General features: G+C 35.4%; 3 protein-coding genes and 1 long non-coding RNA gene across 4 annotated transcripts; 3 read left to right on the forward strand and 1 right to left on the reverse strand.

Moving 5' to 3' along the window:
• The first annotated feature begins 2,024 nt into the window (after window positions 1-2,024).
• LOC149957260 (uncharacterized) lies at window positions 2,025-9,222 on the forward strand. The gene is made up of 4 exons (XR_016478196.1): window positions 2,025-2,121; window positions 2,287-2,387; window positions 3,576-3,672; window positions 9,070-9,222. It is a non-coding gene; the product is annotated as an uncharacterized LOC149957260 (long non-coding RNA).
• A 3,340-nt stretch (window positions 9,223-12,562) lies between these two features.
• LOC149957261 (uncharacterized) lies at window positions 12,563-15,301 on the reverse strand. The gene is made up of 7 exons (XM_090165503.1): window positions 14,573-15,301; window positions 14,110-14,295; window positions 13,841-14,033; window positions 13,667-13,775; window positions 13,464-13,597; window positions 12,831-13,256; window positions 12,563-12,759 (listed from the first exon to the last, which is right to left on the reverse strand). The coding sequence occupies exons 1-6, from the start codon at window positions 15,047-15,049 to the stop codon at window positions 12,832-12,834; spliced, it is 1,524 nt and encodes a 507-aa protein (XP_090021629.1). The 5' UTR covers window positions 15,050-15,301; the 3' UTR covers window positions 12,563-12,759; window position 12,831.
• A 5,167-nt stretch (window positions 15,302-20,468) lies between these two features.
• LOC149957262 (uncharacterized) lies at window positions 20,469-23,175 on the forward strand. The gene is made up of 7 exons (XM_090165504.1): window positions 20,469-21,197; window positions 21,475-21,660; window positions 21,737-21,929; window positions 21,995-22,103; window positions 22,173-22,306; window positions 22,514-22,939; window positions 23,011-23,175. The coding sequence occupies exons 1-6, from the start codon at window positions 20,721-20,723 to the stop codon at window positions 22,936-22,938; spliced, it is 1,524 nt and encodes a 507-aa protein (XP_090021630.1). The 5' UTR covers window positions 20,469-20,720; the 3' UTR covers window position 22,939; window positions 23,011-23,175.
• Window positions 23,176-38,941: 15,766 nt separating this feature from the next.
• Window positions 38,942-39,892, forward strand: LOC149957263 (transmembrane protein 53-like). The gene has a single exon (XM_090166934.1). It carries the CDS (start codon window positions 38,942-38,944, stop codon window positions 39,890-39,892), a length of 951 nt encoding a protein of 316 aa, XP_090023060.1.
• The last annotated feature ends 32,197 nt before the right edge of the window (window positions 39,893-72,089 follow it).

A 72,089-nucleotide genomic window follows, 5' to 3' on the forward strand; every position in this document is an offset into this window, starting at 1 on the left:
TGCTCTTAAATTCTGCCAAACATCGACTTTGCGCATGTGGTGTGGTTTCCCGTTCTGTAAGGTGACGAACCCATTCTCACGAAAGCTCATAATGGAATTAACTCACAAGTTAGACCAGTCTTCACACTCGATTGCAACTGAACGAAAAGAAAAACTCTTATTATTTTAGCTTAATACGCGAGTTTCTCTTTTAACGAGAGGCTTTTATCCTAGCAGGTATTATCTTACAGGTTTAAAGTCTAACGATACTTTATTTTTAAAAAAAAACAGGATTTATTTGTATCAACAGCAGCTCCAACACTGTCGTCGTTGTTTGATGTTGACTTCTTGCGTCCAAGATGTTTATCTTGAAAATTTTGGCTAACTTTCATCTGCTAACTTAAAACACCCATATTAACATATTTCCGTTGAAAACCTTAGTCTTATTTTCCTGCACTAAATTATCCATGGAAAATTACTGACTTTTCACTTTAAAGTTTCACACTAAAGGGAACAAAAATAACTTAATCTATGACTCTGATAAATTTAAGTATGGGTTTAGCTTAATCATCAATTAAGTATGAATTTTTATTTATTAACCATAAGACAAAATAGCTCGAACTGTGAGGATGATTAAAATAATTATATGTCTAAATTTCTTCTAATTTGGATTACGAAAAAAGAATCGGTTTATTCTTTAATTACTCCAACGTTAACTGTCAGCGTTTTGACTTCCTACGGTTTTCGGAGTAAACATTTTGCGCATTGCTAGCGTGTAAATGATTCCATGCGCGATGGACCGTAAAGGTTGTACCCCAGACAGGATCATTTAAAAAGTGCTTTTGACTCTGTTTCATTTTAGTCAGGCATTCTAGTTTCACACAATTAAATTGGTCGGAGGTATGAAAATGGAGGGGCTACAGCATTTTCACGGATTTTTAAAACGCAGCTGTAGCTTTTTATTTAAGAAATATGATATAACGAATATTTCAATAGATTAAACGAGTATTTTTTAGAAGATACCAAGAGCTATATAATATGTTTAATTCCCGCCAATTTTAGTTCAGTTTTCGTGGGAAAGGTTACGCTTCCTAGAACCGGGTGATCCTTATAGGTCTCGTCACCCCGCAGGTCGATATGTCTTTGTCAATTGTTGCGCAGTCTGATTATACCGTCGCTAGTACCTCGTTCAAGGACCTGTTATAATTCGTTGACTTTCAACTGCTTCGCCATGGTCAACAACGTGATGTAATGTAACCCGTCAAACAAGCCATCCAAATCGAGTCATTCATCAATTGGATGTCCAAGGCCTGTTCATTCGTGGCCTCGTTAGTTCAATAATTGTAATATTTTTTTCTATTTCTAGCCATTTTTATTGGACTATTAACAATTATCTTAGCATTGGTTGTTCCTTATATTGGATCTGCCACTACCGTGATATTTTTAATCAGTGGAATATTCAGTGGGCCATTGGCAGCTGTCTTCTTACTAGCGTTCTTTAAAATTGTTTTAAATTGGAAGGTAAGTTTAGTTAATGTCTCATCGAATTTCAATAATTGGTTAACCATTATTTTCAAGAAGTGACATGCATTTAAAAATATCAAATTCCACATTGAAACCACTTATGCCGTTAATCCATTGGCGATATTATTAGTTTTTGAGCTTTAACCTCATTTCGTCACACTTCAACAAGCATAATTAGAGCTCTGAGCATAAATGAATTGTTAATAATAAACAGCTAGGCTTACACCAAAGGCACCCCCTCAGGCCCAAGTCATCGAGCGACTGTTAACAGGTGGCCGGGCTCGTTTGGCCACCAGTTTTTACAAAGATAGGTTCACAAATTTAAAAGAAAATTGTTTTATTGATTTCTATTTCGTAATTTTCTCTGTGCTTAATGACGTATTCAATTATGCGAACGATTCACGTAACTTGGAAAAGATTGGATAAATTAATTTTATGAATCTAGGCCGTGACCTCAGCTGTGGTTTTGGTAGTCGCATTCATATCTTGGTGCACATATGGATCTCAGTTCAATGGCATGAATGCAAAATTCAGACGAATTTCAATTTCTAACTGGAATGACTTTAATTCTTCTACGAACGGTAGTATGGAGCTACGTGCCAATGAAGGTGAATACCCGTAAGTGTTCTTTATTATTTGTAGATTCATAAGCATCAAAAGTTTATATCTCTTGTTGCACTTAAGTAAGAATTCCTGGTATCACGACCTTGCAGAATTTTAGATCAGATTCTATCCGATTTTCTGTTAAACATAAAAAAAATATATATCCCATTTTTATCATAGAAAAGATGTATTTTTGCTTTATTCATATTCGCCAGTTTGGTATCCGGCAATTGCTTTCATTTGCACTTTTGCGATAGGAGCTGTGTTATCTTACATCAGTAGTAAGTACATTATTTTCTGAAATTATAAAAATGAGGGAAAAATTAAAATTTTTGGGTATTGATTTATTAAGTCGTAGTTACTTAGTCCAAATAATATCTGTATAGTCCTAAACCAATTTCTTAATATCCCGATGGAACTGCTTCTAACGTAAAGAAGGGTTAGTGCTCTTCGCTTCCTTAAACGTGTTGATCATTGAGAGTTGATTTTCAATTAAAATGACTTGATTTGAATTAAGTAAAAAGATCTTTGGTCTTTTTACCATTTATTTTGTGATGTCATATTGTCATGGCCCGCTGCCTTTCTCTGGTTCAGTTACTTTCACCTATGATACCAATTAGCAAGGCTGAACCGATTTCTTCCTGTACTATCTTCCCCGTTTCCGGTTTGACCACACTTTACTAATAGGTTGATCATCGAAGTCGTCAGCGGGTGGAGTCGTTATTTCCGACGAGTGACCTATAATGACGAGATTAATGTACTTATTGAGATGGGTCTTTATTTCACAATAAAGTTCTAATTGCGATAACCGATATTACTTTTGTAAAACAATAATTGGTGCTTATTAAAATTAATAAAGTTTTATGTACAAAGAAATCATTAGAAAAATCATTTAAAAGTTAAAATAGAGATGTTTTCTGTTTTTTTATATAACAGACGATACTACGCTAAAAAATCGATTTTTCAAACAAATCGTACACTAACTTCATGTGTCACGTTATTTAAAGATTTATTTTCTTTGAAACCGATAACAATTACATAGAAGAAATGTTATCTCTGAAAAGTAAAACCATGTTCTGTGTCGGTTTTATAAGTAGTCTTTTTTACGAAATAAGCATTTAATGAAAACCTGAAATTAACCTCAAAGACAATGTTTCTTTAGAAACTCGATACCAAAATTAATTTGTGTAAACATTATCTCATTTGGGATCTGTTTTTCGAATTAAATGGAGATTCATTTTAATATTGCTCCATGTAATATTTGGCGTTCGTATCTTTTCTTAATAATTGTATGGAAGAATTCTGCAGTTATGTAGAGGCTGAAAAAATGGTCATAATATCAGAATGCAATTGTTTTACAGCTAAGAGAGATTTTAAATATTGTTCATTAGTGAAACATTCTTCATCTGTTATTTCGCAATGAGTTGACGATTCAATTAAGTTTCTTAGAATTGATGTTCCTATTTCAGATCGGCTTAACTTATTCCGAGAAAATGACAAAAATTACAACAATCGTTTTCCAAAAACATTTGTTCTCAACGAAGATGAAAACAGAAAGATGGCATTGTAAGTTTAAAACCTTGTGGTTTTAGTAAAAGGATACACGGAAAAAGTGTATCCTTTTATCAGAAAAAGGTGAATTGACGTGCTAAAACGGAACCTTAAGCGTATTGACAAGGCATAAGTAACATAACGTAGTAGGTTTTATAGTACCGAAAAGGCAAACAAGATGTGCAGAGACACCATGAATTAGCTATTTCAAGAAATATTTTTAAACGTGATAAGACTTGATATATCTTAAAAACTTGGAGGTGATTGGTCCTCGGGTTTTTTGTAAGTTATCGTACGGGAACGGTTCTACAAGACAGTGATGAAATATTTTGCAACAACTTGCAACTTTTGGATAAAGAGCCTTTAGAAAAAGTCGCATTTTGCTCAAAATTGGCCCATTGATTGCATTTTACAGAATATCTGTTCAACCGAATTTTACCAAACTTTAAATTTATGTATAACATAATTCTTTACACGCTTTGCAAAAAGAAATTCAGTGGATTTCCATGTAGGGAACGTTTGGTCATCTGGTGGCAGGTATCGAAATATAATTTATATTTTCGGATACAACTTAAAACAACAATTTAAATTTTATATACAATTATTATATTGAGTTGATATTTAGTTTTGTCCTTAAAAAGTCGATTTCAAAACACTGTGCATAGAACTTCTTCTAACTGCCTTTTTTCTTTATCAAAGACAAATTTGAATTATCCAATCCATAACCCAGAAAATTAGTAATCTTTATAAGTGTTTGTATTTTTGTGGGAATAAACAGCCCTACGGCGAGCATCGACGCCAAAATTGTTTTAAAACAATTTATTTCGGGCGTTAGCAACGGTGGAAAATATGATGAATGCGCGGTTACACACCTTAATAGAAACGATGCTTTAGCTGTCTGGGAGACTAGACAGTGTCTGCAACACACAACAGATGTCTTTTTATCTCGCCAACGTTGGTTGCCCTACGCGTACACGTCATTTAAACGTTGCTGAAACTGTCTTTTTTCACCTCGCATTGTGTAAGCCTTTTGTAAAATAAAAACCAGTCTTGCATTATTTATTATTTAGGGAATTTGTTCATTTCCTTAATTGGATATCTCGTAAATTAAGTGAAGTACTAAGTAATTAACGTTAATAATTAAATAGATATTTCCTTATTTAGCAAATTATAAATGTTCTTAGTTAGCAAGTTAATAATTTAATTACTTAGAAAATTAGCAATATCCTTAACTATACAGGGTGTTTTGAATTGCTCTGTCTGCAAAAATTTATTTCCGATTTTTCTGAAATTAAGGATTTAAAGCGATCCTACACTAGAAATAATACCCCGAAAATTTTGCAACTCTATATCTTGCAGTTTCTTAAATAAAATGCTTAGTCAGAGCAATTCAAAACACCCTGTATAAAATGCATTATAATTAACTTAGCACTTACCATATTTAGTTAACTAACAATGTTAGTTATTTAGGATAATACTATTTCCCGTTATTGTTTTTACCCATTTCATTAAAAAGTTAACTAGTAATTTATTTTATTAATAAAGTAGTTATTTCCGTATTTGGCAAAATAACAATGTAATAAATAAGAAATTTTCTTAATTTCCAAATTTATATTATGGGGTTTCTTTTGTTTTTCTCTGTGTGGTCATTTTTCTCAAAAACTAGAAGAATTAGAGTTACGAAATTTTTTTAGTATTATGTCTAGTGTGTAAACGCTTATACTCAAACTTTTTAGAAAAATGGGAAAATTGTTCGGGTTTTTGAAACAATATTATTAGCGGAAAGATGCTAGACAAAGCATTCCAATTGTAGAACACTGTCGATAATGTAAAAATAAAATAATACAAGTTTTTAACAAATATACGAGGTGAAGAAAGAACTAGATGTCCATAAGGGCGATAGCCAGTTTTCTGCGCAAATTTAAAAAATGTACTTAAATAGGTGATTTAACCAAATAATAAAAAATATGAGGCCTACTTATAAAACATTTTCTTTTACGTTTGCGCAAAGCTTGGTTGTCAGGTACTATTTCAAGCGAAACTTTCAGTTTTAAACCATTCTCTAACATTTATTGAGTCCAACCAAGAACTAGGCCAATTTATTATCGTGAGCAGCGCGCTTCTATGTTTGAGTTATTTTACGAAGATGCCAATCGTAACGCTCAAAGAGTAAGTCAAATGTTTAGTATTTACTATCCGTAAAGAAAACTAGGCCACAACACCTTTCTCAGACATGTTCGAGACAACTACTGAAACGCAATCCCAGGTTCCGTGGACATGACCGTCAAAACCTTAACATGGAAGATATCGCTCCAGCCTACTTTTCTGCGTACCATCGAGCAAGCGACGATCTCAGGTTATCAAGGAAGACCATTAAGAGAACTCTTCACAATCACCACTTTCATTCGAATCGAGCTACCCTCCACCAAGCTCTGCATGAAGGAAATATGGAACTATGACATGATTTTTGCAAGTGGCTAATTAACATGTTTGATGATGACCCAAATTGCATTATGTTATAATTTAGTTGTGCTTCGTAACTAAGCACAATGATTAGATCAAATAAGGTTGATGACCAATAGAATACGTGCGGGAACATGGATCTGAGCAGCAGCGTAGTTTTTATGGAATAATAATGCGAATCTCCGATAGAGGTCGCTACTTTCTGGTAACTGCTATATAAAACTTTCTCAACTTTATATTCCTAACACATTACTTATCTTATGGTGGCGAGAGTTCATTTGGGAGAGATGGACCTTTCAACCACAAAAACAAGCACATGTGAAGTGATGAAAATCCTCACTGAGGTTTCCCTTATCATCATCAACAACAATTTTGACTGAATGTTTGGGCGGGTCTGGTCAGACGTAGTTATCGGCCCATTTTTCCTTTTTCCTAACAAATCCTCTTTATGGACAAAATTACTTGCAACTTTTGCAGAAAATGGAGCAGACGCTATTCCGATGGAAACCTAAAGACACCTATGGCACCAACATGACGGTGCACCACCCTATCAACCTCGATTTGTTGTGGAGCATCTTAACGAGTTCCTTCCGCGTTGGATTGGACTTTCACTTATTGGGTTGCATCAATGAAAGATTTAACGAGATGATTTACGACAACGAATTATTGAAGCCTTCGACCTTCTCACTCATGACATTATGGCCGGCACGTTTCGATAGATGATCCATCGTGCAGAAACATGCATTGTGGCCAACGGAGATATCATCGAACCTTACATGTAGATGAGATGATATTATTTTACGAATGAACTTTAAAATGAACCTATTTTAAGACATTTTTTAAATTTGCGCACAAAAACTGGCTAATGCCCCATATGGACATTCTGCTTTTTTTCATCATCTCGTATCTTCGTGAATCATTCATTTTCACCTAGGAGGATTCAAGTGTACCTGGAGAAGAATTCGGAGGGGGGGGGGGGCACGGGAGAGACAGCTCAAAGCCTCAAACCCTTGGACATAAAACTACAACGGAGCCATCTAGTGGAGAAAATGTGAACTATGACCACGTGTTTGGTTTAGGAACTGGATAAAAAAATAATTTTTTATGGCACCTAGAATCGCTACGACAGTTGTCAAAGCAACAATATTTCCCCATAATTAAATTTAAACTTAACATTCATTGCAACTTTCTTTGAAATTATATAGTTTTCGGTCAAATTTCTTCGACGTGGCCTAAGCTAAAAACCGTTAAAGTTCGAAATACTGTCTAGCAGACGAATGTTTTGGTAACTCCTAGGATACTTTGAAGCTTTGTAGATGGCGCTAAGAACGTTATGTCCAAGTATTTGACACACCAGGCGACAGCTGTAGCCGAGCCGCGAGGCATGGATCGGCGGAATACAAATTTCTTCTCCAGGTACACTTGAATCCTCCTAATTTTCACAATGTAAATTTTTTCTTCGTACATTGTCGACAGTGCTCTACAACTTTCTTATTGGAATTTTTTGTCAAATATTGAGTTTGTCAAAAACGCGAACAATGTTTCAATTTTTCTCATAATTTGAATTAAAGCGATCCTATTCAGATATAACTCTTTTCAAATTTCGTAACCCTAACTTCTGTTGTTTTTAGAAAAATACCCAAATGCGAGTTTCTAAAGTCAATAAAAATATATATTCGATTAAATGCATTGTTAATTGAAAAACACTATAGAAAAATCCTTTCCAATGGCTAAGGTTTCTATGATAATCTTTCTAACAATGTCTAACGTTTTAAAACGGTAAACCCACTAAATATTCCTTTTACACAAAAAAATAATAAATAATTATCCCTCATAAACGTTAAATAAATCCAATAAAACCAAAATTACGTAAGCTGTTAAAAGTGAAAGTGTGTAAGAATTTATAGCCCGGTGTACCTAGAAACAGGGGCCATTCCACCAGAGGCCGATCATCATAGTGCCCCCAAGCCCGGACAGGTGACAAATCCAGCATGGTTACTTATGGTCGCACCTTGGACGCAAGCCACTCAACCCAGCAGAAGGTGCAGCGATTGGGTACCAATTCATATTTCGCACACAGCAGTGGGATTAATAGTGGATGTTATAGCAGCTCCAGCAGACACCCTACCTACGGAGGTAAAGAGTCAAATCCTTTGGAGAGAGCTCCTAAAGGGGAACGAAGGGCACTCAGCGGTCCACATAACCCGGAAAAGATGGCACCGGAGATCCCGGTGGGCTACAAAAGGCCGGTTAACAGAACCACCGTGCCTTCATATGGAGGCCCACCACCCCGCAGCAGGCTACCCAATCCGACGAGGCGGCCAGTTTGCCTGGACCCTCTCCGTTAGCCTGGGCCGAAGCTCAGTATAAAGCCCAAACCGGACCGAAGTCGGAGGTGGAGATAGGACCATTTGATCAGAGCTAACATTTTCCAGTGCGCCACCGCCCTTATAGGTTACAAGAGCCGGACGCCAACTCCCGGGCAAAGCCACCAGTTATTGCACACTCTAACCCATTTAGCTTTTTCACGGCGGAGTGGCTAGCACTTTCGCTAAGAGCAACAGGATCCTAGCCTAGTACGCAGTTTAACTCGTTCACCTGAATTAAAGGGATAGAATATCGCTAGTGGTGCTTTGGGTATTAGCCTTAATGATTATTATTATATAGAAGAGTAGAACGCTAGTTTTAACTGCAATGTTTAAGAGTAATCTAATATAAATAATTGATTCGTTTTCATTCTGAGGTACGTAAGCAAATATTGAGTGGGATCAGTGATGAGAGCTGTTCCGGTTCTGTCGTTTGTTCAAAAAGATATTTAAGCGGAAATGGCACCGGCCCAAAGCATAGTATCATGCTGAAGTAGAACATTGTTCCCTTACGATTTCAGTAGTAGTTTATAGAGAAACTCATTGAGTAGAAACATTTAATACAATTTATGATAAATTTCAGATCTGCCTCTGGCGGCAAAAACGAGGTAAATGAAGGAAGAGAAGTTGACTCTGTAACCTTGCTGTAATTCGTCGAAAATCACCATTTCTCAAAATTAACATATACTCTTGCTAATTTGAATAAAAATACAATTTATTTTACATTTTAACGAAATTTTGCCATTTTGAGTATGTTTCTTAAAAATGTGTTTCGGTTAGTTGAACCTGCTTTGTTTCCATTTTCACTAGTAGCCCCTCAATTATATTTCGGTTTAAACCAACTTTTTGGCGACTAAGGTTGCCACTACGTCTGCTTATAACTTAAAATCTGCTACCAGTTCAAAATTCTCGTTAAATAAAAAGAAACTCGTTACTTGAAAAGAAAATTCAATTTTAATTTTTCCTTCAGTTATTTGGTTAATTCGCAAGTTTTAGATGGTAGAGGGGGTTAATTTCATATCTGTATAGCGTGATTTAAAGCGACTACACCAACCAACAATAAAACGATTATAACATTTACGCGGACACTCGTTTATTAAACTAAAGGCAAAACGAGATTTAAGGTAGATATGGTTTACATTTAATCGTTAGGGTGGATGTTTTCCACGTCTCTATTGGAATCAAGTAGTCGTCTTGTGGAAATAATCCACCTAACCTCTTATTTGCGGAAAATTCCAAAGAATGACAGTTTCACCTTAGACCAAGAAACACAGGGACGTCTCGCTCATAGCATACCCAACGCTTTATTTTTCGGCGGGGCTTTGTTGCGGCTGTGGTAGGGAGAGGGGGGGTTAGGTGATAGAGATAGTCAATAGGCGCCATCCATGAGTGATAAAAATAACGTTTTTTAAAGAACTTGAAAAAAATAATCATAATTTAGGGACACAAATATTAAAAAACGTACCAGAAATTTCGTTTTTTGGAGCCACACTGTTGCAGGCCACGTGCTGACAAATTGTAGGGCTGTGCACGTGACTCAAATAGCCAATAAAAATTGACTTACCATTGCTACTAGCGACACAGCGCGAGATAAATAGGAAATAGGCAGCCGCAACGAAGCTTCGGGCGCAAAATATCTACTGTGCGACGTCCCTGTGTTTCTTGGTCTAAGGTTTCATCATCGGGCTTTGTTAATTATGCCATTATCCCTAGTGTGCAAATGTTAACGTTAGATTTGGGCTGGGGTTTTCGAAATCGAAACAAGTGTCTGAAAAGTTTCGAGGATTGCACCTTGGAGGGAAGAAACGTTAATTTTCTGCCTCTGCATATCTCGTTTATGGCGACCAGGATCACCATCATAAGTTCGACTTCGTAAATGACCCATTTTGGGGTACAATACGGATTTGATTCTTTTTTACGGAAGTGGGAACCAATTTGGTTTGCACATTTAAAGTTCTAGTCCTCTGAAAGCTTCAATGCATCAGCTTTAATAGGGTCCGTAATGCTGTCAACTGTCCTGAAACATCGGAATTACGAACAAGATGAATATAGATAAACCGTATAAATTTCGATAATTTGTTTATTGGATAAGCATCCATGAATAAAGTGCACCTACCTTTAACTTTGGATTATCAAACAAATGAATAACGGATAAATGCTTTATCCATTGTCGAAACAAATATTATCCAATTTATTCGTTTAGATAAGAGCTCATGAATTTTTTTTTATTATTCAAAGAAAAAAGGGCTGATTGAGTCTGAGAAGACCGCGAGCCCGGCGAAGAGGTTCAGTATCATAAGATCGACTCTCATAAGGTCGACTGAACCTGCCCATAAGGTCGACTGTCGACCTTATGAACACTATGGGCAGTCCATAAGGTCGACTCTCCTACCCTAACCATAAGATCGACTTCCATAAGATCGACTGTTGATGTTCATAAGATCGACTGCTCACAAGGTCGACTTTTTGAAGTCAAATCAAAGTCACCTGATAGTTAAGCCATAGAAAATAGAAGGGTTTATTAGCCTTTGACAACTGTACTAGGTAAGGCTTATATTTAATATAGTCGATCTTATGAACATGCCATAAGATCGACTGTCGATCTAATGAACCACCATGTTGTTCATAAGATCGACTGAACTTGCTCATAAGATCGAGTGCTCATAAGATCGACTGCTCATAAGGTCGACTCTCATTTCCTTCTTAAGATACTATAAATAGAGTAATAATTCTGCAATAGAGTTTTCTGAGATCCTACTGTTGCAAACACGAAATTTATTTGATTTGTTATTAGATAATTTTTAATTTTCATCGAAATGTGTGTATGTTTTTTTAAATTGGTAATTAACTTCTTATTTAAACCAAAAGAGTGTGATTTCCAAAATTTTTAAACTTGAGTTAAATTATTCGGAAAGCATCCAAATTATATATTTGCTTTCAACCAGACGGCGACACGGCATAGGTTTCGTTTGCAATAAAGAGTATATGTTTTTTTAACTAGTTTTAGCTTTGGTTTTAGTTAGATCATGAATTTATTCATTTTAAAATGAATAAATTCATGGTTAGATTCATAATTATTTAAAATTATTTATGTTAAACCAGCATTAATAATGCCGGTTTAAATGGTTTTATTTAAATAGTTTGAGACTTAAGTTAATTAGAAAAGTTCAAGATAAAGACTTGGATTAAACTTTCAACTTGAACAACTTCCACTGTATGGTAAGAAACAATTTAAAATTCAATTTTTATTAGACTTTATTGTCACTTAATACTTATAAATAGCTGATTAGTTTGATTAATTGATTATTAAGAAAGACTCCTTGAGTACTTGACTTATTGTTCAAATATAAATGAGTTCTAAAGTTCTAAAGTTTATTGAAACTAGCAAAAGGCAATGCCCATCACGCTAGTATGAAAGAGATACAGAATAAAATGTGTAATAATGAACACATACAAGAATATATACAGTATATACAATCAATTGAGCAATAATAAAAAATTACTACTGGAGTTCGAGATGTCGCTTCAATTCCCGCAGAAATTTCGAGCGAAGAGGAATGCAATGGAGGTTAAGTTATTTTACTAATTTAAACTTGTTGTAGGCCTCAGACATTGTCCCAGTGACCAAACCCTATTGACATTGAACATTTAAACAATGACTGATGACCGTAATGAGACGCATTTTTAAAATAGTCGGAGACTTTTTCAAAATTGGAAGCCCTTGGTATTCCATCGCGGTCCTACCTCCTCAAATATCAATATAAAAATAAATTGTCCCTTAATTTTTTGGCTTAATTTCAATAATTAAATAATATGCATATTTGGTTTGAAAATTATTAGACACTTTGAGAACCAAATGAACAAATTATTTGATATAGTATTAAATATTTGGATGGTATACAGTATTTGATCAAATATTATTTGACATGGTCCCTGTAAAAAAAAGTATTTGCACATCCCTATTTAAAGGAAATTTGTTTATATCGATAACAGAAAATCAAATGATTGAGTAAATTGCAAAAAGATAATTTATTAAAAATGTGAAATATGAAGTTCATATATTTACATTGACTAGTTATTAAAACAATTTTTAAAAAGGTTTTAGGAATGAACATAATATTGAAAATGTTATAATAGCACTAGATTTTTTAAAAACAATATTTAAAATAAAACAATTATCCATATTTAAAAATTATTTGTCTATAAAAAAAATCCATCCAAAAGAAAGCTATTTTCATAATACTGGAACATGAATTGGTTGAGGCGGATTCATCTGAAATATTTGACATTAATTACAGAAAATGTCCGATATGCAAGAAAAATGCGTTAAATTCGATAACCAACCTTAGGTAAAAACAATTTGAAATTCTTCCATGATTTGACCGCAGACTGGACAACGAAGAGATAGAGGATCTTCTCGTCGCGCAGCTTGATCCGCAAGTTCCTCGGCGCATTCTTGACAACAGCAGAAATGACGGCATGGCATGGCCATGCGACTTCGTGGGACAGCCCAACAAATGATGCAGGTCAAAACTTGAAGATTGGCTGCGCCTTCTACTTGAACCTCTTGAACGGGAGCATAATTCAAAGGAGGGAGGATCGGTGCCGGAAAATATTGTCCATAATCATCTGCGGGAATTTGAAAATCTTCTTCGTCGTCGTCGTCCTGGATGTTTGCGGCTTGAGGGTCTGCGGCGAGAGCTGGTCCAGCTAGAATCTGAACGGGAACCGGCGCTGGAAGCACGAAGAAAATATTTGGCGCTGCATCATCTAGAAATAATTCAAACTATTTATTATCGGCCAAATACTGTTGGTATACAAAGTTCGTTTCCTGTATATTATACTAGATGGCGCTATAAGCTAATATCTACTAGATGGCGCCACTGACTGATATAGTCTTAAACTAAACTTCACCTATTTTTGTTTTTTTTTCTTGTTGTTATAATTCAATATATACATTTAAGTATATCTGCGTACCATTTTCTTGAGGTATGTCTGGGTCGGGAATCACAAAATGTTGCCCAGGCTCTATCCTGTGTTTGACTCTATCCATAAAATCTCCGATAGTTAAATTTCCATTACCATAACATTCAGATAATCTCATAATTGCTCTAAAAAACAAAATAACAATTGAATTAGCAGAAAGAAATTACTTAAAAATATAGATGAAAGCAACTAACTTGTTGTTATGGAGATATTTTTTGTTACGCCCACAACGAATGACTTGGTCCTGTTCTACCCCCAAAGGATAGTCCCTTTGTTCCCTATCTTCTACCATTCTCAGTTTGTCTAAAAAGAACTTTAATAATTATAAAAAGAGAGAAAAAAGGGTAAAAAATCGCTTCTCTACTTACCAAGGTACAGGTAAATATTTGGATGTTTGGTTGGCAGACTTCGATTAAACTGAGAGTTAAACGACTCTGTGTCGTTGTTCGTTCTTTTGGTGCGACCGTAGACAGAGACTCTATCGGCACCAACTACGTCCAACCAATATTGCTGAATATAATCAGCTAAAGCGTTCAAACTTCCAGTTTCGACGTTTGAATACTGCGATAAATAAAAACTTTGTTTATTAAAGACGAAAAAAGATGTAAAATATTTAAACTATATTAAATTTACTAACCTGAAGCAATGAAAGTTCAGCAATTTTACCCCTTATGTGAGCAAGCCCGTGGGACATGTCGTCAGCTTTAAGAAGTGGCAATATCATGATGAGTTTCATGATACCGCGAGCATCTTGACGATCCTGATCTCTTTCTTCATACATTGCCAAAAGTGTTGGCCTCTTCTGCATTTTGCGGTATATAGCCTATTTGTATCAAAACGGAAATTATCAGACGACGATTTAATTTAGAACTTAAATAATGAATTTATTTAAATTCATGCTAAAATAAACACTGCAACGCGCCTGGAAAGCCTAATGGATTCTAAAGGCTGGTGGTGATCAAAGATCGTTACTTATTGGCGAAAAATTTAAATATATAATCTTTATCTTCGGCGGTATGGTAAATTCAGAAAATATTTTACAATCATCTTCAACAATTATATCGTCATAAGTTATAGCTAGAAATAAATTATTCAAATACCTGCGCAAAATGGAACCAGCATCCAGATATACGAGCTTGTGGGAAATGATTGGACAAGCTCTCTTGTAGTCCCATCTCGAAATCCGTCATAACTTCCTCCGGCTGCAGTTGTGGAAATTCCAGACAAATCCAGTTGAACAGTTCATCATAGGCAGCTTTGGTTTTCCTGGTGAGAAGGGCAAAGACAAATGGGAACGCATATTCGCCGGCTTGAAAGTGAACGGTAACCAGTTGCTTGAAAAGAGCTGGCACAGAAAACGTTCCGTCAACGAAAATGGACTTCATGGCGTTCACCTTCGTAGTCATGAAGTGCGAGACGAAGACGAGACTATTAGAACCTGGAAGAAAAGCTCTGAAAAAAGGATTATTTCTTGTGTCCACGCTGAAACGAAAACCAGGTTCGATAGCCAGTGCGTCGGCGAGCTCGCGGACTGTGCCTGGAACTGGAGGAAAACTCTGAGCCCTGGCTCTAGACATTGTGGATCTCACGCTGTAGAAAGCCGTATCCCTGACATCGAAACGCAGACGGGCTTCGTCAAAAAGCTCCCGGAGCCCTCGGTTGTTGTTGGCGGCTGCGTCGTTTCTGCATCGTTCTCTGAACTCGATATCCCTGATAGCCTTGACTGGAGGTGCATGATTGTGATCTGCGTTTTTTCCTTCTCCAGGGACCAGTACGTCGCTACCGCTTCGCAAAACTTTCCTGCAAGGACACTTAGTCTTTCTATAATCATAGCACTTCGAAAACGTATTACCTTTACTCTCCCTCTCTTTTACGTAAAGAAATTCATCTTGCAAATAAACTACGGTATTTGATCTTAAACCAGGCAAGATTCTCATGGTGGAAGTATCTAAAATGAATTTACTACGAAATATAAGTTAGTTTACTTTTTATTTACCAATGAAGTTTGGAAAACCAATTGAATTCCAACTAATTAGGCTGAAAAGGGAATCGTTAAAATATATTTGACAAAAACGTTACCACGCCGAGCTTTCCAAAACCAAGCTCGTTATTTCGTCGATTAATGAAGCTGAAAGGATATTAAACAAAAAAAGCTATACTACTAAGCTTAATTAGACCGAAAGCCAAAACCCGCAAAACCTGTGGAAACACAATACCTGGAAAATAATTAGGAAATATAATGATATTATAATGAAATTAATATTTTCACAGATTATTAATTATTTTATTATTTATTTATTTATTAGTTATTTTGTAAAATACGTTAAAACACTTGGTTTTACCACCGAGTTCCAAAACGAGAGTCTTCCCTAACGAAGTCGAGTATTGAAAATCCGTAGAACTGAAAAGACAGTTTAAAAAAATGTATATATATATATTAAACAAGTTAATGTCACCACCACAATCGCTGAATGCCAAAATGCTAATTTAAAAAAAAAAGACAACAATTTGACCGTAGCACAGTCTAACTTTTCGAGAGGAATTTTCCGAGAGAATAATTTTGGTCACTCCAAATTTGGGTTTGAACCTTAACTTGTCCGCGTGATATGACGTCAAGTTCGAAATTCACTCCCATTGGAGGGAACGAAAAAGATGACCGCTGCATATAGTCGTTACCCCTCTGAAGTGGGCCAGTGGCTGGCTCTTCCCAACAAAGACTATATACGTTTCGTTTGTACGCCAGTCTACGTAGCAAAGGGTGTATATAGTCTTTGCTTGCCAATTATCCCGCTTGGATTTGACATTTGACATTGGGAAATTTCTCCGTGCTTCTAGAGAATGGGGACTTCTCTTCAAAGTATCCCGCGCTAAAAGCCCGAAAAAGAACGGTGGAGTTCGTAGGAAGAGTCGTAAATCATCATTCGAAGAATGGAAAGGGGGACTTTCGTTTATTGTCTATGGTTGAAGGTTAAACTCGATGTTTCTAAGAAACCCAGTAGCTCAAATTTGGTTTAAAATTTCAGAAAGTGGGAAAAAGCGCCGATATTATATTAAAAACAAATACACACAATTTTTCTATTTTCAAAGAAATAACTATATTTAACACATTGGGTACAAAACTAAGATAATACGAAAAACCTTTATTACACACAAATATTTCGAAAAACAACGCAATTAAATCTATTGAAGGAAAAAATCATTGTTCATTTCAGAGGGAGGATTAGCGTGAGAAGAATAAATTGTAATTAGAATCATAAGTAACATAATACCCCTAAGTATGACACTTGTAGCCTTGCTCATGCATTTTGGATTACTACATCCTTTCTTCACTAACGATAAATCAGAAAAACGACTAGAAACTTTGTAACCCTTCCGGGTTACAAATTTGCTAGTCGTTTTTCTGATTAATACTCTTTGGGATTTAATTTTTTTTTTATTGGTAAATAAAATGGCCGTTATGGTAGACGGCTTATTAGGCCTAACTCTATCGGAAAGTTATACCTAAATACTAAATATTAATTATATTATTAGGGTCATTTTCAAAGTTTGAACTGAATAAAATATTTTTATTGCGTAATTAGCAATTGTAAAAGTTATTCCAGAAGTTTGAAAAAGGTTAATTCTTACATTTTAATTTATTTTTATTTTGATCACAGCGGACAAAACCAGGCATTCATCCAGGTACAAAATACAAGTTTTTCAAATAATAGTCAAAATCTGGAAGAAATTGTAATACAATATTCGTAAACTAAATCTGAAAACTTTTTACATTAAAAACGAAACAAGCTGAAGGTTTTTTAACGTCTACAGTATTTGGTGCACAACATTGATAAACATCAATGAGATTGATCTTCTCAATATACTACACTAGTGATCCACAAATTTCGAGTTGTTGGTGAATTTTTAATATAATACCATTTGCCCGATATAAAGATTTAATATTGTTGGGGAAAATACATACAATTTCGTTAATTTCTTCCGTTGTTAACGTTTCCGTGGTGAAAACGAAATTCTATCAAAGTAATCGGGCGTGAGTTATTTAAATCACGCTAAAGTTAGGTAGAACCTCAAGAAAAAGACCACCTCCAAAATTAATAAATTTTAATCTAAGCATCTTCTTACCTATAGAAGGTCCCTCTTGTATTTAATGTTAGTAAAGCAATTATTTATTTAAAAACATTTTTTTTTAAATTGTCCATTTTTCACATTTTATTTGCTAATCTTCATTCGGCCACCTTGAAAATTCACAACAATTTAATTTAAGTATCTTCTTACGTATAGAAAGGTCGCTCTTAAATTTAGTATTGGTGACAAAAGTATTTCTACCTAACCTTTAAAAAAAATGGCCATATTTCACTTTTTTGGCTAGTCTTCGGTGTAGGAGCTCATTAGGGAGCTAATTAAATTAGAGTAATTAAATAAAAAAACTTTCAAAATTATATAATATAATAAATTAAATATAATTATTAAATTATAAACTAGAGCCGCTGGAGTAAAATGGACACCAAATTCCGATTCAACAGACTCTTTTAGCTCAGGTTTAAAAACCTTTACGAAAAATTTCTTCAAAATGCACGAAATTTAAAAAAAAAATTATAATAATAGTCTGCTTAACTCCAGGGAGCTTGGTATTTAAGGTAAATAAACAAAAAAAAATGTTGGTCTAAATCCATTAATATCGAGTAACAATTACGTTTGATGATTAAAAAAAACATGATTTAAATTAGCGTGATTTAAATAACTCACGCCCGATTACATTGATAGAATTTCGTTTTCACCACGGAAACGTTAACAACGGAAGAAATTAACGAAATTGTATGTATTTTCCCCAACAATATTAAATCTTTATATCGGGCAAATGGTATTATATTAGAAATTCACCAACAACTCGAAATTTGTGGATCACTAGTGTAGTATATTGAGAAGATCAATCTCATTGATGTTTATCAATGTTGTGCACCAAATACTGTAGACGTTAAAAAACCTTCAGCTTGTTACGTTTTTAATGTAAAAAGGTTTCTCATTTAGTTTACGAATATTTTATTACAATTTCTTCCAGATTTTTACTATTATTTGAATATACTTGTATTTTGTACCTGGATGAATGCCTGGTTTTGTCCGCTGTGACAAAATAAAAATGAATTAAAATGTAAGAATTAACCTTTTTCAAACTTCTGGAATAACTTTTACAATTGCTAATTACGCAATAACAATATTTTATTCAGTTCAAACTTTGAAAATGACCCTAATAATATAATTAATATTTAGTATTTAGGTATAACTTTCCGATAGAGTTAGGCCTAATAAGCCGTCTACCATAACGGCCATTTTATTTCATACATTTCGTACCTCATAATATTTTGTAGCGCTATATGATGGGCTAAATTTGAACTCTGACCAATAAATTCGATGACCAATAAAAAAAATTAAATCCCAAAGAGTATTAATCTTCCGGGTTACAAAGTTGCTAGTCGTTTTTCTGATTTATCATTAGTGAAGAAAGGATGTGTAATCCAAAATGCATGAGCAAGGCTACAAGTGTCATACTTAAAGAATTATGTTACTTATGATTCTAATAACAATTTATTCTTCTCACGCTAATCCTCCCTCTGAAATGAACAATGATTTTTTCCTTCAATAGATTTAATTGCGTTGTTTTTCGAAATATTTGTGTGTAATAAAGGTTTTTCGTATTATCTTAGTTTTGTACAGAATGTGTTAAATATAGTTATTTCTTTGAAAATAGAAAAATTGTGTGTATTTGTTTTTAATATAATATTGGCGCTTTTTCCCACTTTCTTAAATTTTAAACCAAATTTGAGGTACTGGGTTTCTTGGAAACAACGACATTGACCTTCAACCATTGACAATAAAAGCTCATCCCTGCCCGAAAGTCTCCGGTCGCATTCTTCAATTGATAATTTATGACTTTTTCCGTACGTTTTCGGGCTTTTAGCGCGGTATACTTTGAAGTCCCCATTCTCCCGAAGCACGGAGAAATTTCCCAATGTCATATCCAAGCGGGATAATTGGCAAGCAAGGACTATATACACCCTTCGCTACGTAGACTGGCGTACAAACGAAACTTATATAGTCTTTGTTGGGAAGAGCCAGCCACTGCAGAGGGGTAAAGACTATATGTAGCGGTCATCTTTTTCGTTCCCTTCAATGGGAGTGAATTTACAGCTTGACGTCATATCACGCGGACAAGTTAAGGTTCAAACCAAAATTTGGAGTGACCAAAATTATTCTCTCGGAGAATTCCTCTCGAAAAGTTAGACCAAGGACAGTTTCCTTGGTTAGACTGTGCTACGGTCAAATTGTTGCTTTTTTTTTAAATTAGCATTTTGGCATTCAGCGATTGTGGTGGTGACATTAACTTGTTTAATATATATATATACATTTTTTTAAACTGTCTTTTCAGTTCTACGGATTTTCAATACTCGACTTCGTTAGGGAAGACTCTCGTTTTGGAACTCGGTGGTAAAACCAAGTGTTTTAACGTATTTTACAAAATAACTAATAAATAAATAAATAATAAAATAATTAATAATCTGTGAAAATATTAATTTCATTATAATATCATTATATTTCCTAATTATTTTCCAGGTATTGTGTTTCCACAGGTTTTGCGGGTTTTGGCTTTCGGTCTAATTAAGCTTAGTAGTATAGCTTTTTTTGTTTAATATCCTTTCAGCTTCATTAATCGACGAAATAACGAGCTTGGTTTTGGAAAGCTCGGCGTGGTAACGTTTTTGTCAAATATATTTTAACGATTCCCTTTTCAGCCTAATTAGTTGGAATTCAATTGGTTTTCCAAACTTCATTGGTAAATAAAAAGTAAACTAACTTATATTTCGTAGTAAATTCATTTTAGATACTTCCACCATGAGAATCTTGCCTGGTTTAAGATCAAATACCGTAGTTTATTTGCAAGATGAATTTCTTTACGTAAAAGAGAGGGAGAGTAAAGGTAATACGTTTTCGAAGTGCTATGATTATAGAAAGACTAAGTGTCCTTGCAGGAAAGTTTTGCGAAGCGGTAGCGACGTACTGGTCCCTGGAGAAGGAAAAAACGCAGATCACAATCATGCACCTCCAGTCAAGGCTATCAGGGATATCGAGTTCAGAGAACGATGCAGAAACGACGCAGCCGCCAACAACAACCGAGGGCTCCGGGAGCTTTTTGACGAAGCCCGTCTGCGTTTCGATGTCAGGGATACGGCTTTCTACAGCGTGAGATCCACAATGTCTAGAGCCAGGGCTCAGAGTTTTCCTCCAGTTCCAGGCACAGTCCGCGAGCTCGCCGACGCACTGGCTATCGAACCTGGTTTTCGTTTCAGCGTGGACACAAGAAATAATCCTTTTTTCAGAGCTTTTCTTCCAGGTTCTAATAGTCTCGTCTTCGTCTCGCACTTCATGACTACGAAGGTGAACGCCATGAAGTCCATTTTCGTTGACGGAACGTTTTCTGTGCCAGCTCTTTTCAAGCAACTGGTTACCGTTCACTTTCAAGCCGGCGAATATGCGTTCCCATTTGTCTTTGCCCTTCTCACCAGGAAAACCAAAGCTGCCTATGATGAACTGTTCAACTGGATTTGTCTGGAATTTCCACAACTGCAGCCGGAGGAAGTTATGACGGATTTCGAGATGGGACTACAAGAGAGCTTGTCCAATCATTTCCCACAAGCTCGTATATCTGGATGCTGGTTCCATTTTGCGCAGGTATTTGAATAATTTATTTCTAGCTATAACTTATGACGATATAATTGTTGAAGATGATTGTAAAATATTTTCTGAATTTACCATACCGCCGAAGATAAAGATTATATATTTAAATTTTTCGCCAATAAGTAACGATCTTTGATCACCACCAGCCTTTAGAATCCATTAGGCTTTCCAGGCGCGTTGCAGTGTTTATTTTAGCATGAATTTAAATAAATTCATTATTTAAGTTCTAAATTAAATCGTCGTCTGATAATTTCCGTTTTGATACAAATAGGCTATATACCGCAAAATGCAGAAGAGGCCAACACTTTTGGCAATGTATGAAGAAAGAGATCAGGATCGTCAAGATGCTCGCGGTATCATGAAACTCATCATGATATTGCCACTTCTTAAAGCTGACGACATGTCCCACGGGCTTGCTCACATAAGGGGTAAAATTCCTGAACTTTCATTGCTTCAGGTTAGTAAATTTAATATAGTTTAAATATTTTACATCTTTTTTCGTCTTTAATAAACAAAGTTTTTATTTATCGCAGTATTCAAACGTCGAAACTGGAAGTTTGAACGCTTTAGCTGATTATATTCAGCAATATTGGTTGGACGTAGTTGGTGCCGATAGAGTCTCTGTCTACGGTCGCACCAAAAGAACGAACAACGACACAGAGTCGTTTAACTCTCAGTTTAATCGAAGTCTGCCAACCAAACATCCAAATATTTACCTGTACCTTGGTAAGTAGAGAAGCGATTTTTTACCCTTTTTTCTCTCTTTTTATAATTATTAAAGTTCTTTTTAGACAAACTGAGAATGGTAGAAGATAGGGAACAAAGGGACTATCCTTTGGGGGTAGAACAGGACCAAGTCATTCGTTGTGGGCGTAACAAAAAATATCTCCATAACAACAAGTTAGTTGCTTTCATCTATATTTTTAAGTAATTTCTTTCTGCTAATTCAATTGTTATTTTGTTTTTTAGAGCAATTATGAGATTATCTGAATGTTATGGTAATGGAAATTTAACTATCGGAGATTTTATGGATAGAGTCAAACACAGGATAGAGCCTGGGCAACATTTTGTGATTCCCGACCCAGACATACCTCAAGAAAATGGTACGCAGATATACTTAAATGTATATATTGAATTATAACAACAAGAAAAAAAAACAAAAATAGGTGAAGTTTAGTTTAAGACTATATCAGTCAGTGGCGCCATCTAGTAGATATTAGCTTATAGCGCCATCTAGTATAATATACAGGAAACGAACTTTGTATACCAACAGTATTTGGCCGATAATAAATAGTTTGAATTATTTCTAGATGATGCAGCGCCAAATATTTTCTTCGTGCTTCCAGCGCCGGTTCCCGTTCAGATTCTAGCTGGACCAGCTCTCGCCGCAGACCCTCAAGCCGCAAACATCCAGGACGACGACGACGAAGAAGATTTTCAAATTCCCGCAGATGATTATGGACAATATTTTCCGGCACCGATCCTCCCTCCTTTGAATTATGCTCCCGTTCAAGAGGTTCAAGTAGAAGGCGCAGCCAATCTTCAAGTTTTGACCTGCATCATTTGTTGGGCTGTCCCACGAAGTCGCATGGCCATGCCATGCCGTCATTTCTGCTGTTGTCAAGAATGCGCCGAGGAACTTGCGGATCAAGCTGCGCGACGAGAAGATCCTCTATCTCTTCGTTGTCCAGTCTGCGGTCAAATCATGGAAGAATTTCAAATTGTTTTTACCTAAGGTTGGTTATCGAATTTAACGCATTTTTCTTGCATATCGGACATTTTCTGTAATTAATGTCAAATATTTCAGATGAATCCGCCTCAACCAATTCATGTTCCAGTATTATGAAAATAGCTTTCTTTTGGATGGATTTTTTTTATAGACAAATAATTTTTAAATATGGATAATTGTTTTATTTTAAATATTGTTTTTAAAAAATCTAGTGCTATTATAACGTTTTCAATATTATGTTCATTCCTAAAACCTTTTTAAAAATTGTTTTAATAACTAGTCAATGTAAATATATGAACTTCATATTTCACATTTTTAATAAATTATCTTTTTGCAATTTACTCAATCATTTAATTTTCTGTTATCGATATAAACAAATTTCCTTTAAATAGGGATGTGCAAATACTTTTTTTTACAGGGACCATGTCAAATAATATTTGATCAAATACTGTATACCATCCAAATATTTAATACTATATCAAATAATTTGTTCATTTGGTTCTCAAAGTGTCTAATAATTTTCAAACCAAATATGCATATTATTTAATTATTGAAATTAAGCCAAAAAATTAAGGGACAATTTATTTTTATATTGATATTTGAGGAGGTAGAGACTTCTTCAAAATTGGAAGCCCTTGGTATTCCATCGCGGTCCTGACTATTCTAAAAATGCATCTCATTACGGTCATCAGTCATTGTTTAAGTTTTAATTAGTAAAATAACTTAACCTCCATTTCATTTATATTTGAACAATAAGTCAAGGAGTTTTTCTCAATAATCAATTAATCAAAGTAATCAGCTATTTATAAGTATTAAGTGACAATAAAGAACTAATAGAAATGGAATTTTAAATTGTTTCTTACCATACAGTGGAAGTTGAAAGTTTAATCCAAGTCTTAATCTTGAACTTTTCTAATTAACTTAAGTCTCAAACTATTTAAGTAAAACCATTTAAACTGGCATTATTAATGCTGGTTTAACTAAAAAAATTTTAAATAATAATGAATCTAACTAAAATTAGTTAAAAAAACATATACTGTTTATTGCAACGTGTTGCCGTCTGGTTGAAAGCTAATATATAATTTGAATGCTTTCCGAATAATTTAACTCAAGTTTAAAAATTTTGGTAATCAAACTCTTTTGGTTTAAATAAAAAGTTAATTACCAATTTAAAAAAACCCACACATATTTCGATTAAAATTTTATCAGAAATTACCGTGTTTCAAAAATATTTTTTTTAAATTCTATATCAAGTTTTCGTTGCTATAGAGAATAGGTTTATTTCCTAATACTATAGAAGAAATCTTACTATAAAAGTGCTACTATACTTTAGTCGATCTTATGAACCAAATGGCATGTTCATAAGATCGACTATATTAAATATCAGCCTTACCTAGTACAGTTGGCAAAGGCTAATAAGCCCTTCTATTTTCTATGGCTTAACTATCATGTTACTTTGATTTGACTTCAAAAAGTCGACCTTGTGAGCAGTCGATCTTATGAACATCAACAGTCGATCTTATGGAAGTCGATCTTATGGTTAGGGTAGGAGAGTCGACCTTATGGACAGCCCATAGTGTGCATAAGGTCGACAGTCGACCTTATGAGCAAGCTCAGTCGATCTTATGAACAACACGGTGGTTTATTAGATCGACAGTCGATCTTATGGCATGTTCATAAGATCGACTATATTAAATATAAGCCTTACCTAGTACAGTTGTCAAAGGCTAATAAGCCCTTCTATTTTCTATGGCTTAACTATCAGGTGACATTGATTTAACTTCAAAAAGTCGACCTTGTGAGCAGTCGATCTTATGAACATCAACAGTCGATCTTATGAAAGTCGATCTTATGAGACTTTCCCGGCGAAGACACCATCTGATTAACCAGGGCGAGATATGTACGTTGGTCGTCGTCGTCCGAGCTTTCAGGAATGTTTGCTTAGTCTGTCACGAAGTCAAAGGCGGGGCGGCGAGGAAAAAGCGACCCGCGGAACAGAGGGAAACCGAGACTGCCTTTGGCTTCGTTACTGAGGTGGTTCGACTATCTATTTTCTCAAAATCTGTCACCCCTGAGAGTTGGGCCGTGTTCGTCCCAACACGCAATACACCCGAAATTTTTTCTCTGTTTCCGCTGCGAATTTCGGAGGGGGGGGGGATAGTATGGGGTAGTTTCATAAGAACTGTGCGTTTCAGAAGGACTGTGGGTTTCGGAAACGGGGAGGTGAGAGGCGGGGGTGGGAGTTTCGGGGCGTTCCGATTTGAAAGTCCCGTGGCTGCGTTCAACAACTCTAAAAAGCTCAGCGCTGAGCTCAACGGTCAGCGGTTTTTTGCTGAACGAGTTTTTTTACTTCCGGTTTTGACGTCACGTTGATCCTCGGAGACTCAGCGGAAACATCGGCTGAGCGAGATGGTTTTCCGTTGCTTATCGGTATAGTGACGTCATTCGACAAAGTTAAAGGAGGGGTAGCAGACGATATTTTGTTCGTTACAACAACTTTTATTTGTTCTCCGTTGATAGTTGTTGAACGCAGCCCGTGGCTCTCTCGGCGTACGTTAGTCCCGTGGCCTTTATGCATCAGCCATTGGATACATGGGGTTTAAAGGGGTACAGGGGGGTTTGGTACGACTGCGAGTTTGAGTTATTTTTGCGTGGAAAAGGGTACCACGGACATTCTTGCATTGGAAAGGGGGAGGGGAGTACTACGGAAATTGTCGCATGGAGAAAATGGGGAGAGGGTACCACGGTAATTATCACATGGGAAAAGCGGGGAGGGGGTACCACGGTAATTATCACATGGGAAAAGCGTGGAGAGGGTACCACGGTAATTATCACATGGGAAAAGCGGGGAGGGGGTACCACGGTAATTATCACAGGGAAAAGCGTGGAGAGGGTACCACGGTAATTATCACATGGGAAAAGCGGGGAGGGGGTACCACGGTAATTATCACATGGGCAAAACGGGGAGGGGTACCCCGGTAATTATCACATGAGAAAAAGGGGGAGGAAGGGCCTTACTGGGGTGGTTCTACTATGGGGAAAAGGGTACCACGGTAATTATCACATGGGAAAAAGGGGTTGGGGGTGTACTGGGGTGGAGTACCTGGAAACGCACAACTAGCTGAGGGCCCGCCTTACAGGCGGGCTTCTCGGCTAGTTTACGTATAAAGAACGTGGCGTATAAATATTTTTTTTTATCTAAAAAAAATTCCAAGCTGCAAAATAACTTATCTTTCAGATCAGTGCCGTCTTTCCCATTGGGCCCGTTGGGACCTGGCCCAGGGCCCCGAGTTCATAAGGGGCCCCTTCAGACCTAATACAAAACCAATTTGTATTTCACTCAGACGTTTTATTACGACGGGCGGACAACGTCGCCGCATTTTTAGTCTAAGCTGATTTCTACCCTCGATAATTTGTTTTCCATCACCAAGAATGTATTTATTTTTACTCAGGGAGAATGAATATGTCGAGATTATTTTTAGCATTTCTCCAATTCCACCCGTTGGGGCCCCCGGTATGCTCCTCCGCCGCTTTATTAAAATCAAATAATACTGCAATCTCATTGGTTCCTAAAAATTACGTTTTTAGACGCGATTAACGCTGCTGCGAGGACGCAAAAAAATAAGACCGCCTCCCCCCCCCCCCCTTAGCGTTACGGGGTTAGGGCCTCAACGTGTCCGTCGATAGTCTCGACATATTCATTCTCCCTGAGTACAAATAAATACATTCTTGCCATCACCAACAGTTTTTCGGACTCAGCCTATTTTTATATATTAGTAGGCCAAAATGATTTGAATTAGCTGTACAACTGCAACGTTTCTCTAAGTAAGTTTAATAGCATTATGGACAGGGTGGGAAATAAGGATTGTTTGAAAGTGGACAGGTGACCAGTGACCCACCTGGCCTAGAATAAATAAACTGGACCACGACCAGTGCACTTCATCTGCTACATTAGAATAGCGTGTTTTAACTCTTAACCGTTTTTAATAGCTTGAATTCTAGGGCTGTGCGAGTACTAGAACATCATCGATTACTCGTCATTTAAAGTCGAGTACTCGAACTGGACCTCGAATAAGTAATTGGAAAATACTCGTCGATTATCGAGTACCAAAAATTGCATAGTCGGGTACCCGATAACTCGATTAAGCTGCTGTAAGTTCCAAGATGGTGTTTGCCACTTTTAGGGGTGAAAATAATAAACGGTACCTACAAGACATAGAAACAACAAATACTTTGATTGACCTTGGGGATGGATCACGGTTTTTAATACGTACTGCACCTGCGCGGTTTTTCTTCAAACAATATTATTAAGTCTTAGTTTCGGATGTCGGCTGGCGTTAGAATTTATAGGAGTCTTAACTTCCTAAGCAATATACGGACAGACGGTACATTAATAATTTAAAAAAATTATATTGTTATTTTACTATTAATAACGATAATTAGGCTAGTATACTAGTCTTATATATCCCACTTCAATATTACTCGACTCGAATACTCGATGAAAAAAATTTTGTACTAGATTCTAATTCGAATGTACTAACATGCCGCAGCCGTCATTACACAGACCGTCAAATCCAAAGACTAATAATATAACATTTGGACCTACCAATTTCAAAATATTTACCTCGAATTAATTAAGTGGTCCAGTGGACCACTAACCCACCTCCGATTTCATTAATAAACTGGTCCGGGCAATTTTTAAACTGGTCATTTTCCCACTGCCACCGCCTTATTTCCCACGCTGATTGTGGAACCGATTTGTGTGGTCGTGGGATTTCAAGAGTTTGTTTTTATAAACTTCCAAAAGAATGTAATAATTTGAGTCGGTATCATACACAATTATTTTTACATAGTTTGAGCACTATGGGATAATCGTTTTTCTCCAGTGCGTTTCATGAATGGTAATTAATTTTTAAATATAAAAGTTTATAAGAATTATTTTTGTTTTTAACTTTTCTACAGTTATATATTTCAATTCCTAGGCAAAGTTGGGCACACTTTTCCAGATAAATTTTTTTCCTATCAAAATATAGTAGATGGCGATGCTATCAATTTTCTCTCATTTTTTTTTATTTCAAATATTTAAAGAATAGATTTTTTTTGCGATTTAGATTCAATAGATGGCGGTAAACTCTCAATGAATAAATAAAATTTCCGAGATTTTGTGTCTATATATAAATTTACTCGCGTAAAGTTAGTAGTTGAAAATTTACGATCGTATCAGTATCAATTTTTTCCTTAATGACTTATTGGTAACTATCAATTATATATTTTTTTGCATTCTACATATAAATTTTTCTCTCATATCAAATTTTTTACAGATCATACCCCCAATAAAAATATTTTTTTTTGTAATCCTATCAAATCAAACTCATCAATGAAATATGTTATAATCTAGCCTATCAAATCAATCATACCAATGCAATGTTATTTATTAACCTATCGAATCAATACTATTATTTTTTAAATTTTATCAAATAAAATAATATACAGCGAAATAATTAAATAATTTTTTTCAAAACAATCAATTTTAATTCCTCGTTTGCGAAATAATGATAATCACAAATGCTTTGTTTAGTAGATATATATCACAATAGGCTCAATAGCTTTCACGTGGAGTTTGACATTGTACCGCCCCAGCCTCTTCCAGTTAATAAAACGATAATTATGAGGTAAATCAGGTAATAAGTAAAAATGCGATGCAAACATTCTATAAATCAAAAACAAATCCAAAACTAAAACTTTCGATATAACTTTCGAAACGTCCCATTGGCCTTTAACCGTCACGTGATAATACCCCCTCGTTGACTCACCTCACGGCCTTTTCACGTTTGCAGCGAGACATAAAGAAATCCGAGTACCCCTCCCCTCTCTTCCTTCATCCCCCCACTTTGAGGAGGGAGGAAACGGTTTGAAGTTAAAAAAAAACAGACACATGGTTCACATCATCATCCTTAATATCTGCCCTTTTCTCGCCTTTTCTGCATGCTTCAACTCTTTTTAAAGCTAAATTAAATCTTTCAAATCAAACTATCAAAAATCGTCAAATAAATTTTATAGAAGATAATTTTAAAATTTTTATAGTACAGGAATAAATTTTTCTATAAAAACTTTAGCTTTTCATATCGTAACTATCAAATTTTGAAATTTTTACCAAGAGATGGCGTGAAAAACATATTTCAAAATTTCAATATTTATCCCAAAAACGCAGGTCGCATTATTTTTTTCGTAATTTTTTAAACTAGGATAAGTACTCCTTTCAAGTGAAAATCTATAAATTTTCGGGTAAATTTTCGTCAAATCTATCAAAAAACTAAAGCCATTACCGAGATTTCAACTCAATAAATCATTTAGAAGTTTAAATCGATGATAGATCGCTATTAAAAATGATATTTTGATAGTATGAAATTCGATTCCCTATCATATCAAGTACCAAAACAATCAAAAGATATGATAGTGCCCAACTTTGTTCCTAGGTGCTAGGGCGACTTTGTTGCTTGTTAGGACTATGCCATCGTTTCAGTCTCACTGTCTGACGCCTGCGTTTAATTAAACTTTATTTCACATAATGGGGTCTAGGGCTAGCTATAGGTTAGCTCGATGTTGGAAAATTTGCTTTAAATTATTAGCCGATAGCCGATGGAGAAATTCGGAGTATAGAATATTTTCTGTAACGACCCCGAGAAACTTGCGGTTCATTGGCTGTCGTTCATTTACCGCTACAACAAATCGCGGCCTTTTCAAAATACATGCCTATTTCACGTAGAAAACGGTAGCCATTTTTTTCTGGTCGATTTCGCTGCAGTTTTTAATTTACTAAAATTCGAATTTAATTTATAATATTGAGTGACGATCGTTTTTGAAAGGAATTATAGAAGAGGAATCGATAGAAAGTAGGTTATATCGGCGTTTCACCATCCCTTTAAACACATTGCCCCTTCTCTGGAGATTAGGCTGATTAATTTGAAAACTTCTGTTACATCTTTAAAGAATTAAAATCAGATAAAGTGACTGAGATAAATATTACTAAACTAATTTTTATTGTAAAAATTATAGATATGTGGTTTTATTTTATGGAGTATATAATATACGAAAATATTTTATTCGTAGCCTTGGCTATGGCCGCCATTTTGTGCGGGATTTTTTCTCTATGGGAAAAAGCATAGGTGACGTCGTGTCACGTGATACTGAAATCACTTTATACACCGAACTTTCCAAGAGGCGAATATTTTAGGAAAGTTCTAGATTTAAGGGATGCAGTTTAAAAGGTGAATTTTGCGGCCCCCACCACTTATACAACGGGAGTGCTATTCCTAAAAATTAAGGGGGTACATTACCCCCCCCCCCATTTTTACACCACTCCAGGGGGCCCCCAAAATTAAAAGTGCCAGGGGCCCAACAGTATGTAAAGACGGCCCTGTTTCAGATAAGTCTATTTTATTATTTATTCATATTTTATATCTATTGAACATACAGTTTTGTACCTATTTTAAGTTATTATCTATTAAATAATGTTTAATTCATAGTTATTTATGTATATGGCAAGATTATCCACGGATAAAGAACAAATGTATCTCATTCTTCCTATTTTCGATTCAAGTTGCCAGTTGCTAAGTTTTCCCGCCAGATTTGGCTACTTTTAAAAGTAGGATGCGAAAAATACATTGTAGATGTAAAATTTGAAATTTAATTGTTCTTATACCTTTTCAGTAAGTTAATGTCGAGAGTCATTGGGTGAGTTTTATTACCCATATGAAGCGAAGATATACGACCCCGACGTAAAAACGTAGTCTGGTCTGTGACCCGTCGTCTCACCAGCACTCGTCTATGGTTAATGGTAGAGGACGGAACAGAACACGTTTTGACATAGGGGAAATGAGTCTTAAAAATGACTTCTTAAGGGTAGGAAATATTTAATCCGCTGACTTTCGGGATCGTTTTCTTCGTCCAAAGCTAGCGTAGGGCCCATGGGTCGCCAACTTACCAGGGTTGCCGTGGATCGGTTCTGGTTTTTAAAGGAACCGAAACCGAACCGATCAAGACAAATTGCAACCGAAACCGAACCGAAAAATAGTAGGAACCGAACCAAACCGAAACCAAAATTGGGGAGATACTGTAAATTTCTGCATTTTATTTCAGTTAACGCTTAAATATTATTAACAGACGTCATTCTCGGATCCTGGCCGAGCAGAATGTCGAAAACTAAAAGTAAAATTAGCTCGCGCAGGCGGCGAAGCTATTTTGGCTTGTTCTCACATATTTGGAAGTAACAAAGAACACGCGGGAAATAAAAACCAACAGCTTGGACAGAACGAAATTAAGTGATTTCTAAATGTACAACGGTTTTTCCTTCCAATAGAGACAATAGACATAATAGTCCTTGTCACTTGTCACTGGTTTATTTATTCTTTTTCGCGGCTTTTTCAAAAGCAATAGTATTAAAAAGTAATCGGTTCTTGCGGATCGGTTCGGTTCGGTTCTCCTTTGGTTTCGGTTCGGTTCTCCTTTGGTTTCGGTTCGGTTCTACATGGAACCGGAACCGAACCGAAGTGCATTCGGTTCCCATTTCTTAGAACCAGAACAGGAACCGGAACCAAACCGGGCATTTCAGTTCGGTCCCAGTTCCTCCGGTTCTGAACGGCAACCCTACAACTTACCAAGGACAAATGTCAATCGAGATCGCCATATCGGTTTTTAGTATATTTTTGAGGCAAAGATTTTGAAGGGCGAGATGGTTATTTGAAAGGTTGAAAAAGTTATATGTGACAGGTCAGTTACAAAAACGTTCGTGTCCCCAGGAAGTGAAGATTAACTTCCACTAAGTCATAACGTCGCCTGTTTCGTTGTTTTCACTTAAGCTTAGGGGAGTGGGATCAAATGATTTTGTGACGTAGTCGAAGTCAGTCTCCACTTCATGGGGGGCACGAATATTTCCACCCATTCATTTTTACCTCTCCGAGGGGACTTTGTACCCTAGGAGGGGTTATACAACCACCGTGTCTGTCTGTGGGTGGGTGGGTCTGTCTGTCTGTCTGTCTGTCTGTGGGTCTGTCTGTCAATCCTGCGAACGCGTTCGCATTTTCGGGGCAAAGGGTAGTCACTGCGTACCCAGTTTCTTAGAATCAGGGAAAAGGTTTTTCGAACCCGAGCCCTCTGGCACGACAGGTGAGCGTTCTACCGCAGAACCACGGATACAGTTACGCTTCACTGAAAATTAAAAACTCTTCCGAGGAGAGGTATATTTTGGCTTGCCAACTTGTTAGAATTTACCTTTATTTTCAAGGTAGATATAGCAATTTGTGAAAGATGTCCAGATTAGACACCCCTTGCTCCTGGGTTATCGGGTGCAACCAAGATCTGAGATTGCAGGATAAGACCAGTTATAAAATTAAGAAGTACTGCCGTAAGTTTATAATATTCTTCAATAAGTATGTCTTTTAGGGAAATATTTTACTGAGAGCTATTAACGGAGTGACGTCATCACGGTAAGAAAATCACCCCTAGCGAGACGCTGTTAAAGGCTATGCGAGACACGAAAGCCAGCGGACGCAAAACGGCGCCAAAGCCCGTTATGAGTTCTCTTTTGTGACTAGCTCTCAGTAAACGTTATGCGTGTGAAGAATAAGAAATGTCATACTTATGTACACATATTATGAACTTATGGTACTACTTACGACATATGACGCTTTTTCATAATTATTAGAGGAATATTGGTCGAGGGAAATAAAAGAAGGGTGTTGCTATAAACTTGAACAGTACGACCGAAAATAACCAAATCACGTTAATCTCGAGGGCTTGTGTTGTTTGCCACGCCAAATAAACGTCAGCTCCCTACACTTTCTATTACCGTTGACCTTAGCAATTTTTTTGTTCTCAGTTACTTAAACTGTTGAAACCACTAAAGAAAACCCCGTCCTCTTTGAGAGACGGCAACAACGCGGCTTTAAAATCTTTATTCCACCATTTCTTATTTCTAAATTAGTGTTTACAACAAGCCATTTCAGTTGAGTATTTATTCAAAGGTTTTGGTTTCAAAAATTTTACTTATTCCACCAGGACTTAAGGCACATACATGCTGAAATTGTTTCTGGTTTCATGGAGCGTCTCTTCTGAGAAACTAAATTAGTTCCCCCCGAAAAAATTATCTACGAAGCAACCGATGACCCTTGAATGGATAGGTAGTCCCTTGCCATTTTACTGACCGAGGGGTATTTGCTTTCATGGGTCTGTAATAAAACGAAATTTTAAGAAATAACAAAATTCACAATCATTGCCTGATTGGGTCTTAAATTACTGGTTGTCAACAACCCCGACATGCGTAAAATGAATTGATCGCCACTGATGAATCTAAATATTCCAAAATAGAAAAATGCCGTAATAACTTAACAATGCCGTACCTTCCACCATTCAAATTTGTCCGTTTCAGGAGGAAGCAGGTCATCTTTCAAGTACTTTAATAGCTCCACCCCTCTCAATAATTTTCTAGATCATTTTGGGTAAACGCAACGCGTGTCATCAATTTTATCGGATTCAGACGGGTAATTACTTGTCGAATGACTAAAATCTTCTCTTTTATCGTAGTATTCAATGAAAATATTTAAAATCGTAGATTTTACTATTTTGAGTTCGTTTTTGCTGTAGTGCTCTTGAAAGCAATCCATTTTTAATGTTGGATCTAAAACTGTACAGGACATGTCTTCACTTCACAGGGGAAGGAAAATTTCACCCGCTGACTAATGAATTATTCCCGACAGATATCCAGTTTGCTTCTGAATTCGAGAACTCTTGTTATTCTTCCATTTTACGTTTGGCTAACACGCAGGCTGCTTTCAGAGGGCCATCGCTACTTTGAATTACCGAATTTAACTTTAGCAGAAGCCAATGAAAACTTGGTATTATTAGGGAAATGGTTGGGTATATTACAGAAGAAACCTTCCTGGTTGCAATATCAAAGTTCTTGAAAAGGAAAAACAAATTTATTGTTTTATTTTTTGTTATTAAACATAACCCGTCATTTCGCTCGTATTTTAGCACCTTTAATAGTGCCACCAAAAGCTCAAGGTTTTGCCATTCACTAGTCGTCATCTCATATTTATCCAAATCTTTGTCTGATTCCATTAAGGATTGTAACGCCTATAGTACGAAAAACATTAAGTACACTTCGGTGCCCAAAACCTACCGAAAAAAAGCATTCTTGTTAAATAAGCCTAACGTCTTTGAGCTCAAGGCCGTATTGGAAAAGAAGCACACCTAGCGTGGGCTTGAGCACCAAACCAAAAGAGTATTACCAAGAGGTTGAGAGAAGATATGTTCAGACGTTTTGCTCGGATGGGTCCAACTTTACTCCCCTATACCGTCCCGCTGCCCCTATACCGTCCCGCCCTTTATCCGAGACTATTGGCGCCACTTAAAATAATTAGAGCGCCCCATAGTTTTGATAGCTAAATACAGGCCTGTGGGTCAGGTCTAACGAAACACGACTGCTCTATATTTAATTTGGGATTTTAATTAAAATTGACCTTATCTAATGGATAAAAATTACACGAATTCCGAGCACTATAGCTTGCTATCCTGATTTAAAGGTCACCCTTCTTATTCTCAACTGAACTTCCGCTTTCCCGGCACCTTCTTTGCGGACGATATTGCATCCACTAAAGAGAAAATATTGGAAATACAGTATCTTATGGACATTTGAAGTTCCTACGCAACCGATTCTGGTCTTGCTTTTAACCCCTAAAAATGCAAGATTCTAAGTTTGGTTTACGATGAAACGGCCAATAATTTTAACGAGCCATTCATGATTCAAGGGAGTGAAGTAAAACAATTATACAAAGTTGAATAATTGGGATTTACACTGAGTATTGGCAAAGCAAATTGACTGATGGGAGATGTGAAACACCAGGGCTATCACCCGTATAATAAGTACAGTGTCACCCGCACACTATGGAAAGCGGTGGCAGTACCAGCCATGACCTATGCTTACGAAGTGCTCTGCTACCAAGAAACTACGGAACGTCGTCTGGAACAGCGACAGAAGGCGGCTGGTAAGACTGCCCTCGGTGTAAACTTTACGACTGCTAAGCCATCGACGGAGCTCTTCAATTCAAACTTAACCTCAAGACGACTCCTGTTCCAAGCTAGATAAGGTGCTTTACCAACTGCATCGTTATTGGCAACAATTTTTAGTGATGAGTCAGGTTTCTGTCCCATATTTGGAGTAAACCATACAATTAGGGAATACTCTGAATTTCACGAAGAAAATGAGCTGTTTCATTCGTTCGGTAGTAATGGCCTTAGCCTCGTAGCGCGTCTCCGTATTACGGCTTGTTTAAGAACCAAAATTGTGGAAAGCTTCCTAAGAAGGATAACTGACTGACTCCTGTTTTCCCTCTCTGTAAAAATGAGATTGGTTATGTAAATTAAGTTAATTGTAAATTAAATTTTTGTAACTCGCGAATTAAAAAAATTAATGTTCCTCCCTGATTTAAAAGGGATTCTTGTAAGAGCTAATATAAATTCATTCATTTTTTTCGGAAGAGCTCACCCATAAAGTAACCCATTCACATAGAGTGGAAGGGCCTATGGAAGCGCATAAAACATTAATCCTAACGGGTCAACTTGTTTTGGAGGCGTGAATAAATATATTCCGAAGAGCGATGGTGTTGTTTTAACGTTTTTTACAATAAAAACTTACTTTTTATCGAGATATTGTACATTTCATTTAACTTGTTTATTTCACGCCTCGGAAACAAGACGTTGCGTAAGAAAAGTGTTAACAAATTTCGCTGATAGCCTTCCACTCTATGTTACAGATATTACTTTATATCCATTTTCTCGTTGATAAACTTGATATATTCTTTAAAAAATATAGATAAGAAAGATATGACAAAATTTCATTTTTTAGAATACTCTATTAAATCTATACCATGCCTAATTTTAAACAAAATACGACAATATCAACACGAAAATATATTTCAAATCACATGTTTGTTTTCTTGTTGATATAATATATCATGACCCAAAGTAGATAATTTGATGAAAAAATCAAAAAAATATTATTTATACCTATAAATTGAATGAATATGCACTCCGGTTTCAGTATAATGTATGTTGGTAAATAAATTCTATGTCGAAATAAAGTCACGCACATTCACTCGTCTATTGCCTTATCTTTGTAAGACATCATTATTGAAATAGATTATAATATAAAAAGTCCGACCCCACCTGTTCTCCTGTTTATCAATAACTAAAATAAAATTGCGTTTTGTTTTTCTTGGACCCGTTGTCCATTCTGTGGCGCGAGCTCAATGCTATTTTAGTCATCGGACAACCTCATTTTCAACTTTTCTCTGATCGCTTTGCACAAAATCAACCAAGTCGTTTTGCTTACGTGTTCCGGTTCTAACACAAAGTTCGTCTAGAAACCAAATTCGGTAATGTGCATATCTTATCTTTACGCCACATTATCGCTCAGTTCAGCTCAATAGTCCTATTTAAGATTCAATTTGGTATCCGTTTTGGTATGGAGTTTATGGTTTATGTCAAATAGAGGTGGATCACATTTTAAGATTCAATTTAGTATCCGTTTTGGTATGGAGTTTATGGTTTATGTCAAATAGAGGTGGATGACATTTTAAGATTCAATTTAGTATCCGTTTTGGTATGGAGTTTATGATTTATGTCAAATAGAGGTGGATGACATTTTAAGATTCAATTTAGTATCCGTTTTGGTATGGAGTTTATGGTTTGTCAAATAGAGGTGGATGACATTTTAATTGGTTAAGGGACTTTAGCTAAAGTTACTCTTTTCAGCCTTTACGTAGGCAGCGATTGTTGTTAAGCGCGTTGGTGATTCGTTACAAATTATAATTACAATCTGTGTAATAAAATTAACGAACGGGAATCCATTAATACAGTCGCCTTTTTAGCGTTATTCCAAAGGTAAGAAGAGCTAGTTTTTAATACAGATTTGTTAATATAAACGACTACAGATGGTTTATAATAATAATCAGCTAGGCTAATACCCAAGGCACCACTTTAGGCGTAAGTCATCAAGCGACTTTTAAAGCCATTAATTCAGGTGGCCGGGATAAAATGCGTAGGAGGGTAGTGTCAAGCCCTTTTAATAAAAATATGTGGTTTTTAATTGCAAATTAAGTACCGTTGAATTATAAAGAAATTGATTTCAGATATTTTATTTGGAAATAAAATAAAACATACATGCAAGGGTGATACAGTCTGTCACTCCAAAATTATCTTTGCCAGGTTCAGAAATCAAAGTACTTTAGTGGGAAAAAAACGTACCATTTTGACTTAACCGTGTTTTATTTACTAGAGTAAGTTTATAATTTCAAGATTTTCAAAGAATTGAGAGAGAATCACACTGAGAGAAAAAAACTGTAGAATTTACAGAAATATTTTACAGCACCCGTTCTGTATTTTTTTGAATACAGTACTGTACTGTTTAAATTACTTTATTCAAGAAATATTTACAGTATAAATTACAGGACGTTTTTAGGTATTTAAAATGCAGGGGCTTCATGTAGTATTTATCGTTGAATAGTAATATATACATACATTTTCAGTACATATTACTATTTGTTTATAGTAAAAATTAGAGGTTTGTTTCAGATATTTGTAATTAAGTACAGCTATAGTTTCTATGATAGAAATGTTATATATGTGCATATTTGCTCAATACATATTACTATGTATTTACAGTAAAAAATGAAGACGTTTTAAGGCATTTAAAATACAGGTAGTTCCTGTAGTTATTGTGGTCGAAGTTGAATTGCTACCAAACAGTAATAATCCATAAAATTCATTATTTGTTGTAAATCAACTAATAAGAAGAAAATATTTTTAGTGACATCTCGTAAAAGCACGAATTGAGTCATATTTTTAATTACCCATCAAATTAAAACAAATTAATGTTTATACATTTAAATGCAAATTCATCGCGTTAGTGTTTGTGGTTTGAACTAAGTTTAAAACGTGTCTGGATTCCGAGCCGATGAGTTGCATTACTATGTTGTGCACGTGTTATGTCTCTTGCTTTGGACTCTAGTTCTGCTGGAGCCTATTGGTATATATTTAGCAAATTTGTTGAATATTTTTCTACAATTAAAGTACCTTATCGGTTAAAAATTAATTACGAAAATGTTTAGTGTACATAAAATTATTTTAAAAAGGGGTAGTAAGAACAAATCTAATATATCATATTTCCTGGCTATATTCACGCAGTTTTTAAGTGTAAATTCCGTAAAATTTATAGGCGTGTTAGAAATTTTAATTATTATTTCAGTTGTATACAATACAATGATTCTGGTGGAAAATTTTACTATGAGATATTTGTATAAATTACAGGAATCTCAAGTAAAAGATATTTACGAAACTTTCTGTAAAAATACAGAACATTCCTGGCTACTGTGCGTCCAGGAATTCCATGTAATTTCTACCCAATATTTTTCTCTCAGTGCACTAAAATTTCAAATTCAGTTACCTTGAAAACAGGGAGAATGGTTTTCTTTGTCATCCTCAGGATTGAAAGGATATAATAAATCCTTTTGTACCACTTGCTTTGCTATTGGCCTAATCAGTTTTCTGCAGCTTAAATGTATCGTATTTATTACTCTTCATTAAGACAGAGAATACCTTTATCCTTTCCTTTAGTATTTAATCTAACTATGGAAATAATAAAAACGTACTCTTTCTTGTGGGGCCATAAACTATTTGTGTACATTTTCTGCAGAAGAAATAATTTATCGGTAATCACTAGTGCTGCGGAGCTGTTGCAACAAACCAATTTTTTCTGATCCTGGTTTGTATCACAACAAATAGATTTCTTTTAGAGGCAGATAATATACATTCAAAAAGCGGGCTATTGACCAACAATGTTAACAATTAACTTAAAATTTTTATTGGAAATGTATTGATCATGCCTTTCGATTTAAATTTTTAGCTGAAAACGACTAGAGAGAATCTTCATAATTAAAACAATTCAATGGCAATGGCTTTACTTATGACATCGAGACTTAGGACAGCGGTTTACAACTGCAAAGAAGTAAAAGAAATGTTGAAAATCAACCATATTTTTTGTTACCAGTGGAAAGGTATCTGCCAGCAGTTAAAACCGATGACTGTGTTCCTCTTTGGATGGACCGGTTGCAAAGAGAAGAACTTAAAGAGCTACAGCGATTTCTACGAGCGAAAAGGATTCTCTGTAATAAAATATTGTCCACCAGCGGCGATAGTGTTCGGTAGCAATCCTAAAAGACACTTGCTTGACAATTATCCTTATCTCATTGAGAAGCTCTACAGTCAAAACTTGGACAAGCTTCCAATTATTTTCCACAATTTAAGCAACGGCGGAGCGTACATGTACTACACTTTGTTAAAGCATATGCAAGAAGATGGTTTGAAAAATCTCAAAATAGCTGGAACAATTTTTGACAGTTCTCCATCTCCGACTTATTGGAGTGTGACACTCGGCGCGTCCAAAACCGTAGTCCCTGGACCCGAGATCATCAAATTGGCTATTGGATCAGCGGTGGTCGTTTGGGGGTACATAATATTATTAATAAACACAGCTCGAGCCAAGTCCAAAGGTATGGACTCTGATATTGAACGATACCGTTTCTTCGTAGCAGAGGAGTTGGCTGAATTTCCAAACCAAGGTCCGCAGCTCTTCCTTTATTCGAAAGCTGACTCAATCATTCCCGATTACGGCGTCGAGTGGTTCATAGAACGGAGAAGGAAAAAGGGAGTCCAAGTGTCTTCTACGAAGTGGGACGATTCAACGCACGTAAGGCACATTGTCAAATATCCAGAGGAATATATTTCTAGTCTAGAAGTGTTTCTTCAATCTTGCCAACATGAAAGCTTCAGCTTCTGCGAGGAGAATGACACTCCGAGTAGAATATTAACCCATAGAGTTTCCCCTTCACCTTTTAAAATGTAGAAATCCAATTTCATTTATTAATTTCTAAATATTTAGGTACAAATATCACGGTTCCACTTAATCGTTTTCTACAATAGCTAAGAAGCCGTAACCTTTTTTTCCGTCCACAGAATTCGTACTAAACGCTTAACACGTATTGCTTAAAAAAGATACAAATGTCTAGGTGATTTTTTTTAATAAATAAAATATCTTTACATTATTTTCAAGATTTAATCTTACCATACTTATATTGTTTAATTTTCATTGTTTGATAATAAAAACCTAGTTAAAAGAATTTCTGCAGGAAATTTTTGTGGTTAAACTTAATATTTCTATAAAGATTTAAATTAATTTTATTTTATGTTAAAAATACCATTAATTTTTGTCATAAAATTTTATTTGCTAGATTTTTTAACTACACACAATAGGTAGCGTTGATGGCTCTTTTAGAATAAACCCTACAAATTCATCAAGCCGTTATCGATCTATTTTGATTTAAAGCTGAGCCTTTAAATAAACCTTTACAGTGAATCACGGAAGTTTTGGTATACCCGCCTGTGAATACTAGCAGACCATGCCAATGATGTATTTTTCAGCGGAAATAGCATATTCCCCAAATATCATAAAACAAGTGGTCCTACCGGCATAATTATGGAAAGAAGAACGTCTACGTGTACATATAACGAAATTATAATTTTATGAAGTCTTATCAAGCGACAAACGCTTCGTCATTGGCATAACCAAGTAATTTGCACATGATAACATATTAAAAATTTATAATCATCGATCATAGTTATGGCTTATTTAGGCCATATTCATGGTAACCATAGAACATAATCGAAGCGTGCAATGACCCTGTACACATTTGTTATATATTTATTTTTATTACTGCAACACTTGTATTGGCGAGTGTGCGATAGCACTCGCTGTTTTACTATTTCTATTTTAAAATGCTTCTATATCAATAGTTTTTAAATCGCTAAACTTTCGCCTGCATTAAAATGCAAGATATCTTTTACTAAAGTTTAAATTTCCCTTTCCAGATCTTGAATTAACTCATTTGCCTTACTTCAAAATGTTATCTGTTCGGTCGCGTTCTCTACAACTCTCTAAAGCTTAAGGTAACAGATGACGTCATGACGCTGGGAAAGTGAGTATTGGCAAGATTGTCACTCACTGAATCTTTTTAATCCAAATCTATAACAAATGTTTTGAGAGAGCTCTCTTTGGTATTCCGTTGGTTTTTTGTTCATTGAAATCGTGACTTGCTTTTTACACCCTGTCTATTTACCCCCGAATTTCGGTGGCAAAATAGACACGATCGCGCGGTCGAAGCCATAGATATAGGAAACGTATATAAAGGTCTAGATAAAATATTTCAAAGGGATTGAATACGGAGGTGACAGCTAGCAGAAACGCGCAATTTCTGCAGGCTATCCTTATAAGACGCTATCTATCGGTAAGAAAGCTCGTGCTATCGTCGCGAGAGCCATTGTCTCCTGCTTAAAAATTATACTAAAAGTCACCAACAGATGGTGTCTAAAGACTACGGCCTGCGGAAAGGTCAAGCACTTAGTACTAAAATGCACCGAGAGCTCGCGCTCTTGGTCACGGGCCGTCCTCGGTGTCTGCTAAGTGTCAATTCCATAGTTTATGTTAGGCTTAGACACCCCGAAATTTATCTAGACCTATATATACATTTCTTATATCTATGGTCGAAGCTATTCCCCACCTACACGGACCAAGAACCGACTTTCAGTGGTAAATATAGTCTCACCAATGATGGAGGCTGATCTGATGTTCCTCCGTTTCGGTGGTAAAACGTTTTGGAAGCGCGTATCGTGCTATTTACCCCCGAAGGTTGGGGCTTGCATTTTAATACGAAATACGATAATGGGGGTTCGTAATACCTAAGTCCATTTACACCTGGACTGCAATGAAGGTAGGCGTTGTTGTTAGGCTAGTGTCGCCGCTACCCCAACGCCACCATCGTTATTTAGAGGCAACTCTCAACCACAAGGGAATTGGGGCTGAAAAAACACGTTCACTTCGCGCTCCTCTCCCGACATTTTACTCGGTCGCCCCGCGAGTCGTGACCAATTTTCGTTATTTACAAACCGTTCGCCTCTTAAAGAAGGGGGATTAAAAAAGGGGGGTTGCTGCATGTTTGTGGATTACTATCGCGGATTTTCACCACTTGGTGGTGTTTTGTAGCGGACACTCTGAAATCGGAGTTATAACATTGGCATTGTAGTCCATGTGTAAATGGTCTTAGGTAATACTAATAATTTTAATTTCAGCTAATTCGATTATTTAAACTTATGTCTTCTCGGAGCCTCGGCTAGTTCAGGTATTCAAGTAGAGGTCGTGTTTAAAAAAAAACAATTTCATGCAATTTTTAAAAAAAATTCTAGAATTCGCAATTTTTTTCATGTCTATCACTCTGTAATGTCCATTATTCAGGGGTTGTTCATTTAAACTCAAAAGTTACAATAAATTATTTTTCTCTCGAAAATTATCCATTTAAGGGTAACCAAGTTTTGAATTCGCTAATTTATGTGGTTAAGTTGGGGTGATCTAAATAGAGCTAATGGTTATATTTAAATTTAAATAATAAAAAAACATTTTTTTACAACTTCCATAAAATGATTAATATTGGAACGGATAAAATCTTGATCAACATTGGGATCATTTTATAAAATTTTCATTAGCGTTTGCTCAAACGAATTTTCGAATAAACAATTTACGTAAGGGTCTTTACCGAGAAATATGTATGTATATATATATATATATATATATATATATATATATATATATATATATATATATATATATATATATATATATACATATATATATATCAAATGGTACTATTTTTTATACACTTATCAATCATTCTCCATTTTAGCTTATTTAAGTTTTAGTTGAACTAACTAAACTATCAATAAGGGGCCGTCTTTCTTTGTTATTGTATCGCCTTTCAAATATTATATTTGTAAGTATTTATTTGTCTTTGTTCGGTTTATCATACATGGGTCATGCTACAGACCGAAAAGGTAAATGTTCTAAATATTGAACTTATGAATTATCATGGTATAGTATACTATAAAACAATGAAACTGGAGAAGATCACACGGTATAAATTTATTATTATTATTATTTCCGAAGAAAATTTACAAGGTGTAATTTATGAAATTCCATGCTCGTGTTCTAATGTATACATTGGAGAAACCAAACGTTCAATTACCGATAGAATTAAAGGACATAAAATTAGTGTAAAGCACTGTGACTTCAAAAATGGTATTGCGAAACATATTTGGGAAAATGACTCCAACTCGATAAAATGGGATGATTTCAAAATTCTGAGGAAAGAATCAATTTGGTATAAGAGAAAATTTTTAGAAAGCATCTTTATTCGAAAAAAGGGTACTTTCAATTTAGATAGAGGCTGTTCAGCAATAACTAAATTAAGTCTACTAAATGTTTAAAATTGTATTTTTATTGTAGTATTTCTTTCATTTGGTATCTGTTTTGTTTCACCTAGGAGCAACAAACACAAGGAGAACGCAGCTGGCCTTTAAACACGCTAACGAAGGGTTGTGTACGAATTTCATTGGACGAGCGTCACGAGCCTTTATTCTGAACGTTTTGCGGGCGGGGGGGAAGACAATTTCCGATTTTTCCCTTTCGACGGCAGCAGGCGCTAAAGCGTCTAGCCAATGAAAAACGTACACAAGAAAATCCACGACTTTTGACGGGTTGCGTTCTCCTTGTGTGGGGTGTTGTGTTTGTTGCTCCTAGGTTTCACGTTCGTTCTTTTTTTACACATGCGCCTCACGCGACATGCTTTAAAATCTCGTGTTTTTCAAATTTATATTAATATTTCTTGATTGGAGTACTATTTTATTGTGTTGTCAGTCACTTACCAGGACCAATTTCGGGGCCATGTAGCGAGTGTTTATAAAAGTTATTTTTATTGAACGCCTTTCTTCCGGGGGCTTCCCCTTTCGCTTTGTAAACAAGTGTAAAGTGTTATTTTTCAATAAAATTAATTATTATTTTACCAAAGTAAGCCTTATTTACTCCATTGAAAACGCAATTCTATTTTTTAAATTTTTATAAAATAAAATCAATACGGAGGATTTCACCTACGTTTTATATACTGTAGACGAAATGTAGGTATCAATCTCGCATTTGAGAAAGCATTCTTACTCTATATAGGTGATAAGCTAGTTTTAAAAATTCCTCGAAATTAATTTAGACGAGGGAAGAGTTGCTCTTTGTTCGGTGCAGGGAACAGAGAAAAGGATTATCTCTCTAGGGGTCCCTCTTCGCTCGGGTCCGCGCGACCGTCGAAAACTTTCATATCCCAATTTTCGTGTCTACCCTCCAGCAGTTCATCCCCCTTTGGATGGAACACTTTGCGATATCTCGGTTCCTGCATGGGCTAAGAAATGATAAATCAAGGACATGCCTTTCGTACCTTCACGCGAACTACGCAAAAATCCATCCGAAGAAACAGGAGAAAATTTCAGAAGGGGAAGAAAATAGGGGGGGGGGGGGGACTAAATTTGGGGACAAATTCTCGCGCCATCTATCGTTTTGAAAAGCTTTTCTTTTCTTTGCAAAAAATGGCGTTTTTTGTATTTCGGCGGTTATAGTTTGAACTCCGACAAATTTGTTAATGAAATTTAATCGTGTTTTTTGGCGATTTTAAAATGGGTAAAGTTAAACACTGCGTTTTTCCAAAATGTAATAGTGACAGCAGATATATTCATAAAGCACACATGTATGAAGTGGGTTTTGTGGCTTTTCCCAAACCTAAGCGGAGACCACTAGAATGTAGCCAGTGGGTAAATTGGTTATCTAATTTTAAACCTGGTTTTTCTGTTAATAATGTGAACTATGACACATTTTTGTGTACAAAACATCTAAATGATGATTTTTTTAAAACCCAATTTTGGATTAAAATACCACTAGCTTCCAGTATAGATTCAGGTATGTACATTGTGTGTAATTGTTAATTATTTTTTGGCCATTCACATTCATTTTCTATAATTTTGACAATAGACAACTCTAAAACAGCGCTAGTGTCAAACTTGGATTGTTATGTTGAAGGAGGCACAGCACTTATACAACAAACAACGGATCCTGAAAATATACTCATTCTCGTGAATACAACCAAATCAACGCAAACTTCTACACAACCAGAATTCGAACACCTCATTGATCATGACTACACAACGCTGAATTTAAATAATGAAGATTTATCATCAGTTGGTGGTCAAAGCTCTGAGGATATGATAAATAGTTGTAACACTGAAAATGTCCTATCAGCCCCGACTTCAGAAAATATGAAGGAAATAGAAATAGTGTCTCATGTTGAAACGGTTAACACTTCTAAAAGACCATTAGTCGAGGAAATATTTTCAAGTTATGAGTTTCCCAAGCAATGGATAGTAAATTTTGATGACGGATTGAAATTGTTTAAAATGAATTTCCAAACTGGTGGTGTTCTGATTTTAATAACAATTAGTCCTCTTTTTAACTTTTCTCTTCGCATTATGAACAAATCAGTAACAGAACATCCTCTTATACCAGATTTACCTTCAAAAATAATGAGTCATGACGATTTAACCAAGTTATTGGCAAAACTTAATTCTATTAATGTATGTTCACGAAAAGGCATGTCCTTGATTTATCATTTCTTAGCCCATGGTTCCTGTATCTTCAAGAAATGCTTTCCCCTTTTCAAAACCGGTTAATCTCCCCACCCTGCCTAACCTTGAAAGTAATTTTGAAAACTCCCGCCACCACATTTCAGCCGTGCCGTGAGAGACCACCTCGATGCGACATTTCCTTTAAGGTGGATAGGACGAGGAGGAACTATTCCATGGCCAGCACGATCTCCCGATTTGAACGCTTGTGACTTCTATCTTTGGGGACATCTGAAAGACGTAGTTTATAAAACAGAGCTCCGAGATGTCGACGACTTGCGCCAGCGTATTATCAAAAGTAAATAGGGGGAGAAAGTCTGGCACTTGGGTCCAACCGCACGACGTCTTATTTGAGGGGTAAAATTTTTGGGCTTCGGAAATGACTTCCCCCTCGCCTCTTTACAGGGACACAAAGGTATCGGTTGTACTCCTCCACGATGAAAAATAGTTCTCTATAAAATACGTGAATATTAAACTTTTGCTTTCGATAATTTGGTTAATTTAGTTCCTAAATAAAGTAGATATATGATAGAAACTAAAATGCGACATTTTAAAAATAATAACGCGACTTTTGAAAAGAAATAAACTGTAACTAGAATAACGCTCACTGAAATCGTAGAGAGCGTGGCGCCTTCTAAGAGCAGAGATCGGGACTAATTGGTAAATCTACCCATTTCGAACAACTCTTGTAAATAATGTGAACGGTGCCTGTTACAATGTCAATAATTGTTCTGTTTTGATAAATAAAAACATACCTTTAATTATGTGCTGCTGGTTTTTGTACTATCAAACACGACTAGGTTACAGTGAAACGTCGAAAATTATTACAAGTCTTGTTTTTAAAGCTTCTTCGTAAATTCACAATCTGGAGGTGCATACTTCCGGACGATATTGTAATGATCTTTAGATATTCGGCGATCCTTTTATCACTTTATCTCTAAAAAACAACCGATCATTTTAAGACAACAATTGTGATCAAGGCATAATAAGGATTTCACATTTGCGTGAATTTCGGTGTTTTTAGGTCAAATTTTGAAAGCTTGTATCTCCTAAACGGTACATTTTAGGACCATGGTTCATGAGACATTTTCAACTCGTATTGACCCATACAACACATTATAAAAGTTTCGGTACTCTTATCCGTAACACCCTGTATATTTAAAGTTTGATCTAAATTATACTGACTATATTAACCTCGTAGAGAAAGCGAAGGTAGGAAAAGTTTCGTCTCTTTTGACTACAGTCCTTAGTAAGTAAATGTAAATTATATGCTGTAGCCATTTAGATATGACTATAACGTTGAGGCGGTCGTATTACAATGGTCAACTGTCCGGCGAAGAGCGACAGGTTGAAAGAATAGGCTAGGTAGCTTTCTTCTTCGAAAATCAGCGGAGTGCTAACTAGCAGGCAGAATAGGTCCCGGTCACAAAACAGGCCAGTCGCTCGACCTTCTCCAAAAAGAAGTTTTCCAGGAATCGTAAATTCAAGGAGAAACATCGAGTTTAAAACAATTTCAGGGGTGACAGGCATAAGGAAACCTAGGCTTCTAAGGTTTCTAAGACACGCGTCGATGTTTTGTAGATGTTGAAAACGACTTTATCCCCGCAGAAGCCCAATAAATGTGGTATATGCTTGTTTAAAAATGTGCCAGATTTCATCAATCCAATATTTTTTGATATAATTGGAAAAAAAAAAATCCGGAGTTTGCAATTTTATACTTTCCATGAGCGATTGGTTGTAAAAATAAGATATTTAAATAAATAAATTAATGTAGTAATATTTAGAAAATTATATTTCCGATATTCTCGATTCGAAAATCGCCCCGGTTCGAGTTGAAAGTCGTCCCGGTTCGATTTGAAAATCGCCCCGGTTCGAGTTGAAAGTCGTCCCGGTTCGATTTGAAAATCTCCCTGGTTCGAGTTGAAAGTCGACCCGGCTCGAGTTGAAAGTTGCCCCGGTTTTGGTCGAGGGGCGAAGCCATAAGGGGGAGGCAGAAGGGAGCCGCCTCCACCAACTCTTTTCTAGTGTTGTCAAACTAGTCATTTCGTTCTTAAAGTAAGCGAACTTAGAATTTCTATATTTCGAAGTAGTATTTTATTCGCTTTGTTATTTAAGGAAACTTCAATTCGTTAAAATATATTTAAAACGATATAATATAAATGTTTGTTAAACTATGTGTCGCTCCTCCAGATGAATTGGTTCCAAAATCCCAATTTAAATTTAGCCTTTTACGAACTCTATTATTTCCTGACTAAATTCGCAACGCTGTTTTATTTAATTTCCATAGATCAAGTAATGCCGATGAATTTGCGGTGAATCGAGCATCACAAACTATGTCAAATCCGACAGTTGCTGAATGGGCAGCTGTCAAACGAAAATTCCTGTATCTGAGAAGAACGTCTACCATGAGGCTGTTTTTCAAGGTGGATGACGATACGACAATCAGTCCATACAGCGACGCTAAGTATGGAGGTTGCGACAAAAAAAGACGTCCGACATCCAGAATCGTATGCTTAAAGGGATCAAACCCGTCACTTGGACCAGTCAAAGACAGCTCTCAATGTCACTATCCACTGCAGAGTCAGAGTTGGTTGCAGCCACAGAAGCAGCAAAAGATGTCGTATGGATCGAGGCAATGATATCAGTCATTGGTGTCCGTAACGAGAACGAGGTTCCAGTTATTCGGATTGACAACGCTGGGCCAGGGTCGTAGGAACCAGGGAATTTTGCTGGGAGGGGCAACTAATGTTATTGCCCCCTCCAACCTTTTGGTCAGTTGAAATCTTCAAAAGGCTCAAATTCTCATTTTCAAAGCATATAAAGCTTGTAGAACCACAACTGTGTTTAAATTTCAGTCTTTCCCCGCCAATTTACATAGTAGTAAAATATACAAGTGCATTCGGAGAAGCTACACCCCATTAAAAATTCAAAACCATTCTCCAGACCCCTTTTGGTTTCTCTTTGCCCAATCCAACTTCTAGAACGTTCCTACGCCCCTGACGCTGGCACGATAAAACTGATCCGCAATCCGGAATTTCACCACAGGACAAAGCACATCAGTATCCGTCAATTCTAAATTCGAGAATTGGTTCACGAAGGGACTCTTGATGTGATGGACGTTCCGTGCGAGGATTAGCTGGCTGATATTCTAACAAAGCCACTACCGAAGGAAGTCTACGAGCGTCTTCGATGAATGCTGAACGTACGGGATCAAACAGAAGTCAACGTCGAGGGCGAGTGTGGAAAAAATAAAGCTATGCGGACTTTTGACACAAAATGCATCTACCCTGAGTATACTATCAAGGGTATTGTTTTTATAATATTCCCGATTATTCCTTAACGTTATCTTAAGATAGCACTGTTCAAATCTTGTTTATAACTACGTTTTGTTATTGATAAAGAGTACTTTTATTAACACGGGCATCTGGTGTTGTTCACTAGCATTTCACTCTAATTTGTAATTATAGTAAATATGGTAACTTCATAATAAACCAGTTTTCGTTCCTTTTAACTTTCGTCTCTGTCATTGAAGTTTGGCTGACTTCTTCGTTGAATATGAATTTCAACAATAATTTTTACAAAATAGATTCAATTATACCGTAATCGGCTGCAACGCAAGCTTGAGCTCGGACAATCGTATCATCGAATGCACGCTCTATAATTTCTGGTGTTACTTCTTGATAAGCAATTTCAATTCTCCAGCTAAGTTCAACTCTTGTTGTAATACGAGTTGTGCAAACCCTTTCTTTGATAAATACCCCAGAGAATAGTCTGCCGCTGTCAGATCGGGAGACCTTGCAGGCCTAAATTCTGGACTGATTATTTCAATCCAATTGGGAAGAAACTCGTTGTTCTGGAATTTAGTGGTCTCTGTGATAATGTGGTGGGGTGCCATCTTTCCGAAACTAAATTGGTCGTATTTCAGCAAATTGAAAGTCATCGATTCCATCTTCAAGCTCGAACAGTAAAAAGCGAAAATATTTATCTCCCTTTAGATTTATTAAAAGTCCAACCCAAACACTTAAGCACTGGAACTGAATTTGGTGATGATGTTCAAATTCCCAGTTAGGGTTTTTGTCATGCCCTAGGTGGGTTGAAAGGTCGATCTCTAGAAAAAGAACATCTGTCGCTGAAGAGAACTGGAGATCGTCGTTGAGCAGCCAGTTGAAGAAGTCAAAGCGTCTCGGACAATCCTCATCAATTAGTTCATGGTGAAGCGAAGCCAGCTAAATCAGCACTCGCAACGTCTTAGAGGGTATGCGGCATCATATGCAAGAACATGGTTGTCCAAGTCAAAATTAGGTGGACCCTATCCACGAAACCTAGGTTCTACATAACCAAGCTTTTGGAAGTTACTGACAGCTCGCTTTACTGTAATAAGGTATGGCCTTCGGTTTTGATGTCGCATTTGAAAAATCTCACACACTCTTCTGGGATTTCGGCCACCTTTCCCAAAGCGCAGGGCAAAATTTCGGTACGCTCCGCACTTCAATAAGGAATGCAAATTCGAAAGATTGACGATGTCGATGATGTTAAACCAAAAAGTACTTTCTTTAAATTACAAAAATGTACGTGAAGTTTAAACCACTTATATCTAATTAGATGTTTTCAAATCTTTTTCGAAGTTTTTTAAAGGCTAAAAACGTTCTCAACAATTTTTTTTTAAATATCATGAGTAAGCAATGCTTTCGTTATGAAATGCGTAACAATCGCTTTACAGGAACAAACAAGTTTATTTTTTGCTGACCTAGCTGGTCAAAGGTTCTAGTCGCATTTTGCAGTGAATAATAGGTCGTTTTCCATTAAAACCAACGTATTGGTAAGTTTCAGATAATTATCTAGAAATTATCAATTGACAAAATTGTTCTAGCTACTAGTGGTGAATAAAGCGGGCCATACACGATGCGATTTTTCGAGCGACCGCGACTCGCGGTCGTTTGTCCTTGAAAAAATCTTACCGTGTGTAGCGTTGTTGGGAGACCAAAGACGGCGATAGCGACCGTCGCTGGTCTTCCGACCAGGGCGGGAAATTTCAGCGATTTTGACGAGTCGCAAACAAAAATCTTCTCGTGTATGGGCTAGTCGGCAGACCAGCTAATGAAATTTTCTATTTTTTTTAAATATCTATTATTTATTTATTTTATTTATTTATTTATTTATTTATTAATCTAAGTAATATAAAATTATGTTTATATAATGTAAGTAATATAAAATTATGTTTATATAATGTGAGTAATATAAAATTATGTTTATATAATGTAAGTAATATGAAATTATGTTTATATAATGTGAGTAATATAAAATTATGTTTATATAATGTGAGTAATATAAAATTATTTTTATATAATGTAAGTAATATAAAATTATGTTTATATAATGTAAGTAATATAAAATTATGTTTATATAATGTAAGTAATATAAAATTATGTTTATATAATGTGAGTAATATAAAATTATGTTTATATAATGTAAGTAATATGAAATTATGTTTATATAATGTGAGTAATATAAAATTATGTTTATATAATGTGAGTAATATAAAATTATTTTTATATAATGTAAGTAATATAAAATTATGTTTATATAATGTAAGTAATATAAAATTATGTTTATATAATGTAAGTAATATAAAATTATGTTTATATAATGTAAGTAATATAAAATTATGTTTATATAAATTAAATGTAAGTAATATAAAATTATGTTTATATAAATTAAATGTAAGTAATATAAAATTATGTTTATATAAATTAAATGTAAGTAAAAGCCATTGTTTCGACCATTTTCGTTTTCCTTTTTTTTTTCATCTGTAGTAATAATCACGGCAAGCGCAATACAAGCTTTTCTTTTTTTGAATAAAATTGGTGCTGTAAAACACTGTAGTCCGTGCTCTACGTCGATTTTAGGAATCTGCCTAGGCTTTGTGTTTGGTAAAATTTTTCCATTTTCGAAACATCGGGGTTTTGCCGTGTGTGGCAAAAACCGACGAGCGATCGCGATCTCCCGGATCGTAGCGACAAGTCGCCCCCCAAAAAATCGCATCGTGTATAGGGCGCTTAAATACATTTTCTAAATGTGAAAATGTTTTTAAGGAAACGATGAAATTTCACCAATAAGTGTCCCACTGTGTCTTTAATCAACGATAATAAATTCAAATTTCTACTTTAAGTAGTTTTCGTAAACAATCACATGTCTGATCGAAAAAACAGCCTGAATATGAAGCTGGTAAGGTCAAAAGCAAGACCTGTGTATGTTATTTTACCCTTCGATAGTATTTTGAGTAATAATGTATTACAATATAAAATAATGAGAAATCCGAAAATATATTCCGTGTTTATTTATTTCATCATTTTCGATTACTCTTATATGTTACCAAAAAAATTATAAGGTTGGAAATAAAACATATTTAAATATTTTTTATTTGTATTTGAGATTTCGGATTAAGTCTCTTCTACGTAACCGTCAGTTTTAAATTCCGTTCGCAAGTTTTGTAAAAGGCAACCAATGAATACAATGCTACTCGCAATTGTCAGTGAAACACGATCGAAGACACGAAGAAGAATGACGTATCTGTCAGAGGAGCTACTCTTTTGTCAAATTAAATACGTACATTCTTTTCTACGTAAAATATAAAATAAGTGGAATTATTTTTTAAAATAAAATATCTTTTACATGTATATGAATGTAAAGAAGTTTGATTAAGATGCCATATTTTTATCTGCCATAAATTCTGACCTCGAAAAAGCGAACACAACGACTGGACAACAAAATTGGTTATCAATATTTTAAGGTTTACATCTCTCTTTTAGTACTGCATTTAAATGAAACTTGTTGGTAACAACAAGTCACCAAAATAAGCACCTTTCAACAACAGGTTTTAAATATTAAAATATAATCTGTTAATATCAATACCTGAATCCTGTAGCCAGTGCATGAGTACGGAACAATGAAAAATCAGAATCAATAACTTAAGCGATCGAAGTATTCTAATAAATTGCTTTATTGACTTAAAAAATTGAAGTTAGCATTTACAATTAAGATAATGTTTCAAGAGGAAAGGCTAAGTATTTTCTGGTCAACTCCAATATTCTTCAAACATGCCTTTGTGTACCGCGTGTTGTTAAAATGTTTGACGATCTATGGTCTGGATGTGAAGAATCAAGATAACTCTTTGTCAATTAAAATGAGGAAATCAGTTTCGGTGGTTCTTCTTAACTGTCAGTTGGTGTTCAGCGTTTACTGGATCTTGTGCAATGTCCTCCTGAAAGTAGACTTAATACCGTTTCTAATTCATATTGGTTATCTATTTCATTCGCTTTCAATAGCGTACCTCATAAATTCAGGTGTTTTAAGGCAGCAGAGCATCGTTACAAAATGCGCAAAATGCATCGACAACTTGAATACTAATCAACTTTATTCTCAAATGAAGACAGTAAAATTAAACTTTGCACTATATTTCATTGTTATTGTACACTTAATTCAAACCGTTGTAAATGGAATAATTTACTCCGACCAAAAAGTGGTCCAAAATTATACATCTCAGTTACTTTTCGATTCCTCATTCGTACGGGAAAATAACATGATAGGGTACGTGGTTATTTACTGCGACCTTATTTTGAATGTGTACGGTTTGACACTGAAGTACTGCATTCATTTTTTAATCATTTACACAATCTCTCACATCAAAGTTTTCGTAAAGACGTTGTCTCAAAATTTCCTTGTCAGTTATAATTTGAACGAAAACGACTTCATCAAGCAACACAATCGGTTGTTGACGGCCGTGAACAGTTTGGACACTTCTCTCCGTTGGGTACTTCCGTTGTGGGTAATTGAATGGGTATTAAATGTGTGCATTTCTTTCCCTTTTTTATTCAAAAATTCTTTGATACACGGATTGAATTCCCTATCAGCGTTACTTTACGCCATTTTGTTAGTTCCTACCACAACCGTTTTAATTATTTCACTAAGCTCAACAAATCGCAGTTATTTAATTTTAGCATCTGCATTTAATAGAATCTCTTGCTTCAGGGAAATAGATATAAACGAGTTTCCACGTTCAATTTTTTTGTTGCACAAAATTAATTCAGTTAATATTAATTTCACGTTTTGGAAGTGCTTCAAAATCGACCACGCTTTCGTAGGAGGGCTTATTGGAGCCGCGGTTTCGTACGTCACGTTTACGTTTACAGTTTTACCAGATAGTTTTATATACCGTGGTTCATGTAACGATAGTATCAATTAGAAAAATTCGTAGTTCTTTGATATTGACATTTCTGTTATAATTGGATTTGATGTAATGTTTAAAATTTAACATAGAAATACACTAAAAAAGATTCAAGGTTAAAAATAAAAAATCTGTTAATACTACTCATTTTAATTTTTTTTTGTCACAGCTTTCATTGAATTTGAACATAATGACTTTGAACCATGTCGTTTTGGTTTAAGAAAATATAGGACGAGAATGTCATTTTTAGCGACAATAATTCAAAAATATAAATGACGACATTTGACACGACCTAATTTGCCCAATACTAAGCAGAGATAAACTTCAGGGATACAAAATTTTAGACGCGTAGGTGTAGCATTAAATAACTCAAATTTTTTCTGAATAATGTTCATTTAAACTGAAGAGGTGGTTATACCACCGTCGCTTGAGAAGCATTAAGCTTTACTTTTAAATGTGAACTGTTTGATTGATACCTTTTCTAATAACAACAAACAAAGATTATTTATTTCTTAAAATAGAAAAATATTTTTTACTAATTTGAAAATTTGCGGAAATGTTTGATAATTTTCAAAGATGGATAGAGCAGTATATGTGTATTAAAGTTCATAATTAAGTGCATCAATTTATTTTTCAGTGTGTTTTAAATAACGGTAAAGGAAATTTATTGGATAAATACATCAATTTAGTGTGCCTCTACCATCAATTTGTGCCCTTACAGAGGCGTAATAGCGATGCTTTAGTCAGGTTGGCATACTATATTTGCGGCCAATCTTCTCGCCATTTCAATCCACGGGGGAGGTAGCCCAACGTTTGGCAGTTTGAAATGAGTCCAAGTCCCGCTAGCGCCCCACTCCTTAACTCCGATAAGATCGTTCAAATCACGATTTATTGCACCAAGTCCCACCTCTAACTCCCAGCCCAATGGGATTTTGCCAGAAGACCAGTGCACCTCCTGATCACGTAAAAGAGACTAGGCTTTGAAACATTCCTATTTTCGCAGTTAAGTGAAAATATCGCACATGGGAAATAGTTTCTTGGGTGTTTCACACAACTGCTCCCAGAGTCTTTAATCATTTAAAACAACTTCGGCAACATCAATCCGAGGTTGCGTGGACAAGGCCGAAACAACTTTGACTTGGAAGACGTTGTTCTTGCGTACCTCGTTGCATATCCTTGATCGAGTGTCAGCGTTGCGAGCAATGACCTGGGTGTGGCAAATAGATACGTCTGGAGCGTTCTACAATCTTAAAATGGTTGGGTTAAAAAATATAGTTAAAATATATTTAACCCATCATTAGTAAAAAATAACTAAACTTTGGGTTTAGTCGATTAGATATTTTAAAATGGGTAAAAATTTTGGGTCAAGATATTTGAGCCAACTTTTAGTTAAAATTTAAAACACAATTTTAGTTACTTTTAAGTATATTTGTGTTATTTAAAACATTCAACCCAATCCGGGGTTTCTTAAAAAGATTCACGTGATCTTCTACGTATAAGACGACAGGCTCGACAGCGCTGTCTCATTTCTAGAAAGTTCAAAGCAGCCATTTTAACGGTTAGATTTTTTTCGGCCGTTTGTACTTTATTTAAAGTTGCAAAATTGACATAGAAAAGGTAAGAACTGTCTTTAAATTTTTTTTATTATAAATTTCATGCATCAAATTTTTCTCTTTTAAAATAGGTTAGACCTTGGATTGTTGCTTGGCAAATTCTACAGGGTATTTTTAAACTCGTTATTGTACGTTAATTTCGAAATATTTAGGCCTATTTCTATTTTCGGGATTTTTTAACAATAGGTACTTTTGTTTTTTGTTGTTGTTTTGGTTTCTTATTTGTCAGGTATTACAGTAATGCAAAAAGTTTTAACCGCAGTTTATTATTTAGAAAGATATGATAAATATAAAATTGTTACTTGCCACCAATTTTTACCACGGAAAATATGACATATATCGAGATTTTTGTACGTGTTGTATGATGTAGGACTGATCACAAAATAGATTTAACGGCAAGACACTACTAAATCTAATATAAGAAAAATTGAGTAAAAGAGAACCAAAAGACCGCAAAACAACACAACCCCAATGAAATTTGGACAAGATAAAGTAACCTAAAGCAAAAGTAAAACGTCATTTATCTGTCTAAAACAAATATACAACCGATAAGCAAGATCCAAATACCAAATACCACTGTGAGCAATTCAGTTAGGGCTATGCACCAAATTTTTCATAGAAATGTTTAATTTTTATTTGTAACGTCTACCCAAACGGTATTAAAATGATCTTGCCTTATTTCATTTGTTGTTTCTCTAATTTCAAAATATTTAACAAAATGACATTATTTTAAGGTTTGAGTTAATTGTGGCTTGTGCAAATTGTAATCCCTTAATGAATTTCTAATGTTTATAACAAAGGTTAAGTGTATAACCTGCAAATTGAGTAGATAATTAACCTATAAATGGGTGGGTTTCACTAGCTTTTGAAAATCTACACGAAATGGCTTTGAGCTTTTAACTAATAAAGTGTTAAAGAGAGTAGAACCCTCCTTGTTTGGTAGGGTGCGCCATAGCTTCTCTCTTTACTCGCTCATGGCGCTAGTCTAGAACGATAATAAAAACACCTAATTCTTCTATCAGAGGAAGCGTGTCCGCCCTGAAGAGCTTTTCTCACTTGAAACCTTTATTGTTTCATATTAAGTGTTTATTTTTTAAAGCACCCTTAATTAACATATAAACAACAATATCAGAGCTATAAATTAATTATTTTCATTATAGTTTGTATATTTATTCAAATATAATTTCTTAATAATGAGGTACGTGGTTTTTGATTCACGAAACGCGTTCTAGTAGATATGAGAAAAGAAGGCCCAGTACCAAATCGGGGATATTTTCAATGGAATATTTCCTCAAAAACCACTTAATAATACGTGGTTAGGAAAATGAGGGGAGGGGATTATGTATGGCCCCAAATTCCTGAAAAGGTTAAGATGCCTGGCTGATTGATGATCTACCGCGATAAGCATTCCAAGTATAAGTATGGATTCCTGATCTGGCCTAAGTCGTTACAAGCGTCGGCATAATCTATATGCGCTAGATTATAAGAAAACCAGGTATCTTCATGATTTTTAAACTTATTTTTTTCTTGATAGCGTTATAAAATATTTATTTTGTGGGAATTTTTAGATATGATTGCATTAACTGTAATAAATCATTCAAAACGAAAATCGAGTTTAATAAACATAGAGAGGAGGCTCACGCTCCACAGAAGCTGTCTGGAAACCGTTAGCCTATTCCACCGTATGATGACTTTCATCCTGATGTCGAAGTTACTATAGCTCGTGCATTGAGTGGAACGGTTACGAAATATAAGAAGAAGAGGAATATTTTATCCTCTCAGGCTTCCACAAGATTTAGAGATATCCTTTTACATAATTGGAAACCTGTCGTGGTCTATAATGGCATATAACCCTTCAAGGACGATACTCCAAGGCAACAGTTAACACCGAGAGAGGAGGTTTTGTAGAAACTTCACCGTATTTCCATAGCACAGTTTTCACCACTCTTCAGGAAGATACAATACATGCTCAGATACCCGAAGCCTTGCAAAAATAGAAAAATCAATCAGGAGTTTGAGTAGATGGCAGTGGATGGATCCTTGACGACCTTTTGTATGGACAATTATCCTTAGTTCCCTATAATATAAATGGTAAGAACCTTTTTCTAATATAAGTTCATATTTCAGATAATACAAAATAAATCTTTTAGGTTCCAGCTTCATTCACCTGCCTCAAGAGTTGCGCCAATAAGAACGTGCTAATAAATATTCAAAATGAGGACAATAAGTGCTTCGTGTGGTCCATTGTGGCAGCTTTACATTTAGTGGGAAAATACTTTGATTATGAGAATGAGCTTGATGGAGAAAAAACAATTTGTCAGTCAACATTTTTTGAATATGAGAATGAAATACATCCACTTTATGTTAGAGAAAATATATGCGAGGAAGTTAGAACGGTTAATTTGTTGTTGGTAGCAGATTAACACAAAAAACATTCTGTGTTGTTGAATAACTTAAACAAGCTACTATTTTCCAAAACAAAGCGCAAGAACGCTTGCCTTTACTCTCATTACTGTCTACAAAGACTTTCAAGGGAAGGAATGTGGGAAGAGCATATTAATTATTGCAAAGCTTATGGTCCTATGAGGGATGAATTGCCTGATGAGAATGAAAAATGGCTAAGTCAAGTACAACCAAAGTTAGGAAACATAGTACTTTCGGTTTTTGCGTACGTAATAATTCGTTCCGAGGGAAAATTGATTAAGCAGGCAGTGGTTTACAATGGCAATATTAATAATGCTTCAAAGCATTTTTGGAGTGTCTTCAAGAGGAAGAGACTGAACTAACGAAGATAATGAATATTAACATTCCCATGAATCGATCGGTGGAGGAACAGAAACAATTTGAATCATCCACCCATTGTCATATTTGCCGAAACAAGTTTGAAGATAGTGACAGAAACGTTCGAGCCCTAGAACATCGTACCGGACTCTTCTTAGGAGCTGCTCATAATTATTTTTACATCAACAGAAAATCTATCTTCCACATTCCGGTTGTGATACATAACATGCGGAATTCTGATTCGCATATTATAATGGAGAATCTTGGATGCTTCAAAACCGTCAAGTTACTTGCATACAGCCCAAAATGGAAAAATATTTAACTTTTACATTAAGAAGGTTGGGATTTTTGGACTCGTTACCGTTTCTAAATGCTTCCTGAGACTCCTTGCTTATTAATATCAGAGTTCAAGGTTAAAACGCTTTTCCGTTGCGTGTGGAGCATTTTAAGGGCAATGCCGAAAGTTTGACCACAAAGGGTGTTTTACCATACGATATAGGGTTGGATTCAACAGGTTTGAAAAATAGTCACTTCCTCCCAAGGAAGAATTTTTCAATATTATTATCAATTAACATATATCTCAAGAGGACTAAGACAACGCCCAATTAATCTGGGGTAAATTTAACCCAAATAATCTTGAGGAATACCAAACTCTTTACGTGGTTACTGATACGCTTCTCCTCGCTGACGTCTTCGATAGCTTTAGGAGGCTTAGTATGCAATACTATAATATATAGTGTAGACCCCTGCTATGTGTACAGTTCTCCAGGATTAGCTTGGGAAGCGTTGTTTTTACGACTGGTGTGAAGCTGGAGCTCTTGACTGATGTCGATCAATATCTTTTCATTGCGGACGGCATTAGCGGAGGAATTTCTATGATTTATTTGCGTGACGCTGAAGCTAATAATAGATACATCACTGCAAATAAATCGTTCACCTTTAGATCACTATTGTACACATTGGGAGCACATACATGTGATCTGTATATGTTCTACAAAGTGTTCCCATGTGTGCTTTTACGATCTCTGCGTGTTCATTCTTTTGAAAATATCGCTTATAAGTGATCTCGGTTCACCTATCCGTGATCTTAAAGTGATCAGGGTGCACTTAAAGAACGCATAACACATTTAGAACACTAGTAGCAATGGTTTGGTACACGAAATTATCACTTTGAGAACACCACGTTGTAAAATTTTCTACACCACATAATCTCTTTTCGAACACTTTAAATTTATATAATTCAAATTGGTACACTATGCGTAACATCTAATAGTTTATATATATCCTCTTAGCAGACGCTAAAACTTGAGTGTGGCTGCGCCACCTAGTCTCATTTCGGTAGCGAATTGAAATTTCATACTTTTGTTTTATCCCCATTCGCTACTGAAAACTTTCGTTATGCCCCTTTCGGCGGCCATCCAAAACATGTAGAGGATACAAATAAGTAATGAAATCAAAGCTACAAGAGCAGGGGGCTTAGCAGACGACAGATACACGGTGATCCCACTTAGCAGAAGCTAAGCTAAAGCTTCTGCGTCGCTGGCGCCACCTAGGTTCGTTTCAGTATGGCTAAAACACTTATTTTCAAACACGGACAGTAGGCGCTGACTCTTATTCCTGTTTTTCTACGCACGGCGTCTTTAGGCCCCGTGCATGAAAAGAGTAGATACAAGTAAATTCAAAATCGTCTGCTTAACTTTTAGTTTTTCCAAGGACTATAGTGTAAACTTAATAAAGCAGACGAAAATGAGAGCCACATGTGGTATTTTTCCTCACTGCGGATAGCTATAATGCTGCCAGATATCTAATCTACGCCAGGGGCCTATTGCTTTTACATATTTATTTCCTTACACGGTGAGTAGGGAACAATATCGGTAAAACCTAGTTTTTTTTTAACAAATTGTCAAAATGTAATAAAGTTTTACATTTAACTAAAACTAAACATTCACGTTGATAAATTTTACTGAACACTGAAAATTAAAATCTATAACAGCTCTTTTCGTGCTTGACCAAAATAATGCACTACATCAGCCCCTTTGTAGAAGTGCCGTTCAATATTAGAGCACTAAAAGATCACCTGCGCAACAAAAATGGCTCACCTGTTCACTTAAAGAAATAAGGGAACACTACTGTTTAAGTGTTCTACTGTGTTTCCGGTGTGTTCTTTAATTGATCAAGTGATCCAATTTTGTTGCGCAGGTGATCTTTTAGTGCTCTATTTTGAACTGTTTTTGAAACACTTTCAAAATGCCAAAAAACACTACAAGATCACTCAGGAACACTAAAAACACACCAAAAAACACTTAAACAGTAGTGTTCTCTTATGTGTTTCCTAAGTGGGCTTTAAGTGAGCAAGTGAGCCAATTTTGTTGCGCTGGTGATCTTTTAGTAATCCACCTGTACACACTTTTGAATTGCTTAAAGAACGTATTATCCCGCTTGTAGATCACTATAGTACACTAGTTACACACACACGAAGTACTATGTTCCAAATGTGATCTCTTGGTGTATAGTGATCCGATTTTGTTGCGCACTTTTTGCGTGCTTTATGTGATTTACTAGTGAACCTTTTTTTTGCAGTGTAGCATTTGTAAATTACCGTATTGCATCATTCAATAATAAAGTATAATTTTTAATGTCATTACACATTTAGTAACAAATTATAATTTGAATATCTAGTTATATTTGATTTTGGTGCTCGTTATTGTGTTAAAATAATTGTGATGGCGTTAATTAAAAATAACAAGTTGGCAAGCCAAAATATACCTCGCCTTGGAAGAATTGTCCCTAGTGGTATTAATTTCTCGAGATAACCCTTAAAGATATATCTCCGCAATTTAGAGTTATTTGTTAAAAATGTTATCCCAGTTCTATCCAGCCCGGTATAAAATTTTAATTATAATTAAAATAATTGAGACGAAACGACCAATTTTAGTTAAGTAGTTACAACAGTGAGTTAGACGTACTATAACAATGCACAATTGAATTAAACCCTTTTTACAGTACAAGTTTATCAGTTGAATATAATACGAAGCAAATTTTAATGAAATAAATATCTACAGAAATAACGACCGTTCGCTTTTTGGTTTATGATTTTAAAGGAATTGGGCCGATTTTAATTAAACGATAGTTTATTGAAATTTCGTTAAAAGAATATTCCCTAAGGCCGCGCGATAAATTTACGAGGATAATTTCCCGTCGCCGTTATATCGAAAATTTATTTGATTCGGGATTGCCAGAACTGTAATGTTGTGGGCAAGTGATTAGAAAATAAAATGGCAACCAGAATTATGCAAAATTATAAATGTTTATTTTTATTCAGAACGTTCTAGATTTAACTTTAATCAATACCCCAAAAATATATATCCCTTTTACCAAAACACACTTACACTTAAGTAAATAGCATAAATTATACTGAATAATTTTAACTAAATTCAAACAACCTAACTATAAACTCTGTCTTAATTAACAGCGGAGAGCTGTTCGCTACTAATTACTTCCAATCTACTTAATTAGCCTCACAGGTTGAGTTGATAATTTCAAGGGTATAATTAGGTTATTCCAATTCAAAATATAATAACAATCAATTTTATCTTACAGTTTTTCTTGACAGTGTGTTAGAATTTATAGCCCGATGTACCTAGTAACAGAGATCATATCACCGGAGGCCTATCATCATAGTGCCCTACGCCAGCGTCCACCTAGCCCGGACAGGTGACAAATCCAGCATGGGTAGCAGAACCATACTACTGATGGTCGCCCCTTTGACTCAAGCCACTCAACCCAGCAGAAGGTGCAGCAATGGGTGGACCAATCCCCTCTTCGCACACAGCAACTCCAGCCGACACCCTACCTATGAAGGTAAGGAGCCAAACCCTTTGGAAAGAGCTCCTAAAGGGGAACGACGAGCACACAGCAGCCCAAGTAACCCGGCACAGCTGGCACCGGAGATCCCGGTGGGCCCCAAAAGGCCGGGAAACAGGACCGCCGTGCCCGCATATGGAATCCCGCCGCCCCATAGCAGGCTACCCAATCCGCCGAGGCGGCCAGTTTGCCTGGACCCTCTCCGTTAGCCTGAACCGAAGTTCAGTATCCAGCCCAAACCTGACCGAAGTCGGAGGTGGAGATAGAACCATTTGATCAGAACTAACATCTCCCAGTGCGCCACCGCCCTTATGGGTTACAAGAGCCAAACCCCGACTCCCCGGTAAAGAGTTTTCAATAATTATCCTTTTTCTAAGCGTTATTAAAAGGTAACAATGAACTACTTTTTGTGTTTTAACGAAATTTTGTTAAGAATTTAACAAAAATTTAAAACAAAACAAAAAACCGTACCGAAGAATAAACAAACAAAGTTCAATAAACAATATATACAGATATTGTAGTAATCCGTTTAGTAAAAAACCCGACTTATAATATAACTTTAACATTTTCCCTAAGGAAGTCAATGGCTCGGCGGTGAAATATCCGCATTGTTACAATGCGACCCGAGTTAAATTCCTGATCACAATCAAATTTTACATTAAAAAACTAAAATATTTAATTTAATATAAGATTAATATAATCTATAAATATTTAATTTAATATAAGATTAATATAATCTATAAATATATAATTTAATATAAGATTAATATAATCTATAAATATTTAATTTAATATAAGATTAATATAATCTATAAATATTTTATTTAATATAAGATTAATATAATCTTTAAATATTTAATTTAATATAAGATTAATATGATCTATAAATATTTAATTTAATATAAGATTAATAATAATCAGCTAGGCTAATACCCAAGGCACCACCTTAGGCCTAAGTCAACATGCGACTTTTGAAGCCCTTAATTCAGGTGGCCGGGTTACAATGCGTAGGAGGGTGGTGGCAAGCCCTGCATGCCACGAGATCGAGCCAACAGCTCCCTACACTAACTATTACCGTTAACCTATACAAGTTTTTATGGAAGGGGAAACCGAAGAACTCGGGGGAAAACCCCTTAAACCAGTGGGGAGAGAACTTGCAAACTCAACGCAGAAGGAGTTGTTCCGAGTTTTCACCCAGTGCCACAAGCTGGGATCGAAATCTATAAATATTTAATTAAATATAAAACTAATATAATTTATAAATATTTCATTAAATATAAGATTAATATAATTTATAAATATTTCATTAAATATAAAATTAATATAATTTATAAATATTTAATTAAATATAAGATTAATATAATTTATAAATATTTAATTAAATATAAGATTAATATAATTTATAAATATTTAATTAAATATAAGATTAATATAATTTATAAATATTTAATTAAATATAAGATTAATATAATTTATAAATATTTAATTAAATATAAGATTAATATAATTTATAAATATTTAATTAAATATAAGATTAATATAATTTATAAATATTTAATTAAATATAAGATTAATATAATTTATAAATATTTAATTAAATATAAGATTAATATAATTTATAAATATTTAATTAAATATAAGATTAATATAATTTATAAATATTTAATTAAATATAAGATTAATATAATTTATAAATATTTAATTAAATATAAGATTAATATAATGTATAAATATTTAATTAAATATAAGATTAATATAATTTATAAATATTTAAAATGATGTAGAATAAATTATAGTACCTAACGTTATAACTTTGTAAAGGACATTCGCCACAGCTCTTTTTTATAAAAACATCGTAACTTAACAAGCGTTGGTGGCTGAGTGGTTAGAGTAAATCTTTTGCACGAGGCAGACCCGGGTTCGATTCTCGGCCGGCGCCAAGGAATCGCAAATTGATACTAAAACGAATACCGTGTACAATTGGTGGAAACCCTGCCATTTGACGTTGAGAGGTTTTCTTAACACTCAGCACTCGGTCCGTCCCAAAGTCATTAAGAAGAGGTTGAAGAGAAAACGCCCGTACAAACCACCGAACAAAACACAACAAACACAAGCACAACAGACTGAACAAAAAAACTCAACAGATACCAACTCGACATACTCAAGACCCACAACCGTCATAACTCAAACATTGCAATAACGAATTATCCAATCAAACTGAGTTAAAACCGTTACGACGGTGAACGAAAAAACACCATCCAAACCCGACCGTGAACGCTCACCGTCGCCTTTAAATAATTTGACCTTTGACCCCGCCCAGACACCTTAATCGTAGATTAACTATTTTAGCATTTTCGAAATCTGCGCTATCGAATACATAATTATCACTCAAAATCCCAAAGTAAAATTTGCAGTTTTCGAGGTATTAATTTTTGAAATTCACCGCACCACACACAATTATATACCAAAACCATTTATTCTTATAGTTTACACACGAATCAATTTTTAGCTCGATTTTTAGGTTACACGAAACAGCTGGCACTTCTTTATTCTTTGAAAAGGCCTTGGTAATTTTATTTTTATTGTCTTTTTTTAATTGATAACCTTTTGAATTTGTTAAACCTACAAGAATTTCAATTGCACAAAGAACATTTTAATTTGATAGTTGAAACCCAACCGCTATCGATCCTTCTGGACCATGTGTATTTGTCAGAAATACCTGGCGGCACAAAAGGTTTATAATGCTGCACCGCACGACTCCGGCTCAAAGTAATATTTCCAGCTTTCGAGATATTAATTATTAAAATTTACCCTACCATTGAACGAAAATTCTATTTTTTATACTTGAAACTAGTTGACCTACTAAATAAATTAATATTATTATGATTCTAGTAATTTAGTGTTTAGAATATCAAAAACTCTACTTTTTACATTACGATTAGGTATTTATATATTTTATACTAAATTGCTTGTCCAGGATAGTATAGTCCGGGCGTTCAATATTATTTAACATATATTACTGCACCCTAAATTGTGCAAGATATCAGACTTTGAAATAGTGATATTTTTAACGGGAGCCTGTAGATTCCCCGACTCCCTTAACAATGTTTAAACTTTGAATTTTGAACTTTTTTCAAATAAATCAGTATAAAATATCTGGTTATTTGGGAAATGTATTTACTTTGTAATGCAAATTGCGATATTGATGGCGCATTTATCTAACGCTGCATACGCGGATATGCACTTGATGTACTGACGAGCCGAAGGAAGAGGAGATGTGGCCCGGGGGTTGTATCAAGAACACTACCCACTAAGAAGGGTACCGAATAGGCGAACTTCTGAAGCTGAAGACCGGTGCCTACGAGAGAGCGTATAACTTCAACCGTCTCGGGAGAGAGTGCAGGACATTCCACTTGACGTGGAAGAACAGGTAACCACCTCGGTTTATAACTACTTTTTAGTTATTATTTTTTTTTTTAATTTTTTTGTTAAAATGTTAGGTACTTACAATTTTCGATGATTATCCGGGAACAAGTACTCGCAAAGTTGGAAGACAGTTAGGTGTCAATCATGTTATGGTCTGGAGAATTCTACGTGGTGATCGTTTTCACCCTTTCCATCTTCAAAAAGTCTAATAATTGAACGACGCGGACTATCTTAGACGTACTAACTTCTGTCAGTGGTTTGAAGACAGAGTACTGAATTACCCACAGTTCGCAACTATTATCCTAACAGCCGATGAGGCCAATTTTTCCAGGAACGGCGTAGTCAATTTGCACCATAATCATCAATGGAGCCAAAATAACCCACATGGAACTATAGTGGCAACTCACCAAGAGCACTTTAGCCTCAACGTTTGGTGTGGCATTGTCGGAGACTATCTAGTTGGACCAAATTAATGTTAAGGGGGAAGAATACAGTAAAAGCCTCTTTTTCGTTCAAGCTGAACGTTTCTGTTTTAACAATCACATAATTGAATTATATTTTTCTTATTAGGCTGAACCCTCCTCTAGTGCTTAAAATAATAATTTATAATTGTAATAATAATAGTTAACGAGATATAAGGTTCTAACTAAAGGTAAGTTTGGGCGCTTGCCCAACTTGTTTAACTCCGGGGGTCCGAATTAAAACGTAATAACTTAATTGCTTTTAAATTTAAAATTTTATAAATTATTTTAGGCACTAAATAAGAGGCTGTTCTACATTTAAATATTAATTTTATAAGTTAAAATACAGAATTAAAAGAGTTCAGCTTGAAATAGCGCGAAAGTAGACAATTACACTAGTCTTCCCCTTAAATGGAGAGTCATATCTACGATTTCTTCAGGAATCGTGACCAGAGCTATTGGAAGACGTCCTGTTGGCAACAAGAGTGTGAATGTGGTTCTTGCACGATGGAGCGCCACCACATTTCAGCCCCGCAGTGCGAGATCACCTTGATGCAATATTTCCTTTAAGTTGGATAGGACGAGGAGGAACTATTTCGTGGCCGCCTCGATCTCCCGATTTAAACCTTTGCGATTTTTTTTTTCATTGGGGATATCTGTAGGACCTTGTTTACAAAACAGATGTCCGTGACATTAATGACCTTCGTCAACGCATTATTGATGGATGTGAGACTATTCGGAACAAGCCTGAAATTTTCGAAAAGATTCGTCAATAATTTGTACGGCGTTGTAATTTTTCTATAGGGACCCAAGGTGGGCATTTTCAGCAGTTATTGTGATGTTTTACAAAAAGGGAATAATTATTTGTAACTGGTTTTGCGTATCACTTCCGAATAAGTTTTAGCTGGCGTTATCATTAATCTAAACGAATTACGGATTATTTACACTTTAAGGTTTTAAGCTAATTCTACATAAACACCAATTCCCCCTATACCACCTACAACACGTACAAGTTTCAACAAGGCTGACTATCCTCGTAGAATGGACGTTTGTCAGTGCCACAGCAAACCCAACATCATCCCTCCGGCGTCCTATGGACAGTACGCCGGTATATTGCATTTGTCCGTATGATGTCCCGGAAACTGGATGGAGATAGAGATATTGACGTAACTCGGAGGTTAAAAGACGAGCAAATGTCTGATTTTCTCAGAGTCAAAGTACGTCCCGAGGACAAGTACTAAGACGTCCGTCGGGTAATAGTGAACTTTTGCCCCTTGTTATTAAAGTTTCTCGCCTCACGAATTAAAAGCAACTGATAGTTTAATGAACACAATTTGTTTCAAGGAAGAATATGTTTGCCAGATTTAAGGCTGTGTTCGGTTTTTGGGGCAGTTTTTTGGGAGCCCATATCTCTGAAACGAAGCACTAAAGGACCCATGTTTATTCGACATTTTTTACTCATAGAGACCCATAAAATGCATTTAGAAAGTTTCAGTACTCTTATCCGTAACACCGTGTATAGGATCGATAGGGCTTTAATGAGTTGTAGATCATATATCAGCGGTTGTGATTCACTGAAGTACGTTACGGATACCGCATAAATTTTGAGTTTTCAGTTCAGTTGGAAAGTTTAGTGGCTACAGGTTTTGATTAAGTTTAATACTGTTCACGAGGTGACGAGGAAGCTAAACACTAATAAGGTAATTATCGGCGTTTTTGTGTCTTAATTCGGAAAGTTCCAGCGAAATTCAGTTGAGCTACTTTTAGATACTGGCGTTACACAAAATATAAATAATTATAAATATACAGGGTGTTTACTAAAACTATCCAGAGTTAATTAAAAAGCTTTTTTCCCTGGGAGTTCGGTATATCTAGATCGTAAAGCACGCGTAGAAGGGTCATCTGAGCTAAATTTTAAACATTTTAAATTTGATAAATAGTCAATGAACACTTTTATTTCTGATGTTCTTGTTTTTGGTGCTAATTTTCTTAGATTCCTATTCACCAATTTGCATCGGTTCAGAGCAACTTAATTGGGCATATAATGCGATTCTCTGAGATTTTGAATGACCTTTAGGACATGGTTCAAGGACATTGAGTTTTGTTTCATAAAATGACCCCCTGATATTGCTATGCGATCTGAAAATTTCAAAATCGTAAGAAAAATAGCTTTTGAATTATTAGCTCTTGGTCGTTTTTTAGTGGGCACCCTATATATTTATAACTTAATATTTTGCTTAACATTGCAATTGAAACCAAATAATATTCAGTGATAGATTATATTGTAGTGTCAAGTTTGCATGGTACTCTCCAAAATCAAACGATGTCTTTCAAAGTGCACAGGCGCCTGACCAAATCTGTCCAAATTAAAAGAAAATATTTACAATTTTTTCTAGCTAGTAGCCAAAGTTAACCTTCCTTACCAATTGGCCTATTTATGATGAAATTTGCAATGGTCATAAAATGGCCTGCTAGGTTTTCACGCTATTGTCTAAATCTCTCATAAAATAGGCTGCCATTATACCCTACTTGTAAGCAGGGACAGCGGAAAAGCCAGGGGGGGGGGGGGGCAAGGGTACATTGGACGCCTCAATTAAAATTGGGTGGTGCAAAGTATTTATTTGTGCTAGCGAAAAATGGTATACACATTTATATTTAAAATAACTTTAAATTTTCTTAAAAATATATTATCTATTAAACGAATTTACAAATTGTGGTGCATAGTTTGCATTTTTCAGGACATTTAGTCTCTTCGTTATTATCGTCCAAGCCAGAGGTGGGCAAAAGTAGTGAGTGTTCAAAAACTAGAAAACACGATTAATGAATGAGAAATTAAACAGCCCATTTTAGTGAGCTTATTCCGAGAGCGAACGAGGCAAAATCCAATTTTATCATGTTCGCTCAGTGGAACATCCGTGGAAGTTCGACTGAGCTTTTAGAGTTAATTCTGAAGTGAACGCGTTCAATCTGAACGAGAAGGATCTCGCTCGGACGAAATTTGATCGCAGTACAGCGAGCGAAATCTCAATAAGCTAAGGAGGCGCCTAGTTGGCAGGGAGCCGCTTACAATACGAAGAGGGTCTCTTTCATTTTCAGGCTCTCAGCGCCGGGAGAAAACGCGCCAGAACATTTCTTCGTCAGGTTCACTCACTGCGGATTCCATTCGAGCGAGCGACGGGACGTTTCGCTCTTTTTAGAGATCGGCGGAACAAATAAATTAACCGGCAAAATTTCGATTAATCATAAACACTTTGGTTATCTGTTTATTTATGAACATTTTATACGAATAAACAACGATTTAGCACGCCAAAATAATCGTTTTCTTCTGATATTTTTGGATAATTTTTGGTTATGAATAAAATAAATAATTTGATAATTTCTTATTCAAAAGCCAATCTCAACCGTTTTTTTTTCTTTTCTCGCAGTCATCGGTTGACATCCCTGCCAGCGAGTTTATACGCGGTGAAGTGGCGCTTAGATAAATTTAATTAAATTCTCCAATATAAACCTTCCACAAAAACTCGCTATTCTTCTTCAAATTGGTAAGGATACCTACCTTACCCAGTACTAACAGTGCCGTAACTAGCTTTTCTTGGGCCCTGTGCAAAGTTCAATTTTTAGGCCCCTTTTTTGGGGTAAATTACTAAGACAAACACAGAACGAATCGTGCCTGGAAAATAATTAACGGTGATAAATATGGTAGTTCTATGCATACACATTTTAAGCTCCAGATCATTTGGCATCTATAAATTCAAATTACAGAATTTAATAATTTCTTTGCCCTTTTTGGATATTTACTGAATTTACTAAGTTTTTGAAGTTTATTGGCCTAGCAAGCAGGATTTTAGGCTTAATTTGTATTCATAAATGATTTTCTAAAATCTGGATTTATATATTATTCAGTAACTCCTCCTCAAGAGTATTTTCACACTCTTTAGAAATATTTGCAGAAAGGGAAAACCGAGGAGCAGATCACGTCGCTACACCTCTGCCTATAGCCTAAGTCCTGTCCTAACCAATCAATTGGATACCCAGGCACCGGTAGTTAACAAAACAATTAAAAATACGACGATCAAGAGAAGTTTAATTCAATCGAAGGAGATAATCAAGAGTTTATTTATGTCTAACGCAGAGCTGAATTGGCTGTGTTACCGGAATATTGTGAGCCGTAAATTACATGATATCTAATTGATCGCTGTAAAGGAAATTGGACTTTAGGTATTTGGTGTGGAACACCAACATTTCCAACATTGCCCACTTCCAAGTACAGTTTTAGATACTTTGGCGTTTCTTCGTGAATTTTTCAAATAAAATTGTGACGGAGTCTTCCATAAATAACGCTTTGAAGTTAAATTCCGTATCAAATATTTGACAAAGTTTGAATTTTCAATTTTGTCTTAAAACATTTAACTTCATTTCCTGCTACTATAGAGCCCTAAGTGAACCAGTTGATTTTCAGTGATGGCTTAATTTGTAATTTGAAAGGCGGCCAAAAAATAAACTAGCATTTTAAAACTTTTAAATTCCCTTAAAGGGAATAAAACCTCCAACGCGTTGTTTATGGAAGACCCCATCAATTTTCATTCATTCCCTTCACAATCAGCGATTATCAGCGCCGCAAATGTAAGAAGCCGTGGAAGGCAGCGGACAATATTGGAACCCTCGGAGGGCGACAGAAATACCAGAGGTTATATTCCCTTTAAAATAATTGACATTTTTCTAATGGACAAAGAAATTGTAATGTAGACGGTGACTCGCCATATTAAGCTTTAAGAATAATAAAATTGAAGGGGCCTATTTATTGTCCCGTGCATTAGCCAGCAATTAACTCTGGATAGTTTTAGTAAACACCCTGTATATTTATAATTATTTATATTTTGTGTAACATTGCAACTGGAAAACAATAATATTCCGTAAAAGATTATATGAGGCCAAAATGAAAATACTTTATTATCTCGTTGGTAACGCGAAGCTCGGGCGGGGGGGGGGAAGGAAGCGCAAATCTACGCTTATTACCCCCTCTACCACGTCGCACGATCGCTGAGCCGCGGTGGCTGATGTCATGCAGAAGTAGGGTACAACACTACTTCAAACTCTTTTTAAATTAGAATTTACGAAAGCAATTGGGCGACTTATGATCTGTCGCAATTTGTCAGTGACGCCGAGAAATAACGACCTATAGAGTCACCTTTTCAAACCAAAAATTGATCGCTTCGCGAGTGTTATGACAGTTGAGAACTAAACGGCTTTAAAATAACGACGCTGAGATATAAGATCATCATTACCCCTTGTAAAATAAAATATTTTTCGGTTTCAAAATATAACGATATGGAAGCTATAGGAAGAGCTAAATATATTGAGACCGTTTGAAATGTATAATCTTAATATCATTATTTAAAAAACCAGGGTTGATTTAAGAACATAATTGAATTGGAGTTCTAGCCGTAAGTAAAGTCATATGACAGTTTTGCTCATTTCCGAGATTTTAAAATAGCAGGAGGTTGTCATTTACTTCGAAAAGGGCAAAATCGAATGTTACTTTACTACATGCCATATTAAGGTAAAGTGATATTATAGTACATTACTCCCTAAATTTGGTAAAATGGTTATGGATGGATTTCGTGTTTTTAATTTTAGTGCAAAGATAAATGTCGTTTTTGCGATATTAGGTGAATCGTATGAACTATTTGGCATTATAATAAAAAATATTTTATTGATTTTCGTGCATGTTTTTCTGCTGTTTCCAAATTAAGGCTTTAAATTGAAAATATTGCAGTTCTGCTTTTAATATAAATAAATATTTAAAAACAGGAAGATTCTTGATCGTCTGTTTATAACGTAGCTTATTAAAGAGTATAGTTATATTTTTTTCATTGCCTAGTTGTTGCCTATACATAAAGAAAAATATATTATTAAATATTATATTAAGTGGCGTACGGAGGATTTTCGGCACACGGTTCAAAATTTTAAATCTATCACCCTTATAGATGTCAATTAAGGTAAAACAATTTATTACTTAATGAAATTTAAAATAAATATACAGTATTCCTGTTATTTTTCCGTGCTTTTGATGAAAGTAAAAGTATAACACCCAAAAAGCTTATGTTTAAGAATGTATCTTTTTCATTTCTA

The sequence above is a fragment of the Leiobunum rupestre genome, chromosome 2, assembly GCF_980474605.1.
Source record: "Leiobunum rupestre chromosome 2, qqLeiRupe1.1.hap1, whole genome shotgun sequence".
NCBI lineage: Eukaryota > Metazoa > Arthropoda > Arachnida > Opiliones > Sclerosomatidae > Leiobunum > Leiobunum rupestre.

What these genes read in the sequence shown, in the direction of transcription:
- LOC149957262 (XM_090165504.1), top strand. Translation starts at nt 20,721, where the DNA reads ATGTCTAGAGCCAGGGCTCAGAGTTTTCCTCCAGTTCCAGGCACAGTC. An exon ending in CTGAACTTTCATTGCTTCAG is followed by an intron (nt 21,661 to 21,736) that starts GTTAGTAAATTT and finishes TATTTATCGCAG; the next exon opens with TATTCAAACGTCGAAACTGG. An exon ending in AAATATTTACCTGTACCTTG is followed by an intron (nt 21,930 to 21,994) that starts GTAAGTAGAGAA and finishes AGTTCTTTTTAG; the next exon opens with ACAAACTGAGAATGGTAGAA.
- LOC149957263 (XM_090166934.1), top strand. Translation starts at nt 38,942, where the DNA reads ATGGCTTTACTTATGACATCGAGACTTAGGACAGCGGTTTACAACTGC.
- LOC149957261 (XM_090165503.1), bottom strand. Translation starts at nt 15,049, where the DNA reads ATGTCTAGAGCCAGGGCTCAGAGTTTTCCTCCAGTTCCAGGCACAGTC. An exon ending in GCTGGTTCCATTTTGCGCAG is followed by an intron (nt 14,296 to 14,572) that starts GTATTTGAATAA and finishes TGATACAAATAG; the next exon opens with GCTATATACCGCAAAATGCA. An exon ending in AGACATACCTCAAGAAAATG is followed by an intron (nt 13,257 to 13,463) that starts GTACGCAGATAT and finishes AATTATTTCTAG; the next exon opens with ATGATGCAGCGCCAAATATT.